General features: G+C 36.2%; 2 protein-coding genes across 6 annotated transcripts; both read left to right on the top strand.

Annotated features, from left to right (window-relative positions):
* The first annotated feature begins 32,105 nt into the window (after positions 1-32,105).
* Positions 32,106-32,666, top strand: LOC126728155 (uncharacterized). Its single transcript, XM_050434024.1, has one exon. It carries the CDS (start codon positions 32,106-32,108, stop codon positions 32,664-32,666), a length of 561 nt encoding a protein of 186 aa, XP_050289981.1.
* A 1,159-nt stretch (positions 32,667-33,825) lies between these two features.
* On the top strand, positions 33,826-46,260 carry LOC126725869 (katanin p80 WD40 repeat-containing subunit B1 homolog KTN80.1-like). Of its 5 annotated transcripts, none has more exons than XM_050430869.1 (18): positions 33,827-34,136; positions 34,327-34,463; positions 34,534-34,645; positions 34,750-34,979; positions 35,061-35,163; positions 35,381-35,451; positions 35,685-35,759; positions 35,843-35,986; positions 36,086-36,272; positions 37,589-38,101; positions 39,928-39,984; positions 40,070-40,203; positions 40,862-40,987; positions 41,555-41,629; positions 41,747-41,859; positions 42,317-42,433; positions 42,549-42,617; positions 45,837-46,260. In XM_050430869.1, the coding sequence occupies exons 1-18, from the start codon at positions 34,112-34,114 to the stop codon at positions 45,892-45,894; spliced, it is 2,346 nt and encodes a 781-aa protein (XP_050286826.1). In that variant the 5' UTR covers positions 33,827-34,111; the 3' UTR covers positions 45,895-46,260. The 5 variants fall into 5 exon arrangements, with proteins under 5 accessions (XP_050286830.1, XP_050286826.1, XP_050286829.1 ...); XM_050430872.1 differs by having other exon boundaries at positions 34,282-34,463; positions 34,534-34,638; XM_050430870.1 differs by having other exon boundaries at positions 34,282-34,463.
* The last annotated feature ends 25,829 nt before the right edge of the window (positions 46,261-72,089 follow it).

Genomic DNA, 72,089 nt, shown 5'->3' with positions numbered 1-72,089 from the left:
TGGCGCAGTGCATTTACGAGCCTAGCTTGTTATATATGCACATTTATCTGTGTGGGAGAAATCTTGAAATCTATGTGTAATTATTGTAAATAGATCTTCAAGCTTGTCATGAATGATTGGTCAATAGTCTTGATGGTCTTGATACTTGCATAGACTTGTGCTTATATCTCTTCCCACTTTATTTTTATGTTTTTGCTATAGAGCTCACCAAATGTAAATCTCCAAATAAAAAGAGATAATGAGCTGCAAAAACCTATTACACATACTAGTATTTGACTAGAAAAAAGGGAAAGCGACTTATGTATTGAAATGTATGGTGCTAAAAAAGCCAAAGGTGAACTCTACATGTTGAAATATCAAAAATTTCAAGCACCAATCTCAAAAAGAGATTTATTATCCAAAAAGGATCAATTGTTATGTTTTATGCAGAAGCCCAATGAAAAGCTTCTAAGTTTTGTAATCTTTCTCTTGTGGGAGGTCATATATGTTCATTTCTATAATTGAGATTGACCACTTGATTTCATACTAGTTGTGTATGACTTCATTGAATTGATCATTGAAGCTTCACTCTAGTCTATGGACTATTCCTCATTTGATACTCACACACTACACACAAGACTTTGTTCAGATAATGCTTATCTCATTTGTGTGATTGTACATGTTCAAATGTGATATGTATGCTCAAGTACTTGCTGATCAAACCCAAAATGATTTTTCAGTGTTTTATATGTTTTTGAAAGTGATTTTATACTTTCGTGTTTTTAGTTTTTGTTCAAAATGCATTTTTGTGTTTTTCTTCAAAAACTGGTTCAAAGGTCTTTTCATGAGAAGCTCGCAACTAAGAGCTTCCCGCGAAATGTGCTTAAGGGAAATTAAAAAGTCACATTTTCATACAGAAAGTCTCGCTATTGCCTCACGAGTATTTCGTGACTAAACTCTTCTCATGAAATGTTTTTAGGCAAAAACTGAATTTTTCTTTAAGTTCATACAGAGGCTGTCGCAACTGTGTCGCGAATGTTTCGCGATTAAGTGCTTCTCACGAAAGCTTCAATATGTCTCGCGACTTTCTCGCAACTGTTTCGCTACTCTCTAACCCGTGAAAAACACGTGTTTTCAGTTTTTATGTAGTAGATGTGACAGGTTTTCCAAAATTCTTCACTTCCCTTGCTTAGACTCTCTCAAACCCCCTTAAACCCAAAACTTATTTTTCTTCGAAACCCCATCAATTTCAAGTTTATATTTGCAAAATCTCTTCAAGGTATGCATTACTGATACCTCTCTTATTATTTTACTGAGATTATGTAGATTTTAGCTTAGGGTTTTATATATTGATTTTTCGAAAATGGGTTGGGGTTCTTAGTTTTTGTGAAATTTTTTCAAAATATTTGTTTAGGCTAAGTCCTGTTTGCTGTGATTGTTCTTGTGTTGGCCCCTTGTGGCTTTTTGAGCATGTATTGAGGCAAATTTCATTATGTTCATGCATTTTACATCATTTGTGTACTTTGTTGCATGTCAGGTGTTTGACAAAATGCCCTAATGACATTTTTGTGTTGTATTGGACTCAAGTGAGTTCCAATGCTTGGATTTTGTCTTGACTGATTATGCTTATCATGTTTTGGTCAGTGTTTGTGGTTTTTACACACTATGTCCAATTTGTGCCTCAATGCCATGCTATGCACACATTAAGCACACCTTATGCAACTCATGTTGCATCCCCATGCATCACATGCTACACACACATGCATCAGCACAGACACACACATGTACAGTTACTTAATTCATGCATTGTGTTCATGCTTACTTGGTTTAACACCTTTAGCATGCTATTTGAGTTTCTTCACTCTGTTTTGAGTTGTTTTTGCTCTGTTTTAAGTTGTTCTACTTTTGTTTTGAACTAACTTGAATCTAATCAAGTTCTACGTTCTGTTTTGTGTTTGCACACTTGTTTCTTTTCTGTTTTGTATTCCTTTGCACAGATGGCTCCTACTAAGCATGCAGCCACCAAGAAACCAACTTCCAAATGTGCACGCATTGATTCTGATCATTTCAAGTCTGTTGAAGCTGATATGAAGTATAATGACTGCTATAAGGATTAAACAATCATCATGGAAAAGGTCGTACAAATGGAATCACTTGAGGACACTTTCATACTTAAAGTGTTCAAGGACAGGACATGCACAAAACTCTTGAACCCGAGTGGAGTTGTGTACTTGGAGATCATCAAAGAGTTCTTCTCCAATGCCAATGTAGAAGAAAATCACATAAACTACTGGGTGAGACACAAAGAATTTGTCATAACTAGGGAAAGTATTCAGGATTTCCTAGAAGTTCGTCCTCCCTCACAACCAATTACAGTGCAATATGAGGATAAGTTGGGTTCTACAGAGGAGATGATAAGGATACTTGGGGGTACACCAAAGAAGTCATCCATGAACACAATACCATTTTCACCAGATATGAGGACTTTGGCCTATGTGATGATTCACAACCTGTACCCGATCACCAATCTCACTATATTGTCAGCTCCAAGGACAATGTTTTTGTACGATCTCTTCACCCATAAGGAGAGATACTTGTGGACACACTCTCTACATGTTGAAAAAGAGCATTATGAAGCAAAATTCAAGAACTATAATGCCTTTTCCCTTTCTCATTATGGGTCTCATTGCGAAGGAGCACCTTAAAATTTTGAGTGGCCTTAAAGTAGTTCAGAGGGACTATCCCATTGGTGCACATACCCTCAAAGTAGTTCAGGGTTCTAAAATAGGTGTGCATACGATACCACATGATCGTGTTGAGGACGAGGGTGGAGATACAGAAGAGGAAATTGATAGATTCACTTCTGTTCTAGAGATTTTAGCACAACCATCCTTTTCTGCACTTGCACAAGGACCAGACAGACTTGATTGCCTCCTAGCTAGAGTAGATCAGATGTTCACCATGCTAGACTCCCATGTGCAACACACAGCAACCTAGTTTGCATACGTACAAGGACAGATCACTGCATTATCTTCACAGATCAAGGACTTGTCCATGGCGTAGGGATCAGATTTAGAGTCTGATCAATTCTAGCCTTTTTGGCCATTCCAGTCAAAAAGGGGGAGAAATTTTTGAGGGGGAGTTGAGGAAGAGCTTGCACAGTGTTAGGGGAGCATAGGTTTAGGCTTAGAAACATTGGTTATTGGTTCACAGGCAGCTTACCTGTGTTTATTTTTAGCTTTTACAACTGCTAGTTTATTGTAAGGTTGAATTTATTCAACCATCTAATTGGCTTTATTCCGTGCCAAATTTGCTTGTAATTCAGCATTTAGTAACCCTGTATTTAGGTGGGTTTGTTGTAAGGGTAGTGAGTGAGATAGAGTGAAGATTGCTCAAGAGTGTGCAAGAAAACAGAGACTCGCGGCTGGGACTCGCGGGTGACTCGCGGCTGCAAGCCGCCAGAAGCAGCACACGTGCCAAGCATGCTGGAAGATGAACAGTCATGCTAGCTGGAGCACTACAGGACAAAACAGGACAACTGGCCATACGGTTAACTCACGACTGGATCTCGCGACTTAGTCAAGCCGCAAGGTCAAGCCGCGAGCCACCCCTGTTTTGTAAAACCTGACGTTTCACATTCCTCTCCCACTCCAGTATAAATACCCCTTTTATCCACGATTGAAAGAGAGCTTCCAGAGAGAATTTTGAGAGAGAAACCCTAAAGAAAAACAAGATTGTTTCACCCACAATCTATACCTTAGAGTCTCTTCAAATTCCCCTACTCTCTTCCTCTCCATTGTCAAATCCTTGAGAGGCATTATACCAAACCTGGTTCTCACCATCATCATCACTGTGAGAATTTTGTTTGGATTTCAGGGAAGCAGTTAGGAAGGAACCAATCTTCATTGGTTGATGCTACGGTCTAGTAGCGGAATCCGGGAAGCTAGAAAAGAAAAAGGTTCGGCGCAACCTCGTTGGAGCAAGAAGCTTGGAGAGCTTAGGTGCACTGGGTAGATTAGGCTTGGAGGGTCTATCGCTGTCCTTGTATCCCAACTGTATTTTCTAGTGGATTGATTATCACTTGGAGGGCGGGGGAGAGGTTTTTCGCCAAGGACTTCGGTTTCCTCTTCGATAACACATCGCGTGTTGTCTTTGTGTTTGCATCTTCCTTCCTCTCTATCTTTGCCTTTATATTATCTGCTGTCATTTTATTTTGTTATGGCTTAGATAGTCTTTAACCAATTTCGTATTCTAGCATGTGTTAAGTTTCCGCACACTAGTTGTTTGACATATTGCTAGTATTGGTTAAGTTGTATTTTGGGGGTCTAAACTTTCAAAGGTGTTTTGTACACGTTTTTGAACTTTCAATTGGTATCAGAGCGGGTACACTGCTATTGGTTTCATTACCATTGTGTGATCCTTGACTCCCTTTTGAGATGGATAGGTCTCAATCCCTAAATGCCCCTCCATATTTTGATGGTAGTAATTATGCTTTTTGGAAGGTTCGCATGAGAGCTTTTCTGTGTTCTATTTATGAATCCGTTTGGGATGCTGTTGAGATTGGTTGGACCAAACCTGAGGCAGCCAAATCCACATGGGATAAGGCAGCACTTGCTGCATCTAATGCTAACAGTAAAGCACTCAATGCTATTTTCTGTGGTGTGTCTCCAGATGAATTTCACAGAATTTCTCACATTACCATTGCTAAAGAAGCATGGGAGATTCTGGAAACCACTTATGAAGGCACGAAGAAAGTGAAAGACACCAAGTTACAAATGCTGACCACTCGGTTTGAGGAGCTCAAAATGAGTGAGGATGAGTCTTTTGACTCTTTCTATGGAAAACTAAATGAGGTGGTTGTCAGTAAGTTCAACTTGGGGGAGAAAACGGAGGACTCAAAGATTGTAAGGAAGATCCTTCGATCATTGCCGGAAAGTTTTCGTGCTAAAGTGACAGCAATTGAAGAGAGCAAGGATCTTGACGACATCAAAGTACAGGAGCTGGTTGGTTCTCTGCAGACTTATGAGATGTCGCTGCCCAATCAACGGAAGAGTAAATCCCTTACTCTAAAGACCATTAATGAGAAGGTGGAAGATCAAGACTCATCGGGAGAAGATGTGGTTGACAAAGATGTAGCCTACCTTGTCAAAAATTTCATAAAGTTCTTGAAATTCAAAAATAATGGCAAATTTGATGATAAAAGAAAATTCCAAAGTTCTGGAAGGGAGAGGAGGGATTTCAAAAAGAAAGATGGAAAAGAATCCCAACCCACACAAGGTGTCACTTGTTTTGAATGTAACGGGCATGGACACTTTAAGAAGGAATGTCCGAATTATTTGAAATCGAAAGGTAAAGTGTATGCCATGACCTTGAGTGACTCAGATTCGTCTGACTCAGAATTTGAAGAGAGCTGTGATGGAGAGGGGAACTATTCAGCTTTTATGACTATTGCTCATGTTGAGTCTTCGGATGAGTTGAATCTGCTTGTACGAGACCTTGGAGAACATAGTGATGATGAATCACTAGGAATTGTTGAAGAATCGGATGCTGAAGAAGATGAAAGCACAGCAAATCTTCAAGAGAATTATAACTCACTCTTAGAGAAGTCGAGTGAGTATACAAGGGTGGCCAAGGCTGCTGTGAGAAAAATGAAGAAGGCTAAGGAGGACTACAAAAGTCTCTTAATCCGATATAGGGAGGCCAAATGTGAGATAGAAACACTGAATGGTGAGTTGTCCGAAGTTTACACAAAAGTGAGATTTCTTGAGAATGAGGTTGTGCAAGCGAATGCTAAAATAGAGAGGGTCACCACCAAGAAGCTAGATGATGTTATATCATCTCAAAAGAGCTTTTCAGACAAATCCGGATTGGGATATACCGGAGGAAGTAGTTCATCTGGAAATGTCACTAAAGAAGTGAAGTTTGTAAAGGCCAAAGATCCAGTTGTAGCTGACCTTACTGGTGAAAAGCTCGAGGTGGAGGAGAAGAAGAATGTGGTGAACCAACGAATGCTGAATCCCTGTAATCAGTCTGTGGGCAGGTCTGAATTTCGTGCCAAGTCACGTCCACGACCACAAAGAGGTCCTAGAGGAACTTATGTGTGCCATTATTGCGGACTTCAAGGGCATACTCGACCAAATTGCCAAAAGCTGAGAGCAAAGAACAGTGCAACTCCTCAAAGGTCAAGAGGACCCAGAAATGATAGGAGAATTTGGGCAGGTGATCAAACTAGAGATCAAAATGGAGATCCCGAAATGATGAACGTGATGAAGATGATTGGTGCATTCACCAACTGCTTGGAAAGCTTCTCACGAAGGTTTGAAAGCCCTAACTCCCGTACCCAATCCTATAAGGAAATCACCCCAAACGCAAGTGACGTGTGGGTGAAAAAGGGTACTCATGCATAAGCATTACAACATGTCCATGCATTAATACTTCCTATGCTTTGTGACAATGTTTGTTTGGTTTGCTTGCTGTTTTTGATATTGGTTGTTTGCTTGTCTACTTGTGAATATTTTTAATTTTGTTTTATCAATTTTTTTGTTTCTTGTGTCAAAAATCCAAAAATCACATAAAAATTAGAAAATCAAAAAGCTTGATTAACTTTGTTGAGTCTTGTCTCAAAACTTGTTTTGCCTTGTACCTTTGTGCTAATGGCTTTGTGCATTTTCGAGTATTGCTTGTTTTCATGCACTTCTATCACTGTGGGAGAAATCTTGAAATCTTTGTGATTGTTGTAAATAGATCTTCAAACTTGTCATGAATGATTAGTGAATGGTTTTGTTGATCTTGAGACATGCATAGACTTGTGTCTATATATCTTCCCACTCTTTATTTTTGTTTTGCTATAAAGAGCTCACCAAATGTAAATCTCCAAATGAAAAGAGATATTAAGCTGCAAAAGCCTGTCGCACATTCTAGTATTTGACTAGGAAAAAGGGTAAGCGACCTTATATTAAAGTGAATGTTTATTCAAAAAGCCAAAGGCTTGTTCATTAAAGTGAAATGTCAAATATCACTCTCACAATGAGAGGTGATTGCCTCCAAAGATCAAAAAGATCAAATGTTATGATTAAAAGTGGAGTAAAATGTAAAGCTCCAAGTCTTGTTATCAAGTTTTGTGGGAGGTCATATATACATATTTCTATAATTGAGATGGGTCACATGATCTTGTGCTAATTGTGTATGCCTTGGTTGAATCGATCATTGAAACTTCACATTAGACGAAGGACTATCTCATTGTTGATATCCACACACAACACACAAGTTTATGTTCAATAAATGCCATATTCATTTGTGTGATTGTACTTGATGAAATATGTTTTCACATGCTCAATCTTTGTTAATTCAAGCACAAAAAGATTTTTGAGTGTTTTAGGTGTTTTTGGAAAGTATTTTGCTTAAAAATCTGATAATTTCAAAAATCCAGTTTTGCCCTGTTTTGGTGGCTCAGTCGCGGGCATGTCAAGTCGCAAGCCTCAGTCGCATCTTCGCTGGTCATTTTTGGCGACTTGTTCGTGAGTGGAAGGTCCAGTCGCGAGGTTCACTCAGAGATTTTCGCGGCTCAGCTCGCGACTCACTCGCGAGTCGACCCTCCAGTCGCGAAAAACACTTAGAAAAATTTTCAAATTTTTGTTCTTGAGTGCTTTGGCGGCTTGAGCTAGCGACTGTGTGGCGACTTAATCAAGTCGCGAAAATCGCGTGTTTTGCAGAAATAGGAGCAGTTTTTAAACCTCTTTTCAGTTTTCCCTCGAACTTTTGTAACTGTTCATCTTCTCTCTAAACTATCTTCCTTCCAAACACTTCGTGAATCCATTTTCAAACCTCATTGGTGCTTCATTTCTTATTCAAATCATCAAGAAAAGGTATGGGTTTTGCTTTCTCAATCTCATTTTCTTTTTCCTGCATATTTTTGTTACCGTTTGGACTGTTAGTATGTTCGAAAAACTTCTCTCTTTGTGTAATGGGTATGAAATGTCTTGTTTGATATTGTTCTCTCCTGTTTTCATGCTGAGCGGTTACAATGTGTTTTTCATTGTTCTGATTTTTGCCTATTATTGAGTCTGAAAATCTTTTCTTAAATGGGTTTGGTGTCTATTTGACTTACTCATTTCACTTGCTTTAGTATTGATGTTGGTGTTCGGTATTGATTACTGAGTTTTTATGATAACATAATGTATGTCTCTAAACCATGTGCTCTAGTGTGGATGATTGGTTTCTTCATGTTGAAATATTTTCCCTTGTTCATATCTCTAGTGGAGTGATTTATGTTATCTACTCTAAATGTTCAAATGCTGTATCTGTTTGCATATCATGGTCATGATAACCTGTCTCATTGACAGTTTTGTCAGTTGTGTTGTCTTTCTTTGTCTTGGTGCACTATCACCATTTTGCTGCACCTGTTATTTTGTGCTTCTTTGTATTGTTGGAAGTTTGGTTGGGTCTGCACTATCTTCAGTTTGTGTTTATATATTGAAATTTTGTTTATACTGAATCTTGTTGACAATTATCTTGTGTGGTATTGTTGTTTGGTTCTTTGCTGTGGGCCTGTTCTCTTGCAGATGTCTCGTTGATCTTCCAGGGGTAAAGACATTGTTGCTGACGAACCAGCAACACCAGTTGCTAAAAGGACTCGTCTATCATCTCAGGCATCTCAAGATCCCAATGAGGATAGGTTCAGACTTCCGCTTAACTCACACGCCTACGCAAATGTGTTTGACAAGTCAACCACTATAGTGGAACGGGTGGTAGAGTTCAACACCTTAGGGACCACTTTCATCCCTCGAATCTTTGAGAAACGAGATTGGGCAAACTTGTTCGGGAACTTTGATGATCCAATGGATGAGCTGGTCAAAGAATGCTTCTCCAATGCAATTGATCTTGGACCTGAACTCATTTTCTGGGTCAGAGGAACAGAGTTTAGTGTTACCCCAGACTCCATCGCAAATCTTCTCAGCATCACCAGACCTCAGAATGTGAATATAACTCCTTATGATGAACGAAATCCAGAAGTTGGAGAAATTTTACAAATCCTTGGATACGATCATGAAGTATCCAGTGCAGGAACATCCATCAGCACCGCAAAGTTTGCATCTGAGCTGACCACACTGAAGTTGATCATGTTCACCAATCTCTACCCACTGTCCAACACTACATTCATCAATCTTGGGAGAGCTCTATTTCTTTGTGACCTTATTACAGGAGCCCCCATTGATATATGTGCTCACATCTACTACACCTTGAGGAAGACCGCGTGTCGATCTGCAGCTCGAGGAATTATTCCATTTTGCAGTCTCATCATGAAGCTCATTCTTCGTGCAGGCATTATTCCTCCTGCAGATGGAAAAATGTTGACTCGTCAACGTCCCATTTCCTTGTTCACTCTTCAAGCTAGCAGAAGTCACTCCACTAAATCACCAAGAAGTGCTCACATCTCTCCGGTTACTCCATCTGCCCCTGACTCAGAGACACCTGCACATACCACATCTACATCACGTGCTGTTCCTAAAGCTTCACCGGCTAGTATTCCGCAAGCACAGACTGCTCATCATACTGATAGAGTCGGCAGTGTACTTGAGCATATTCAGAAACGCGTTGATGAGCTTGTGGCACTTCTCTACTCCACAAACAACCTTGTCCAAATGCATCTCGAGACTATGGAGAATCAGCTAGATGAGATTCAACGAAAGTTGGACGAGAGTCTTTAGCTATTCGTGACAAAAAGGGGGAAAGCATTTAGCAAGGGGGAAAAAAGTTCAAAGGGAAGTGTGCATAGTGATAGGGGGAGTACACACATACTTTTGTCATACTTTTGTTTTTAGTCTTATCCTCTAAACTTATGGTTTTAGGTTTTTGTTTGTTGGGTTCTTTTAGTGTTTTTATGATTTTGATACACTGTGTTTTGGTGTATAGCTGTTTCTAACTCTTAACCTATACTCTTGGTTTAATCTTTAATATATTTTGATGATGTTATTCAGGATGTTTTTGTGTTTGTACCCATGTGCTTTTGTAAGCTTTTAGGGTTAATGTTTTATGCATAGTTTGTAGGCTTTATGGTATGTACCTTGCTTAATGCAGCCTTTATGCTATGTTGAAATCAGTACTTTAATCTAAATGTTCTGCATTTTGGTTTATGTACTGTCACTCTTGTGCCCTTGTAGGATTGTTCCTAGATGCATATGCCTTGTGTGTTATGCATTGGTTGAGTGTTGAGCATACAAGTGTCTTGCCTTGTGCTTGTTAACTTGTATGTCCTTGTGTTCATTCCAAGTGTGAATGAGCACTGTGATCACTACCTTGTGGTGTTCACTTGGTTGATCAAGCCATGGTTTGTTTATTAACTCCATCTTTGCTTGATCACATATTGTCTGTTTCATATGCATTTATAATTTTCTACTTACAATGATCATGGTGTATTGTTGTGTTTCAGAAGTATTATGTTCATATGATTCAAGTGCTTCACAACTTCTAGAGTTAGGTGTGAGTGAGTTTTGTTCAACTGTTCCCAACTCACATGTTAAGTCTAGAGTCTGTTTTAGGGTTTTGTCACGGAATAGCCAAAGGGGGAGATTGTAAGGTTGAATTTATTCAACCATCTAATTGGCTTTATTCCGTGCCAAATTTGCTTGTAATTCAGCATTTAGTAACCCTGTATTTAGGTGGGTTTGTTGTAAGGGTACTGAGTGAGATAGAGTGAAGATTGCCCAAGAGTGTGCAAGAAAACAGAGACTCGCGGCTGGGACTCGCGGGTGACTCGCGGCTGCAAGCCGCCAGAAGCAGCACACGTGCCAAGCATGCTGGAAGATGAACAGTCATGCTAGCTGGAGCACTACAGGACAAAACAGGACAACTGGCCATACGGTTAACTCGCGACTGGATCTCGCGACTTAGTCAAGCCGCGAGGTCAAGCCGCGAGCCACCCCTGTTTTGTAAAACCTGACGTTTCACATTCCTCTCCCACTCCAGTATAAATACCCCTTTTACCCACGATTGAAAGAGAGCTTCCAGAGAGAATTTTGAGAGAGAAACCCTAAAGAAAAACAAGATTGTTTCACCCACAATCTATACCTTAGAGTCTCTTCAAATTCCCCTACTCTCTTCCTCTCCATTGTCAAATCCTTGAGAGGCATTATACCAAACCTGGTTCTCACCATCATCATCACTGTGAGACAGTTGTTTGGATTTCTGGGAAGCAGTTAGGAAGGAACCAATCTTCATTGGTTGATGCTACGGTCTAGTAGCGGAATCCGGGAAGCTAGAAAAGAAAAAGGTTCGGCGCAACCTCGTTGGAGCAAGAAGCTTGGAGGGCTTAGGTGCACTGGGTAGATTAGGCTTGGAGGGTCTATTGCTGTCCTTGTATCCCAACTGTATTTTCTAGTGGATTGATTACCGCTTGGAGGGCGGCGGAGAGGTTTTTCGCCGAAGACTTCGGTTTCCTCTTCGATAACACATCACGTGTTGTCTTTGTGTTTGCATCTTCCTTCCTCTCTATCTTTGCCTTTATATTATCTGCTGTGGTTTTATTTTGTTACGGCTTAGATAGTCTTTAACCAATTTCGTATTATAGCATGTGTTAAGTTTTCGCACACTAGTTGTTTGACATATTGCTAGTATTGGTTAAGTTGTATTTTGGGGGGTCTAAACGTTCAAAGGTGTTTTGTACACGTTTTTGAACTTTCATTTATGTTTATGCTTTTACTGCTTTTGTTTAAAACTTTAGTACACTTTGTTTTTTAATTTCAATTTATATTCAGTATGCTGTTTACCTTATTGCTTTGTAGCATCTTTTTGTACTCTTAAGATATTGCCAATATGTCTTGAGTACCTCACTCTTATGCCCTAATAGGATCTTGTTTCTAGATGCATATACTTCATGTATTTTGCATTGGTTGAGTGTTGGACATGCAATTGATCCGTGGGATTGCTCTTTATTGCATTGTGTGTTCGGATGAGCATTTACTTGCTAAATGTTCATTGTAGTCATTCTTCAATGACCGATCCTGTTTGATCAAGATATGCTTACATGTTCTATTGTGTTTACTATCTGATCACATTTTACTTGCTCATATACGTACCATGTATTCAACTTGTCATAAGCTTAATGGAAGTTTTGTTTGTGTGCAAGCGTTTTAGGTTACAGGTATATACATGCAAGTGCGTCACAACTTCTAGATTAGGTGTGAGTGAGTTTTGCCACTGTTCTCAAACTCATGTTTAAGTCTAGAGCTTGTTTTAGGGGTTTTGTATGGAATAACCAAAGGGGAAGATTGTAAAGTTATGATTTACAACTATATGTTTTGTTGGTTTTAATTCCGTGCCAAATTTGATTGTAATTTTAATCAATCTTTTGTACCCTGTATTTATTATAGGATTTGATTGTAAGTGTTGTGTGATAGAGAGAGAGAGTGTGAAGACTCAAGCTATTGAAGACTGAAGAGATTTACGCGGGTATCTCACGACTTAGCATCCCACGAAGTAATGCATGTGCTCTGCACATGATTGGAATGCAAAGAGTCAGTATAGATGGAGACAGCTGTGTCTCGCGAGTATCACACAGGTAAGGCCTTCCAGCGAGACATTCTGTTTTGTCAGACTGTACTATCTGATACACACTTTCTGTACCCACACTATATATACCCATATTACCCACAAATATAAAGGAGTGCTTCTAAGGGAAAACCTTGGCCAAACACCTTGAGAGTTAAAAATTGTTATACGCACAATCCTCTACACAAAAGCTTATGGATTTTCCTCAACTCGTACCTCTCCATTTCCATACCATTGAGAGGTTGATAGCCCAAACACTTATCTCACCCTTTCAAAGTGTCAAGTGATCATTGGGTGCTGCTAGGAAGCATTGAAAGAAGTCAAGGATGGCAGATGCAACATGGAGCTTGTTGTGGGATCCGAAGAGCTAGACAAAACACAATTCCGAGAAACCTTGTTGGAGTAGGAGCTCGGAGGGCTTAGGTACAGCGGATAGATTAGGCTTGAAGGGTCTTTTGCTAACTCATGTATCCCAACTGATTGTCTAGTGGATCGATTACCTCTTGGAGGGCGGAGGAGAGGCTTTTTGCCGAGTTCTTCAGTTTCCTCTTCAATAACACATTGGCGTGTTACCTGTGTTTGCATTCTTCTTCCCTACTCTTTTACATTTCATTTTACTGCTTTGATTATATGAATATGTGTTAGAGTAGCTTGTTTGTTTATCCGCTCACATTTACACTATTCTGCACTTAGAATTAAATTAGTGTAAAATTTATCGAGCTGTAACTTTAATTTGGGGGGTCTAAACAGCTCTTGTGTTTTTTTAACACATTTTCGAGCTTTCAACAGTCCTAAGAAAGTCCTTCCTGATTGAGAATGACTACTTAGTCTATGGAGCTTGTGCCAAATAATCACCCATATGTGAAAGTTTTAAGCCTAATATCCTTCATTTCAAGCACCCCAATTAACCCCAAGGCCATGTTATAACCTAACGAAAGACCTCACTAACCATTGAGGATCGGTTGGTTGTGGGACATTGAACATTTGGTCAATCATTGATGACGAAAAATCATATGCATATACCAAGGTGTCATGCCTCAAAAAGGGTATGGTTCTCTTCCAAATCCTGCTTCAAACCCGAAGAATTCAAAAGGCCAAACATATCATTCAAGTCCTCCCTTCATGAGATCAAAAAAGAGGGGACATCCATGCATTTGATAAGCATGACCACTTTGCTAAAAATCCTTGCTTGCAAACATGTTCCCTAATCAAGGTAAATGGTAGCCATCGAGCACATACACTCATAAACCATATAGGAAACATGGTCTTATCAAGCCTCTCTTGTGGTACATGCATTCAATAAGATTTTCGTGATCATGAATGAATTTCCAAAAAATTTGAACCTGGTTTTCAAAACCGATTGAAATAGAAGGGAAAAATGATGACCCTCAAAGATTTCAAATGATAAGGATTCAGATCCTCCAAAATTTTAAAATCCAGAAAATCCTTGAAAGTTATTCATTTCTTCCCAATGAATTTCCAAAAAAAAAGAAAAAAAAAAGGGTTTTTAAGATTGCAACAGCTTATGCAAGCCTATCTTAATTACTACCAGGCGTCTTCAAAAAGACTTGAACCCAAAATATTCAATTGCTCAACCCCAGGTTTTAAATAACATTTGATCATCATTGCCCTAAACACTTTTCGAACATCTTGAACTCATCCCAACAGTGGATGCCTAAGTCATTACTCCAAACATGACCCTCAATGCCCAAAGGTTAGCCCTAGTCTCAATCTTGATATTGGGCAGTTTTATTTATGATATTTTCAAACCATGGATGGTGTTCCCTTTATCTAGTGCAATTTAAGATATCCACTAAGAAAAGGAGAAATCTCTCCTCGCGAGAGCCTGAATAGGTGCCAAGCATGAACAATTCATCAAGATCGTACATAACTCAGCACCGAGGTAGTTTTTGTGCAGTTATGACCAAGAATGTCAACATTCCCAAGAGAGGGTCTCCCTAAAGCTTTGAATCCAGAATTCCATAAATCAAGGAACCTAAAGAGCTCGTAATAGGGCAATCCATCAGTTCTTTCTCAAACACTTTCACCTTCGGGTAGTCTTCAAACCAATTTCTCTCGATGAAACATAATCAACTTTAACTAGCCTCTAGAGGATCTCTTTCAAAAACTTTCACCCTCAGGTAGTCTTTAGACACATTTCTCTCATTGAAACTCTTTCACCTTCGGGTAGTCTTCGAACTCGTTTCTTTCTTTGAAACACCTTCACCTTCGGGTAGTCTTCAAACTCGTTTCTCTCATTGAAACTGTTTCACCTTTAGGTAGTCTTTCGGACTCGTTTCCTTCGTTGAAACACATTTAGCTAAAAGTAGCCCCCAGAGGGTCTCTCTCAAACACTTTCACCTTCAGGTAGTCTTGGGACCAATTTCTTTCATTAAAACACATTCAGCTTTAATTAGCCCCCAAAGGGTCTCTTTCAAACACTTTCACCTTCGAGTAGTCCTTGGACTCGTTTCTCTCGTTGAAACACATTCAGCTTTAATTAGTCTTAGAGGATCTCTTCCAAACACTTTCACCTTTGGGTAGTCTTCAAACCAGTTTCTCTTGTTGAAATACTTTCAGCTTTAACTAGCCCCTAGAGGATCTCTTTCAAAAACTTTCACTTTCAGGTAGTCTTTGGACTAGTTTCCCTCAATGAAACACTTTCAGCTTCAACTAGTGCCCAGGCGGTCTCTTTCAAAAACTTTCACCCTCGGGTAGTCTTCAATTCAATTTCTCTTGATGAAACACGTTCAGCTTTAACTAGGCCCCATAGGGTCCCTTTCTTAAACACTTTCGCATTCGGGTAGTCTTTGGACTAGTTTCTCTCGTTGAAACACATTTAGCTTCGAGTAGCCCCTAGAAAGTCTCTTTCAAACACCTTTGCCTCCAAGTAGTCTCCAGACGCATTTTTCTCGATAAAACTTTTCCACGCCTTCTTGGCATGGGAACGTTTTCCACACTTCCATGGTGTAGGAACCCCTTTCTCAAAATCTCAAGTTTTTCAAAATGTCTATCTTAGGATTCAATTCGACGGTGATCATTTAGTTCTAAATTTTATCTTGAAATGTCAAATGTTTCAAAATATCTCTTTTAGGATTCAATTCGACGACGATCATTTAGTCTTGATTTTTATCTCAAATGTCAAATGTTTCAAAGTATCTCTCCTAGGATTAAATTCGACGATGATCATTTGGCCATGATTTTTATTTCAAAATGTCAAATATTTCAAAATATCCTTATCAGGATTCAATTCGATGGCAATCGTTTAGTCTTGATTTTTACCTCAAATGTCAAATGTTTCAAAATACCTCTCTCAAGATTCAATTTGATGGCGATCATTTAGTTCAAGTTTTTCCAAGTTTTTGAAAATATCTCTCACGAGATTCAATTCAATGGCGCTCATTTAGTCCCATATTTTCAAAACTACTCTCCTTCTTTAAGGTTTCCCCTTTAAATCAAAATTGCATCACCACCATGTTTTAAATCTCCCAAAATCTTCTGTTTTATCATGCACAGTTTCTCATGTCTACCTAGCATTTCTCCTAGTTTTTCGTTGTTTTTTCTGTGTGTTTTCATAGCATCCAACATTTGCATGATTAGTCTATGTTGCCTAAAAAAAATGAAAAAGATATATAAATGCCAAAAATAATAAAAAGATCTGGCATTATTTCCTAGTTGCATTGCCACTAATATATTTATAGGAAGTCAAAAAAGAAAAGAGGAGAGTTTTCTCAATGCCATAGAATGTTAAATTGTGAAGAAAAGACCTAGAGACAATCAGATCCTTTTTAGAGGCTCAACCTTATCAAGGTAAGACTGATTTTACCCCATGAACGATGCAGTTTTTGCACGCAATTTGGGGGCAACAAAATGCGGAATTGCATTCTTTATCCAATGCCTTTCATTACAATTGAGATGTTAGATAAAGAAGGGGCAACTATAGATACCGTATTTTGTCCACCCTTAATTTGCTTGTCAGACCCCGGAAATTCCAAAAAATATTAACTTTTCTCCCTAGGGCCATGGAAGCATCTAGATTAACGTGGCACAACATGTTCAGGCATCGGAGCACTTAAAATGCCATTTTAGGTCAAAATGGTCAAAATGCCCCTGGTCAACCCTAGGTTGACCGAAAGTCAAAGTTGGTCAAAATCATCCTAAAACAACATTTTTCATGTTTCTACATCAAACTCGAGCCACACGGAGATTAATTTTGATCAGAATTTTAAACTGGGTTGGGGCTAGCATCATTGTGAAGATTATTTAATTCCCTTTCCAATGACTATTCATGGGTCAAAATCGGAGTAAAAACGGTTAAGATATCTTGAAAACCATGTGGAGTGTATCAGCACACTTCCCTAGGCCATAATTTTTGATTTGATTGTTAGAATTTCAATTCCTTTAATGGTCTAGAAAGTAGACATCCAGAAATTTCCAAGGACTCTAAGATCAGCTCAATTGGAGTCAAGCAAGGCCTTTAAATATGTGAGCAAAGTCAAGCAGGAAAAAGACAAAATTGTTGATCTCATCATATCTGACCCAGCACACAGGTTGCCGAGCCTCAGGGAAGTGTACCAAAAGTCTATTTGGCCCCCCAGACTCGGAGATTTCAAAAAGAAATGATTTTGGGCATTTTAGTGTACTTTTTAGGGAAAATTCTCTCTCTCCTTTTCTCTCTAAATTCTCTCCCATATTCATCCAAAAACCTTTGATTCTTCTCTTTTCTCAGCAACCAAGAGGTAGTGGTCTTGCACTCTTTTTCCTCTCCTTGGTCTTAGGGCCTCAAATTTGAGGTTTTAAGGTGTAGATATAGCTTTTTAGCTACAATCTACACCCTTTGCTTTATCTTGCTTTTCTTAGTATATCTTTGTTTTATCTTGCTTCCTATTAAAACATATGTGTTTCACATGTTAAGAACATATGTCATGATTTTATGTAATTGGCTTATCCTTTGACAAAACGCATTTTACTTGTATTTGGGTAGATTTAGGATGTTTTAAATACTTCAAGAAATCTTGTTTCAAGATTAAGTATTGAAGCCTTCAAGTCTATTCAAGAAAACAAGTTCAGAGTGCAAAATCATTAAAGTGCGACAGCTGCATCTATCAAGCTTAAGGAAGTTGTTCTACATTCGGTGTACTCGACACCTGCTCAACAGCTGCTTGACACCTGCTATTTGTCGAGGTTTAAGATTCTCAGAATTTCAATATGATTTTCTTGGGATCCGTGAATGTGTCTTTAGGCTTTCTTTTCTCTTAACCCTAGACATATAAAAGGATCAGTTTAAGGGTCGTCAAAGTGTTCACAAGTTGCACAAGTTTTGAGCAAACTCTATTCAAGCAAATTGTGACCGGAGATGAAGTTCTTACCCTAGTTCATCTCTTTCTCTTGAAGAAGTTACTGTGTATGTGCACTGTAGGGTTTTGTGACCAAGCATCTTCTTGATCTTCATCGTGTGGATGAAATGAAGAACTTTGCAACTAACAACCTTCTTAATTGGTGATTGAAGTTGCATACTGCGATCCGTGCAATTGGTTAGTCACGTACTGGGAGTCGTGCATCTGAAAGGGGAACTGTCACAACAGAACAAGTCCAATTGGGTATTAGGGTAAGGGTTCAACTGTAGGTTGGTAAGTACTTGGATTCCTTTACTTGTAACCTCTTGTTGTGATAATAGTGGAGTTTTTGGAATGGTGACCTGAAAATCACCCAGTGGGGTTTTTGCCGTTAGGTTTTCCCCATTCGTAAATAAATCACCATGTTATTTATTTTCCGTTGTATTATTATTTTATTGGTGATTTGTTTATGCTGCCACACGTTTGCATGATAAATTAATAACTTGACTAATTAATTAATTAATTTCTATCACAAGGGGTCATTCAGTTTGTGGCCTATCACTTCCTATCATATTTTATAACTTTCCTAGCATGTCTACTTGCTTTTTAACATGTTTTATTGCTTTGATGATGTTGGCCTAGCCTTCTTGGGCTAGGATATGCCAAAATACTATGTTTGTGCTTAGATCCATATGCCTAGGTGCTTTTTGCCCTGTTTATGCCTAGATCTACACGTTTATATGCTCTTTGCCGTGTTTATGCTTGGATCTATATCTTTGTGTGCTCCATGTCATGTTCATGTGTCTAGATCTACATGTTGGTTGTTATGTCATGAGCTTCTATAGCCTTTTTTGTCTCTTGTTACATCTTTTTCTTGTGTTTTGACCCTTTAGGTAGGGAGTAGATCAAAATCCTGTGGTCTAGGCCTACATCTATACACCTAGGCCTACATATCATTTCTTTTATGCATATGTATGCTTGTTTGCTTCCCACTTTATATCCATGTTTGCCTGCCTAGATCCAGGTTTTGCCATGCTTGGCACCATTCGTGGGCTTATGCTTGTCAATCTTTGGGGCCACTTGCTTGTGTGGTTGCATCCATTCCTCTTGTGATTTGTTTGGATGTGACCGCTTGTGAGACACATCTCCGTGATATTGGTGTGCTTGATACACACCTTTCTCTGCTCTGTGCAATAATGTTATGCTTGCCTTGATTGTTTTGTGCCACCTGTTAGGCTTTCTTTGCTTCTTTGCATTTTTACATGTTTGCCTACATGTTCATGCATGAGTCCTTGCTTGCTTGTGTCATCAAGCCTGATTCCTATTATCTCATGCAAGTTCACACCCGTCTTTGATACACGACACCCCGAGTCCCTTTTAGAAATTTTGCTTGATGGCACGTGTGTCATCCATACTCCAATCCAATGGAACTATGGACACCTAATCCAAACCTACATTTGTCCTCCTAGGGACGCCCCCTTTTGTTTGATAACATGTTTGTTTGCCCCCGTTTGGCTCTCTTTGCTAGTGTGTCTCTTTGCATGCTCTCCTTACCTTTTTGTTATCTCCTTTACTTGTCTGCTGGCTACTTTCTTTCTTTTGTTTCATGTACATGCATGGAGCGAGGACGCTTAAAGTGAGGGAACGACCTCCTAGGCACAAGCAACAAGGGCAAGGATGCAAGTAAGTAGACACAAACATGAAACCCTATCGGTGCGCCATTGTACACCAAACATGAAACTCATAGTGAAAGTTTGGTGAGAATAGTGTTTTGTGTGCTATGACGCTCCTACAACGAAGAGTTGCCGGATTTTTGCCACAAAAATAAGGCAAAGTGCTGCTGGATTTTCGTTGTGGAAATCTGGCACCGATTCCAAACACACTACAAAAGCATCGATTGAGATCACACCCTTTTCGAAGCCAAACCTCAAAGCCCAATTCGATTAAAGCCCCAAAAGCTAATGTCAACAGCTTGATTTTAGTTGCCAATGTCCTTAAATTAAGATTTTACTAAAACAAAGGACTGTCTATGGACAAGCGTTGTAGGGTGCCTAACACCTTTCGCACACATAACCAGACTTTCAAACTCAAGAATCAAGAACTTTTAGCCGTCCATATTAGATTAGGAAAAACGACCTTTTTTCTTAGCCTAGGATTGGTAATAAAATCAAATAGAGTCAGGTAACCAATCAAACCTTAGAAAAAACTCAATGATTGGTGGCGACTTCACTTACTTTTGGTAATCCCCTTGAGGATTGGGCTGAAAGCTGTGACTGCATTTCAGCTTTCGCGTTTTGCCTTTTTTTTTTTGTCAGCCGCAACATTTGACTAGGTCTTCCATGAACAGTGCACCTGTGTACTGTTCATGGGTCCCACAAATTACATTTTTCAGTAATTTTTTCATTAAAAATGGGTCTCACAATACTATTTACACATTTAAAAATTATTTCGCTACAGTGTTTTCAGTTTCAGCAAAAATAAGCTCAATCCAAACGGACCCTAAAATTGACTCATTTTCCAGTCATACACTAGAGGTATACCCTTCCCCACAGCACCCGAGCTCCCGAGCCTACATGCGCAAGTGCACGTGAGTGCAACTGCGATGGGTGGTGAACCGCCATAAGGCATTGACCAAATAAAAAAGACCCTCAAAGACAAAGTCATCATCAGATCAGAGTCAAAGGCACACAAGAGAAATTTTAGATTTAAAATAGAGAAAGTCCAGTGTTGTTGTGAGTTGAGAGTCCTGAAAAGAGAAGAAGCCAAGAAGAGGAGAAAAATCATCCATTACTAGACTTAGGGTCTATTTGGTTGGGTGGATTTTAGGGAGGATAAAAAAAAAATGGAGAGAAAATGATAGTTTTGTGTGTTTTTAGTTAAGAGAGAAAGAGGGAGAGAAAATTGGTGGGGTCCATAAGTTTTCTCTCCTACTCCACCAAAAAATAATCTCTCTAAAATGGGAGAGAAAAGAGGGTTGAAGATCAAAGGTGTTCAGTGCTTGCTACTCAACCACTTTTGTTTTGTATTATTTATACCTTCCTTTTTCTTTGTCCACTGTTACTGTAATTGCATGAAGCAAGCAACAACAATTTTATTTTATTTATTTTTTTAAGCTTATCTATTGCCCCTCAATTGTGCTATATTATTTCTAGCGCTTTTATTTTTTATTTTTTAAAAAATCATTATCTCATTTCTTTTTTTTTTTAATTTGGGATTTTTCTTTTTTCTTTTAATATGTTATTTTGACCAATTTAATAAATCACATCTTTTATACATAAAAACATATAGATAGAGAAAAAAATTAAAATAAAGTAAAAATTGTGTTGTGACACTTTTATAATGTGTCAAATTATTTCATATATATTTTCTCAAAAAATTATTTCTTATATACTTCTATTAAAAAAATTGTAGGGTCACGTTCCGCGACGAACCGCAGTAGTGTTGGGTTCGCATGTGAATGGGCCCAAACAATATCATTTGTAGAGAGTGGATTCGAAAGGCTAGGCCTTAGTTACCCAGCGGTGGTTTTGGTGGTGTTCATATGTGATTAAAGTGCTTTCACCCTTGGAGTCTTTCTCCTGGAGATGGACTGGAAGCCCTTCTTTTTTGGCCAGTCTTCCCAGCCCCTTTATCCAGATTACCTACTTTTTCTTTTATACTAGCCTGCGTTCGCTTTCCTTCGTCCACGTGTAGGGTCAACCTTTCCAAGACTGATACTTGTCCCGTCAGTCCAAGTCCAAAGTTGTTGGGAGTGGTTGATAAAGCTAAAGGATAAGGCTCTGTTAGGCGCAGAGTTATGCATGGGGAAGGTAGTAAGGGCAGCCTTTCCTAGATATTTTAGATTTCCTTTCAAGTATGTCCCTTTACCGTTTTGCCCCTCCTCTTGGTGGATCTTCGGGTCAGCCGAGGACTGCACTGTCCTCGGCTGCTTCTCCGGACCAATTGGGCCTTATTATTCTTGAGCTCGGGTCATGACCTTTTTTCGGCTTAGGCCTTTGGACTCCCCATCAGCATGTGGGTCTGGCCCATCAATTATTGGGCCCCACAATAGCCCCTCAAAACCCTGCTGTCCGATATCCTGGTTGGAGAGGAGGGTTTTGATAATACCGAGCATTTATTAGGGCTCATTTAATTCAGCCCTTGACTAACGCTGGCTCTTCACCTGACCAGGGAATGTACCGGTCTGCAAGAGATTCCCCTTGATTTGCGCATGATGCTCTTATGCCGTTTGATTAGACGAAGCGCGTCTTTAATATCTTCCTTTTACGAGACTTCCCAGATTCAACGGTTTTTGATGGCGTGGGGGAATGAAACGGACGCATTCATGTTTGTAGATTTTCTTGGAGATCTGAACACATTAAGTACTCTCCTCTTCGTCCCCTATATAAAGAGAAAAAACAAGAGTTGTTTCTCCCACAGATGAATCCCTTTAACCCCACCAAAATTTAAAAACCTCAGATTCCTTCCTGAGTTTACTTTTACTCTCCGGTCATACTTTAACCTGAAATATATTCTCCATAGAAATAAGCAATGAAAAAACCATTCCCCTCCCAAAAACACCGTGTTCTAATGAAGCTCGAAATGGCTCGGTCAGGACAAGGATGGCGGAGACTCAAAATTTGTCTCACCTTTCTTTCAGCCAAAATCCAAAGCAGGGACTCGTCACGTCACACTTTCGGCGTGACTGAGCCGAGGACACACATCGTCATTACTACCCGCTCTCTCATGAGCATACCTAATATGGCCCCAGTGTGTTAAGAGTCAGGACTGGGGCAGGGATTAAGTGTCCCTGCTTCTTCCTCTCTTCATTCACTGGCGCCTCCTTCTACCTCTCTTTCTCCCTTCTCATCTTTTCCCTTTTCTTCTCCTCCTTCTTTTACTCATGTCCTCCATCTTCCTCATTCATCTCCTCCATCTTCTGCTCATGTCCTCCATCTTCCTCATTCATCTCCTCCATCTTCTTCTTCCTTGTCCTTCATTTTCTTCTTTCTTCTCCTTCAACTTTTTCTAAAGAAAGTTCTTCTCTCAATAGGAGCAATACTGAGGCAGAGATTGGAGAGACTTTGAAGACGAGTTTAAAAGACGCCCGATTGTTTACTTATCTGTATTGCAAATACTATTGTTGCTTCGGTAGTTTACCTTTTGTATAGGCTTGTTTAAGCCCCTCTTTGTACGTTGTAATAATTTTTCATATTAATAAAAATTGTTGTTGTTTTACTTCGCATATTCTGTTTTTATGTTTTTACAAGTTTACAAGCGCTGCTCGGCACAATAGTATAGCATTTGAACCAATGACAACTAAGGCCGAAATACTGGCTAATAAAAAGATGTCACCATAACTTTAATAGCATTATTTGACACAACAATGCCTATCTGGGAATAACGATACTTACCCAAAACAATGCCGACATTAGAACTGGATGCTCTATGCGGTGTGGGATATAATCATCCGAAGACATATTTCCCGCAGGAATGAACAACCCCCGTAGGCTACCAAATAGTGGGGTGTCTCGCCATCATCCTAACACTTTTATCGGCCTCAACATTTTAAAGTATTTGAGCCGAGGGCTTTCCCCATTTGAGTAGTGGGCGTCCCAATAGGTTTGAGTCCGAGGACTTCACCACGCCTTGGTTCTGTCCAAAACCTAGTTTTGTCACCTAGGCAGTTGGTTTCCCCATTGGCTTGAGTCCGAGGACTACACAACGCCTTAGTTCTGTCCAAAACCTAGTTTTGTCACCTAGGCAGTTGGTTTCCCTATAAGCTTGAGTCCGAAGGCCGTAGTTTAGTTTCTCCCTCTCCTCAGGTATTTCGCGAGGTGCCGATCAGGAGGCTGTCCTCGGCAACGGTTATTCCTCGACGTGGGCCATTGTCCCTGGGCCCCCATGCAGAACGGGCCTGGGCCGCAAATTCACTAGGCCCATAACTTAAAGGGTATTTATGTAGTTTTTGGTCACACAATACTTTTTGGCGTCCCAATGTTCGAGGTGCACCTTCCCGAGACTCCTTTAATCCCATGGTTGCAGGTGGCGTTGGAGATTGAGCCAGAGCCATCTTGTCTGTAACGTTCCTTGGGACGCTGCGTGAATTAAATGCCACCACCTTATCTCTTTAAATAAATAGGAGAGAAAGTTGCTTCACCTACGCACCAATTCTTCAGTTTCCTCCCAAATCACAACTCCCCTATCCAGTGCTATCCCCCCTTAGCATAACATGTTTGAGGCGAGGGTTGGGGAGAAGAAACTCTCTCCGCCACAGAGGCGTCGTGTCCTCCTGAGACTCAGAATGGTGAGGTACGGGCAAAGGAAGCATAAATTTAAGAAAGTACTCCACTTCGACAGAGGGGAAATGGTGTTTCTCCCTCTTCTAGTCAAAATCCGAAGCAGGTTCTGTTCATGCCAGAATTTTGGTGTGTCAGAAGAAAGATTCTCCGCCATCAGCGTCTCTGCCCTGTCGCAAGCAAATTTTTGGTGAAGGCTTCTCAACTTCCAGCTCCCTGCACCTTTCCTTCAGCGGTGTGAGGCTCAAGTTGGGTTTCTTTTGCTACCTGAGTTATGGGCATATAAAGACATTGAGGAAGAACAAGGTCTTGGAGCAGTAGCCAACCTCTCCTCTGATCCACCTCCTCGGCTTTATCTTATTTTCTTGTATCTTTCTTTCTTTTTGGTTATGTGGTTAGCTTTAGAAGCTAACCTCTCGTCTGTATTGCCTCTTCTGCTTTGTTTTATTCTTTTGTATCTTCCTTTCCAATTAGGTAGTGAGCTCTGACATAAGCTGATTCCAGCTTTTCATTGTACGCTGTACTGCTTCTTTGTTTTAGTGAAAATGGAAACTTATTTACTTGTTTTGAATACTGTTCTTTTGGCAACACCACTTTGTGAATGAGTGTGCTCCATGTGTTTGTTTCTTCTCGGCAATATTTAAAGCAAGAACCCGTGAAATACAATCCAACTAATTCTAACTTGCCGACACTACCAGGCACAATAATAACAATTCATAGTAAGTTGAACTTAGGAAACTAACCGAGATAATGGTTGAACGTTCTGTAATAAGTGCGAGAATACTGTCTGAGAACGACAAATTCTAAATAATTCATCCAAGGGGATGACCGAGCATTGAATGACTTCGCTTATGCTTTTGGAAACATGTTGCCCCATTCCGTACTAGTTCCTTTGGTGTTGAGGATCCAAGGGCAAACTAGAGAATCCATGTAGTTCAGGAATTAACCCAATTGTTAATGGAGAGTTTTCCTCGGGGAGATTCTTAGGTCCACGTAACGTAGTTTTTCCTTTTAAATAGTTGGTTTCCTCAGAGGCTTGGGTCTGAAGACCATACAAGGCCTTGGTTCTGCCCAAAACTTCTATTGTCTTTGTAAGTAGTTGGTTTCCCCAGAGGCTTGGGTCCAAGGACCATACAAGGCCTTGGTTCTGTCCAAAACTTGTATTTTTCTTGTAAGTAGTTGGTTTCCCCAGAGGCTTGGGTCCGAGGACCATACAAGGCCTTGGTTCTGTCCAAAACTTGTATTTTTCTTGTAAGTAGTTGGTTTCCCCAGAGGCTTGGGTCCGAGGACCATACAAAGCCTTGGTTCTGTCCAAAACTTGTATTTTTCTTGTAAGTAGTTGGTTTCCCCAGAGGCTTGGGTTCGAGGACCATACAAGGCCTTGGTTCTGTCCAAAACTTGTATTTTTCTTGTAAGTAGTTGGTTTCCCCAGAGGCTTGGGTCCGAGGACCATACAAGGCCTTGGTTCTGTCCAAAACTTGTATTTTTCTTGTAAGTAGTTGGTTTCCCCAGAGGCTTGGGTCCGAGGACCATGCAAGGCCTTGGTTCTGTCCAAAACTTGTATTTTTCTTGTAAGTAGTTGGTTTCCCCAGAAGCTTGGGTCCGAGGACCATACAAGACCTTGGTTCTGTCCAAAACTTGTATTTTTCTTGTAAGTAGCTGGTTTCCCCAGAGGCTTGGGTCTGAGGACCATACAAGGCCTTGGTTCTATCCAAAACTTGTATTTTTCTTGTAAGTAGTTGGTTTCCCCAGAGGCTTGGGTCCGAGGACCATGCAAGGCCTTGGTTCTGTCCAAAACTTGTATTTTTCTTGTAAGTAGTTAGTTTCCCCAGAGGCTTGGGTCCGAGGACCATACAAGGCCTTGGTTCTGTCCAAAACTTGTATTTTTCTTGTAAGTAGTTGGTTTCCCCAGAGGCTTGGGTCTGAGGACCATACAAGGCCTTGGTTCTGTCCAAAACTTGTATTTTTCTTGTAAGTAGTTGGTTTCCCCAGAGGCTTGGGTTCGAGGACCATGCAAGGCCTTGGTTCTGTCCAAAACTTGTATTTTTCTTGTAAGTAGTTGGTTTCCCCAGAGGCTTGGACCATACAAGGCCTTGGTTCTGTCCAAAACTTGTATTTTTCTTGTAAGTAGTTGGTTTCCCCAGAGGCTTGGGTCCGAGGACCATGCAAGGCCTTGGTTCTGTCCAAAACTTGTATTTTTCTTGTAAGTAGTTGGTTTCCCCAGAGGCTTGGGTCCGAGGACCATGCAAGGCCTTGGTTCTGTCCAAAACTTGTATTTTTCTTGTAAGTAGTTGGTTTCCCCAGAGGCTTGGGTCCGAGGACCATGCAAGGCCTTGGTTCTGTCCAAAACTTGTATTTTTCTTGTAAGTAGTTGGTTTCCCCAGAGGCTTGTGTCCGAGGACCATGCAAGGCCTTGGTTCTGTCCAAAACTTGTATTTTTCTTGTAAGTAGTTGGTTTCCCCAGAGGCTTGGGTCCGAGGACCATACAAGGCCTTGGTTCTGTCCAAAACTTGTATTTTTCTTGTAAGTAGTTGGTTTCCCCAGAGGCTTGGGTTCGAGGACCATACAAGGCCTTGGTTCTGTCCAAAACTTGTATTCTTCTTTATTTATTTATTTTCCGAAGGTTAGCTCCTCGAACAAGGTGGGGGAAGCTAGCCTGATGTTTGAAGCCCCTAGACTTGTCCATGCCATTGATACTGCGAGGCGTAGCCCCTAGTGGGAACTTATGTTGGCATAACAACACTGTGTCGCCGGTCATAAAGGCATCCTCATAGACCCTTGCTCGACAGAAGCTCAACTCCACCACCGCGCGAGCTAACGCGCAAGCCTTCCCCACAGACGGCGCCAATTGTAGGGTCACGTTCCGCGACGAACCGCAGTAGTGTTGGGTTCGCACGTGAATGGGCCCAAACAATATCATTTGTAGAGAGTGGATTCGAAAGGCTAGGCCTTAGTTACCCAGCGGTGGTTTTGGTGGTGTTCATATGTGATTAAAGTGCTTTCACCCTTGGAGTCTTTCTCCTGGAGGTGGACTGGAAGCCCTTCTTTTTTGGCCAGTCTTCCCAGCCCCTTTATCTAGATTACCTACTTTTTCTTTTATACTAGCCTGCGTTCGCTTTCCTTCGTCCACGTGTAGGGTCAACCTTTCCAAGACTGATACTTGTCCCGTCAGTCCAAGTCCAAAGTTGTTGGAAGTGGTTGATAAAGCTAAAGGATAAGGCTCTGTTAGGCGCAGAGCTATGCATGGGGAAGGTAGTAAGGGCAGCCTTTCCTAGATATTTTAGATTTCCTTTCAAGTATGTCCCTTTACCGTTTTGCCCCTCCTCTTGGTGGATCTTCGGGTCAGCCGAGGACTGCACTGTCCTCGGCTGCTTCTCCGGGCCAATTGGGCCTTATTATTCTTGAGCTCGGGCCATGACCTTTTTTCGGCTTAGGCCTTTGGACTCCCCATCAGCAAGTGGGCCTGGCCCATCAATTATTGGGCCCCACAAAAATTATTGATTATATATTATGTAATAAAGGTATAATAGTAAATTTATACACACTATACTTTCTATTGTCTCATTTTTATTCTCAACCAAACAAATAAGTTTTTCATCTCTTCACTTTTTTACCCTTCCAACCAATTAACATAAGAGAAAACAAAAATATTTTATATCCTTTCCTCTATCTTCTATCCTCTTAACTAAACATACCTTTAGAGCTTTAGCCATAACATGACATGATGATGAGATCCAATCATTTTTTATTTTTATTTTTTTAAATTTTGGTGTAGATCAAATCACCATGAACTAGTAAGAGTGCATACCCAAAGATTGATGTGCACTGTAGCTAAGATGGTTAAAAAAACATTATTTTATTAAAAGTTATATTATTTTATTGTGCTAGTGGTAATGATTGCTATTTATTGTAGTAGATATATTATTTTATTATTGTTTATATTATTTTATTGTGTTGAAAGCTAAAACAAAACCACTAATGTTAGGTGTTTTGTAAAGTGAGGTAGTAAAATAAATAAAATAGTTTTATGGTGCCAAATTACTAAATTTATGTTCCATCAATCTAGATACTGGAATGGTAGATGATTTAAACCACCCAAAACCACCCCTTATGGCTATGGACTATGGCTATAAGGGAAGACTCACACAACCCAAAAGGCTCCCACTTGACCCAAAGCTAATGTCAGAGCCTACCATCTCTCTCTTTCGTATAAAATTTGGTTTTACTTGTATTTCAAGAAAAATAAATACTGCTAAAATAGAAAATGATATACTACTTATTAGTTATAAATTATAATGTACTCTCTACCTATATATTATTTTATTGCGTTAAAAGCTAAAACAAAATCACTGATGTTAGGTGTTTTGTAAAGTGAGATAATAAAATAAATAAAGTAATTTTTTGTAGTGTCAAATTATTAAATTTATGTTCCACCAATCTAGATACTGGAATGGTAGATGATCTAGACCACCCAAAACCACCCCCTATAGCTATGGACTATGGCTACGAGGGAAGACTCACACAAGAAAGGCAGGACCACATGCCCAAAGCTAATATCAGAGCCTACCATCTCACTCTTACGTATAAAATTTGGTTTTACTAGTATTTTAAGAAAAATAAATATTGCTAAAATAGAAAATGATATACTACTTATTAATAATAAATTATAATGTACTCTCTATCTATTTACTTTCCATTAATATATATATATATATAATAATAAAAGTTGGGCTTAGACGCCATGGTTGCACCATGTAGCTTCACCAAATTGCAGAAATTTTAATAAATTTTAATATTTTAATAATAGATATATACATTTTTTTGGATAAAAATGAAAGAAAGTAGTATTTCATTTACAACTATAACAATTGTATCTATCTAAAATGTTATCAACAAAGCCTAAAATCAATAAAATAGAATTATCTAAGGATAGAATTTAAATAAAAAAGAGAGATAGAAAAACATAAAAGAAAAAAGGGATCGAATTTGTATTTTTTTTCCTACGTTTCTTTAAAAAACGTAAAAGGAAAAAAAAGATAGAACTTACTTTTTTTTTTTCTTGCGTTTTTTGTTTTTTTGTGGATAAATTTTCATTTTATGTCATCTTTTTCCTAATAATAAAGTAAAAAAAAAAAAAAGTATTTGAGTTTCACCTAAACTACTACTTTTTGTTCATATCATCTTTTTCACAACCTAAAATTCCCACTATATATACACATAGTTTTTTTGGTGTTTCATTATTTCTACTACCTACTTTACAATTATTTGTTATATTCTTCCTTTCTCAAGAAAATTGATGTGATTTGTTTTTCATCATTTTGTTGGCGCCTTCAGATAAACAGCACGGAGAATAGGTTAGTGCTTCAAGGGATGCAGTTATATAGAGTGATGGAAAGAATATGGTCCCCGAGGTCTGGAGTGCTCTGGACAAGATCAAGGACTTCTCTGAGAGAGTCTGCAGTGGTTCTTGGGTAATATAAAGCTGATATTAGTATCTAATTTGGGCATGAAATATGTGAAGTTTTGGTAATTGGAAAATTTTGGTAGGTTGGAGTCACAGGAAAAGTACTAAAGGATGTTGTTGCCATTGGTATTGGTGTCAGCTTCTTAAGACCTCTACTTATGCACACTGCTCTTTAAACAAGTTGGTGTTGCAGTCCCTTATGTGCACCACCTTTATCTTGTCCATTTTTTTTTGGTGATAATGTTATTATTTTACTATTAAAATTTTTGAAGCCTGTCATACAAAAAAGCTCAATCGACATGTTCATGGTTTGGTGGTTGCATCTTACAGATCCAGAGGCTATCAAATCTGCAAGGGGATGCCAGCTATGTTTGTGAGTGTTAATATTTCACTATGATACCATAAGTAATGAAGTATTCAAATTCTAGATATAGATCTTCCTTTTGAGGTCCTACTTTTGTATATATAACGTTTAGCTTTTTTTTTCATCAAATTGAATAGATTTTGTGTATTTGTTGCCTTTTTATTATATATAATATGATATGATTTTTATCAACAAGTTTTATAGATAGGTTGAAATTCTATGTTTGATCACACCTTTTTATCAACAATATATTTGTATTTTTTAATTTCTTATTACATGATTATTTGTTGTTAACATCAATATTTTATAATGGATTTAATTTGTTATGGTTTTGGTTTGGTGCTTTGTTCCATGTAATCTATATTCTTTAATTAAAAGCAAAATTTGTTGTCAAACATGAAATTGGATACAAGAGAATTCATCAGTCCAAATTTCTATGTAAGTCTATCTTTACTTAACTCTATTTTTTTAAGCTAAAAAATTTGGATATTTTTTCATTACTGAATTGAGGTTTTGGCTTAATTTTGTTTTCAACCGTTTCAATTATTGAATTCATTATTTTTTCGTGTGTAATATTAATATCTGTGTTTTTATTTTTATTTTTTATTTTTATGATTAAAAAAATGTGTTCTTAAAGGTTAAAACACAATACAATTACAAACATTACTTTAAGTTAGGGTGTTATATTTATTTATTAGTAAGTTAGAATGTTACATTAAGTTAGAGTATTATATTTTTATTTATTATTAATTTAGAATGTTACATATGGATACATATGTTGGTTTAGGGTTGATATAACTTATAACCATTTGAATAAAATCAATACTAAAACAAATTATTTTAATATCAAAATAAGAGAAAACTATAGCTTTTTTTAGTCAAAACACTTTTGAGGAGGTAAAGGAGACTTTAAGAGTGTTGTTGGGTGTTCCAGTCATAAGAGATTACGAGAAGGATTTGGGGCTTTCTTCGTTTGTGGGTTGCTAGAAAAAAGCTTGTTTCACTAAAATTAAGGAGCGTATTTGGGCCAAAATGCAAGGGTGGAAGGAGAAGTTGCTATCTCAAGCAGGAAAAGAAGTGATGATAAAGGCCGCGGTACAATCGATCCCAACATATTCCATGAGTGTGTTTCGCTTACCTGTGGGTCTTCTCAAAGATATTGAGGCGATGATTTGGAAATTTTGGTGGGGGTGCTCAAACAGTGCTAGGAAAATTCACTGGGTCAATTAGAAGACGCTTTGCTCTTCCAAGTCGATAGGAGGTATGGGGTCCCGGGATTTATGCCAATTCAATGATGCTTTGCTTGGGAAGCAAGTGTGGCATCTATACCATGAAAAGGAGACTTTACTATATAGGGTTTTTTAGAGCTAAATATTTTCCCTCCGGTGATATTTTTGAGGCTGTTCAAAACCCAAGATGTTCTTATGCTTGGAAGAGCATCATGTTGGCCAGGGATGTGATCTCTAATGAAGCTTTCTAGAGGATTAGGGATGGGAAGGATATTCAGATTTGGCAGCATCGGTGGCTTCCTTCTCCAGGGAGTGGGAAGGTTTTGTCTCCTCGGCTAGATCAATCTTTGAATGTAGTCCAAGATTTATTCATTTCAGGCACTAAGACTTGGGATTTTGAGCTCATTGACAGACACTTTCTACCATGGGAAGCTGATGGTATTAAGAGTATTCCCCTTAGCAAGCACCATAACACTGATTTACTGATCTGGCCTTATACCCTGGATGGAAGTTACTCAGTGCGTTCAGCATATCGACTCCTGGTAGCTGCTCAAGCCCAAAACCAGCCGAGTTCATCTAGTACTGAAGCTAGTAAAAGGCTCTGGAAGGGGGTTTGAAGGATGGTAATACCCAACAAAGTGCGCCATTTCATTTGGAGAGCTGTTGGTGAGTCTTTGCCTGCAAAGAAAAATCTGGGAAAGCGTTGTAGCAACTGATGGTCATTGCAGGTTGTGCGAAGTCGAGGTGGAGGATAGTATCCATGCACTATGGCTCTGTGATGATGTCAAGCCGATTTGGATGTCCACTCAATCCTTTTCATTCCTTCGCTCTCAAAAACTTTTGACTTTTGAAGATCTATTTTGTTACTTGCTGCAGAACGCAACCCCTTCTTAGGTTGCTCTATTCTCCATGATAGCTTGGGCGATATGGGAGCGAAGGAACAGAAAAAGATTGCTTCAGCTGGTTTGGGACGTGGGTGACGTGGTGAGCAGAGCTTTAGATTTTTTGAGAGAATTCATAGATATTCAGAAGCATCCCTTGCATCGGCCAGTACCCAAGGAAGTGATTAAATGGTCACCACCAGATGAAAGTGTGTACAAAATCAATTTTAACGGGGCAGTTTTTGAGGAGCAAGGTAGTGCCGGCTTAGGGGTGGTGGTCAGAGACTCGACAGGCTTGGTGATCAGTGCGCTCAGCCAAAAGATTAGGTTCCCTGGCTCAGCGGTGATGGTGGAGGCCCAAGCTACTCGTAGGGTAGTCTTGTTTGCCAAGGAAATCAACGTTTTTCGGGTTGTGGTGGAGGGTGATTCTCTGCAAGTAATCAAAGTTGTTAATTCCTCAAAGCGGTCTAAGACTCCATATGGGCATATTATTGATGAAACTAGATTACTGTCATCTTCTTTATCTTGCTGTAACTTTGTTCATGTTCAACGTGAGGGTAATAAGTTAGCTCATGCCCTTACACGTTGAGCAGTTGTATCTGCAGATACTGATGTGTGGATGGAAGACCTTCCACGTGATTTGGATGATGTTTTATTGTTTGATTTAGCTTAATAAAATTTTCTTATTGGTTTCTCAAAAAAAAAAAAAAAAAAAAAATTCAAAATAAGAAATAAAAATTAATTTTTTTTAAGTGTACAAGTACAATTTATTTTTTAATCTTAAATTTTGAATTAATTATTTTTTCATTTTATTTGTTATTAAATTTAATTATATTATCAAAATATTTTTTATTAAGCCATGCATCGCATGGGCATAATAAAAAATAGTTCTATCTCTTAAAAGTGACCAATTTTTTTAATACTATATCTAAAGATTTTAATAAAGAACAATGACAAAGAAGAATAAGGATACTCTAAAAACATAGTGTACAAATAAGTATTCAAATATATTCCAAATGAAAAAAACACTTCTAACATTTTTTAATCATTGATATTATTTTTAACAATACTTCAAGTCACTAACAAATTAGTACCTATTTTGTTATAATAATTATTTATACATATATTTTATAAGTTTTTTTTTCATAAAACTGTGCAACGCATGAGCCTATAACTAGTATATATATATATATATATATATAATATTGTATATTCCGTAACATTCTATTTTATTATTTACTCTCAAAAATAAATGGTTTATAAGAAAAGTAATAATAATTTTTTTTAAATTTTTAATATTTGGTGTGAAAAGTGGAAACTAAAAAGAAATACTATATTTACATTATATAAAAAAAAATCAAAACATATTTGTTGTCTAAGATCAAAACAATCAAAACAGCAGAACTAAAAAATCAAAACATATTTGTTGTCTAAAAATCAAAACAACTTGTCTTCCTTAAAATCTAGGGGCGTTTGGTATGACATTTTAACTAACACATTTTAGTTTTTAAATAATATTATACATATTTTTACAAATTTTTTCATCCACATTTTTTTTATAAAAAATATGAACAATATTACTAGAATAACGTTACCAAATGATCCCTAATTAGGACTGAGGGAAAAAAAAAAAAAAAAAAAAAAATCAAAGAATCACAAAAGAAAAAAGAAGAAAGGGCATTTACGTAATTAGGAAGTAGGAAAACAAAAGAAAGCTTGGATAAATAAAATGAAAATTGAGCAGAGAGACAGAGAGAGGTGGTCAGACTCAGAACAACACACACTTACCTTGTTTTTGGTATTTTGTTATTTTGGATTTGGAGGAGGAGCCTGGGGTGTGGGGTCCGGGTCCGGGTCCGGGTCCGTGAGTGATGAGCGACTCCAAATTACCATTTCCTTTTTCCCTCTGAACTGTCTCTCTCTTTCTCTCTCTGCGGATTTCAATTTCCTCAGCAATAAAACCTTTTCCTTTTCCTGTGAAGCAATAAAAGCAAGTTTCTGGATCTCCGTTTTAGCTCTGGAATTCGGCAAAAAATGGCGAAGCGTGGATATAAGCTACGTATCCTTTTGTTTAGGGTTTTACTTTGCTTTTCTACTGAACTGTTGTTTCAGCTTCTTCTTCTTCTTCTTTTTTGCTTTTACTTTGTCTCTCAGCAACTTAAGAGTAAAAGAAGCTTTAGAGTTTGTTTAATAAGTAAGTTCAGAAATCAGTTTACTGTTTGTGTGATTTGACTGAAAAAAAAAAACAGAGGAATTTGTGGCTCATTCCACCACTGCCACTGTGAACTGCGTCAATATTGGGAAGAAGGCTTGTCGTCTGTTTGTAACCGGTGGTGATGACCATAAAGTTAATCTTTGGAGCATTGGGAAACCCAATTCTTTAATGGTAATAGGAGGGGGAGGATACTTTCATTATATTTCTTGCTAAATTAGTAATCAATTTTGTTTTTATACAGACCTTGTGTGGACATACAACTCCAGTTGAATGTGTAGCTTTTGATGAAGTTTTGGTGCTGGCTGGAGCTTCTAATGGTGTTATAAAGCTATGGGATTTGGAGGAAGTAAAGAGTTAAAGTCCATTTCCTTTTTCATTTCATTATGCAATTAATTATGCTGCAGAAGAAGAATATGAAAGTAATTATTATTGTTTGATTGCTATTCTCTAAGTGTAGTGGTTCGAACTCTTAGTGGACACAGATCCAATAACTGTAGTGCTGTTGAATTTCATCCATTTGGAGAGTTGTTTGCATCTGGTTCAGTGGATACTAATCTAAAGATATGGGATATTAGAAAGAAAGGATGCATTCACACATACAAAGGACACACTCGAGGCATTACTACTATCAAATTCACTCCTGACGGTCGTTGGGTAGTTTCTGGTGGATTCGATAACGTTGTCAAGGTCAATTAACAATAAAATTATCTTATCATCAATGTTAATGTTGTTTGCTGCTTTCTTCTTATCACACTGTCTATTGAACAGGTTTGGGATCTAACTGCTGGAAAGCTCTTGCACGATTTTAAATTCCATCAAGGTCACATTCGGTCCCTAGATTTCCATCCCCTCGAGTTTCTCCTGGCCACAGGTACAGCATCTGACTTGATTTCTTTTTAACAGTGTAGAGGTTGTTAGTTTTTGTTGGTTATGTTAGATTTGTTTAGTTTTTGTCTCAAGTACATATAGATGTACCCATTCTTCTGATTTCCTTTTGTCTGCCTCCTGAAATCAGTGTATTCTCGCTAATTTGTTTATTTAGTAATTAGTAAGCTTTTCATAACGTATTAATATGATTCATTTTACAGGTTCAGCAGACAGAACAGTGAAATTCTGGGATTTGGAAACTTTTGAACTAATTGGATCTACTAGACCTGAGGTATCTGACATTATTTGTTCTTTAAAATTGAAGTTGCGTAGTCACTTTAAGTATCTTGGAAGTTCAATCTTATGCTGGGATTACCCTTAAATGCAAAAGACATGTACCAGGCCTCCTTTTCTTCTGTCCTCTATGCCAACCTTTTAATTATTTATTTATTTTTTTTAATTTTATAATACTTGGATATGGATTGCATCCAATTTCTCTAACAAAATTAGTTAACCCCTTTCCAGTCTACAGGAGTACGGGCAATCACCTTTCATCCCGACGGAAGGACCCTACTTTCTGGGTTGGAAGATAGTTTGAAGGTTTGGATTGTCATTGTCATGTAGTTAAATGAAATTGTATGAAGATGGTACCTAAACATCACATCCAAGCTTGGTAATTGTAGGTTTACTCATGGGAGCCTGTAATTTGTCATGATGCTGTTGATATGGGATGGTCAACACTTGGTGACCAATGCATTAATGACGGAAAACTTCTGGCTTGCTCATACTTTCGCAATTCTGTTGGAGTTTGGGTAGCAGATATATCGGTACTGTTATCTTTCCTTGTAACCTTTTCCCCCTTTTTCCTTATCTCTTTAATTTTCTCTGTACCATTAAGTCAATTTAAGTTATATTCTTTATGGCAGCTTATTGAGCCATATGGGTCTACTTCAAGACCTGAGCAAAATGACAATACAGAGCAGAAAATTAATCTTAATTTCCAGGGAAGTCATTCTTTAGAGAAAGGAGGAACTGGTCTCAGGTCAACTTCAGGCTTGCGGTGCGTGTCTCCAGATTATGATACAAAAGAGATAAAGAACATATACGTGGATTGTAAGTTGTTATTTGTTTTTTTTAGAAATGTTACACTTTGAAACAATTGATTATTCAACATAGGTCCTCAGTTTTTAATATCATAAACATGGTCCACATCCAAGAATGTAGAACTTTTGAGGGGTCCCACAACTTATAAATATGGAGTATCAAAGCTGCTTAACAAACATATAGAAAAAGAGGAGGAAAAAAAAGGATTAGAAAACATATATAAAAGAAAATGTGGTGCTAGTTATGAGTTTGTATTTAAACTCATTCTTACCCCTCCCCACCCCCCAAGTGTTAAAGTACGTCATTTATAGCATATGTTGGAGATTGGCTTGGTTTGCCCCCAGTCAGAATTTGAATTCCTTATTCATCATCTTTTCAGAAAGTTTATTATGGTTATTCTCTTACACACATTCAAGTTTCTAGATACTGGGTGTTTTTTGTTGGTTTTTCTTAATCAATGGAGGAATGGAGGTCTTGGCCTGGTTTAGCCAACCATAGGTTAGAAGAGTGCAGAGTTCAAGCAAGAGTGACAGTGGTGATTATCAAAAAGTTGTAGCAACCATAGTGCCCACAAAATGCTCAAGTATATTAACTTTTATGTAATTGTATAAATACTTGTGTCAAAAGTATTATAAATTATTGTAATTGCACCTAATGAGCTAACTTAGCATAATAGTTTCTAGATGAATGTAGGTTAATGATCAAGGTCCAAATCTGTTTGCTTTTATCATATTGAAAGTTTTGATTACAAGGGGCAGAATCATTGCTTCTCTATAATCTTTGAATCTCCCCTTCCCCTCCCTTTGGGGCCAAAACTTAAAGGGAGGGGGGGGGGGGGGGGGGGGGACTTCTATATAATCCATTAGTATTTGAAAGGGTATCAACAAATTGCTGTCTTTTGCAGCAGATTATGTACCTTAGACCCAGAGATTAGTATAGTCCAGCCCATGTTAAGTGTGGGTACAGCTTGCATTGAGAAAACTGCACCTGAAGGCATATTGTAGCTTGTGTTCAATTGTGGTCAAAGTTTAACTGGTTTTTTTATTCTGAACTAAGTCTGGGCTTGCGTAATTCAGAGCTGTTCTGGTTTCTGATCTATGGAGATAGGGATTTGGTTCTACCCAAGTTAATATGATGTCAAGGCCTAGGAGGCTAGGACATTGAGAAGGTATACTGAAGATAGAAATTTGCATAGGAGTTTAATTTGACACACAAGCGCTAATCTAAAAAGTGATCTATTATGGATATGTCAATGCTTTTTGGCATTTATTTCTGTCATTTTAATCCAACTTTCCCTGATGTGCTGTTTTGTCTTCTTTTCAAAGCTACTGGTGGAAAGCCTGTTGCTTCACAGAGAGCTGAGTCCTTCAATTCTCCAAAAGTGGCACCCCCATTGGATTCAAAGGATATGAGTTGTCTGCCATCTCAGAAGCAGAGTCCTTCAGTAGGTTTGAATGCAAGATCTTATGAAAAAGCGCTTGATAAATCCTTTGTTGTTCCTAGCATTGTACCTAGGGACGGTGCTGATGGAGGAGATGGGGCAAATTCTGGAAAGGAATCCATCAGCTTTTCAAGGACAAAACGTGGAATGTTGCTCAGACCAGCTCATGTTCGGAGGCCATCAAATAGTAAAATTGAGGTCGAGAGGCTGCCAGAAGTTGTTGAATCTGGAACTTTGAGCAATGTGACGTGTGCAATAGATTCAAACTTCCAATCCAAACATGGATCTGAAGATGGATCTAGAGAATCCTGTGAGGATAAACATTCTAATATCAAGATTGTTACTGAAAAGCTTGACAAAATTTTGTCACCACGAACACCGTCTAATCAGGAAAGCTGTAAGTTCTTGTACTATAGTGCCATCTGTTTACAAATGAAATATAAATATATTTTGTCATTGATTTGTCCTGTTTATATTTTATTCCTCTAGCCCATCTACTTTCTATCCACACAAATTTTCCCATTAATGTGTTTGCTAGCTGATGATCTCCATTTACCCATTGAAGCCTTAACTCAAAAATCTTGGGGCACTCAACTGAAGTTTTGTATCATTTTGCTTTGTCAGACTGCATTTAGTTAGCATTAAATGTCTTGCAACACATTAAATGTAATCAATCACTCTTATGTATACAAAGAATTTGTCTTCTACGCATATTATGAAACTACTGTCACAGTTTTTGCAACTATTACTTTCTAATAGATGTAGTCATTTTTACTTATTGTTTTCTTGTATAGCCATTCGGTACAATCAAGGCCGGCTCTATACCGGCTCTAGTATTGGCAAAATGAGGCGGTTGCAAGAGGTCTCCAAGTTAAAAAAAAAAAAGCCCCCAAATTTTAACCAATAGGGTTATTTCTTTCATTGTAATAGTATCAATTAAGTCCAAATATTAGCCGATTAATAAAATAATATTTTTTATCAAATGAAAAACAAGAAAAAAGAAGAGAGAGATGTTATGTCCGCAACATTTTTCACAATACTTTCACAACAAATCCTAAGGGTGAGTTTGGTTCGCTATGATGTATTCTTGATGTGATGCACATTACGATAAAGTGACATTAAGGTTTTTGATATATTTTATTTTTTCTAATATTACCATAATCTATAAATACAAAATATATCAATCATCTTAATTTCATCACCTTCTTAAACAATGTAATGTTGTATTCTTATATTGAGATTACCTTAATGTAAAATTACAATAATGTAATATTGCGGTGTAATGTAACACCACGGCGAATTAAACGCTTCTTAAGTGGCAAGTTGTTACTAGCTATTATTGGTGGGAAAAAAAAATAATTTTAGTGTTGGGTTCAAATTAGAACCAGTAACAACTTAACATTTTGGATTTGTTGTCAAAATGTTATGAATGAAAATGTTATGAATGAAGCACTTCTTGAAAAATGGGGAAAAAAACAAGAGCAATATACAAAAAATTTCACAACATTTTTAACCACACTTGAGTTGGCAAACTTTTATTAGTTCAAATCTAAATCCATTTTTAATATCATTTTTTTACTTATCACTATCAATTGCCACATCAACAAGTGTAAAAAGTTTTGTCAAATTTTTTGTATATATAGACTTTCTCAAAAAACAATTATATGTAGTTCATGTTTATTAGTAATTTTGTATCTAACACAAGATAATAGAGTTTAAGTAATATTAAAAAAAAAAATTTAAAAAAAATTTATTTAAATATATAAAATGCCTCAATTTAGTTTTCGCCTTAGGCCCCCAAACTCATCAAGCCGGCTCTGGGAACAATATCTAATTCCACCCAATTTTCTAATATTACATAATGTAAAGCATGCTGCTTTCAGCTGACTTTCAAAATTTTCCCGTATTTCTAAAACATTTGAGTCTTTGATCATATATTTTGCCAACACCAGAATTAGAACCTGTCTTTTAGTTCAAACCTAGTACTGTACAAGAGGTGTATGGGCCATTCTGTTACTGTTTTCCTCCAAAATCATAAATTGTAAATCCTATGGTATCTCTTTTAATGCTTGCCCCTTCAGTACCTTTTTCTTTTGCCTCAATATCAGGTTAGCTGATGAACAACAGTTACTATTCCTTAATTAGTAGTGGTTTTGTTGATGATCTATGATATAGCTTTATTCTCCGTTGATGGAAATAAGTAGCTTTCATGTTATGTTTCAGGTGATGAATCCCTTAATTGCAGCAAAGGGATAAGCCCTGTTAAAATGGTCAATGGAGGTTTGCCATTGCTTACCAACTGCTTTATTTTATGGAATATACAAGTGGGATGGATCTTGACTCTGTAAAGAATTTCATTTGGCAGTTGCAGTTGTACAAGGAAGGACCCGCTCTCTGGTTGAGAGGTTTGAAAAAAGAGAAAGATTTAATAGTATTGAAGATCAAGCATCTACTATGTCTCGTGTGATGCCTGAAGCAGATAGAACTCCCACTTTGGTGGTAAAACATTTTGACTCTTTAAAAGCTTTTCTAGACTATTGTCTATAGCCATTTGTCAGCAGTGGCATCTCTGCTGAGTTTGAGAATTCAGATTTTCATAGTTTAGGTCCCTATTAATATATAGGAGGACATTTTCAACAAGTAGGTTTTTTTTTTGAAAAATAATTCAAAATTTCATTAGGTATATATAGAAAAGTCATTGGAAGGACTTTGCTGCTAACATATAATCAAGAATATTTGAATTGAATTATCCCTCAATAATATTTCTTTCTTGGGAAACCTTCCGTTTACTAATCCAAAATGGTTCAGATCATCTGATGATTGCCATTTCTTTTCACCTTTTAGATAATGTGGAGAAATCAATTTGTAAATTGGTTAAAGATATGTAACTGGAAGTTGGGGGTAAAAAAACTGCTCTTATTTTCCCTAAATTCTCTTTTTATAGGAACACATTATGACTTACAGTGTATTTCCTTGAAAATATTCAGTTGAAGATGCAATTCAAATGAGACTTTGTGGAAATTTTCTGTTAACCAGTGGGAGATTAATTGTTCTTGAAACATTTACATAGAAAGATAAACTTACATGTGTATGCAATGTCACTTTTGGTTAACTAAAGCTGTTTACTTTTTGTTTCACATTTTTTTCTAATTAACAGAAAGGAGAACCTCAAACTTCTGGAAGGGACTCACCATCTTCAAATGATAAGGATGTTACCGAAGATCTCATGCAAACTCATGAACTATTCCTAAGTACCCTTCGCTCTCGCCTAACAAAATTACAGGTAACCTTATTTCTTGAAGTCAACTTGAATAATTAAGTAATGACATGCAACCTATTGCTTTACTGGTATTAATAAAAGTAAAAAGTTTTCCTACAAACTGGTTTGAAGAAAAGTTTCTCCAACCCACTATGTGGCAATTGATGTTAGTTGCATGACCTATTTAATGAGTCATGTGACATGTTTAAATAATGCATGTGGATGGTTTTATGAGTAGCCATATAATGGGTTGGAGGAAAACTTTGTCCATAATAAAATGTTTTCTAGTAGTAGTTATGGTCCCTGATGTGGACTAATTCATGCTATAAAGATAACCTCTGGAAGCTTGATGTGCTGAATTGTCCATGGATGTATTGCAATTTAGAATGTTATATTAGCTCTGCAGTATATAAAATGCATCTAGCTCTATGTAATGATGGAAAAGACTTCTTGCTGGTACAAAGAGTGGAAAGAGAAAAATGAACCAACCTTCACCATGTGTTGTTCAAGTACCTTAATTTATTTTAATTGAAACTTTGTTCTAAAGTTGCTTTTACCCTGGAAGTTACTCGTTATAATGTGAACTTGCAGGTGGTGCGACATTTTTGGGAGCGCAATGATATTAAAGGTGCTATTAGTGCACTGATGAAGCTTCCAGATCTTTCTGTGGGTATTTACTTGAAAAAGTTCAAGAGTATTTTTTTTTCTAATGATCCCACTAGTAATTAATGTTTTTTTTCATGCATATTTGGTTGTTCTGATCATCATTTGATCCTGATACAGGTGCAAGCTGATGTGATCAGTGTTCTGATGGAAAAAATGGAGATTCTCACCTTAGATCTGTTTTCTTGCTTGCTTCCTGTGCTTTTGGGCTTGCTGGATAGCAAGGTAGAAAGGTAATTCTTTCATGCATAAGATGGTAAGCAAATTCATAATGCAAGGGACTGGAAGATGTTTGGCGTAGGACTTTTTACCATCTTAGTGCAGTCCTCACCCTATGAGGGCCAGGACCCTGCAACTAGAGCTGGATTATCTGAAGTAACGTGAATTTTCTCACATGGTTCATAATAAATTATATATTGAGCTCCCGTGATGAGAAAACCATATTCTTCAGCATGATTTCATTTTACTTATTTGGACTCCAGCCCATAGGTTGTTGACATTTTGGCAATGTAATTTTTAGGGGTAGGTATTAAACTTGAGGGGGGGGGGGGGGGGGGGATGATGCTTAATCTAGGTACAGAAGTACTTTTACACAACTTTTTTTAACAAAAACAAAAACAAAATACGCCAATGTTTCTTCTAACACACTCTGTTTCTGATAGATATTTTATTACGCTGCAAATGTTACAGGCATGCAAGTTTATCATTGGAGATGCTATTGAAGCTTGTTGCAGTCTTTGGACCAGTAATACGCTCAACCGTTTCAGCACCTCCAGCAGTTGGTGTTGATCTTCATGCAGAGCAAAGGTTTTATTTTTTTCAAAATAATATGGACATTTTCCTTTTAGATTCTTGTGTGGGTAAGAGTTAATGAAACTTATTTGGTGTGGTGAACCTACTTTATTTGAAAATTTGAGCACAGGCTAGAATGCTGCAACCAGTGCTTTATCCAGATGCAGAAGATCCAGAAAATTCTTCCAGCTCTTGTAAGGTAAGCATGTCATCTTGAGTTTCACAATTCACAAAGTGCCATTTGATGGAAATTGTAATGGCTGAACTTTGAAGTTTTCATTTTAGGATTTAGAAATTATTGTTGTTAAATTACCGATTCTCCCAAAAAGCATAAGCTATTAGGAAATGGTGAATTTAATTACTTAACCATAATATTAATACTCCCTCTCACGTGTGGACCTTAAATTCCCCCTTAATAAGTCAGGCCCAACATGTGGGATTTTTAAAATTTAAAATGGGAGGTATCAAATTCAAGATTTCCTATTTTGATGGAAATGGTTTCTCTCCAAAAATGCTTCAAAACTCCTCTTTATCTTTTTATTGGATGCGAATTTAGAAAATCTAATCATCAGATTGTATGTTTTTATTATATCTTCCATGCTTGCAAAATTTCAAGTGAATCAAAGATCAATAGCTCTGTCATCAATTAAATGTTTAAATTTCAAGTTTTTTGGTCTAAATTTATGCATAAAAAATAAGTTTATTAATCGAATAGTAAATAATATCTGATTTGAATGAAATTTGATATGCGTGTCAAGAACATAACAGTTAAGATTTTCAAAATTCACATCCAATAAAACCTTGTCGTCCGTATTGCGGATTGCTACATTGGAACTGGAAGGGTTAGAAAATTCTCACCAATTTTTTTTAATAGGTAATCAGAAAGCTATCATAAATGAGAGAAAAATGAAAAAACAAGAAGTTCATGATGATGATCAACAAGAAATAAAAGAAACAAATAGCACAACAAACAGAGGGTAGTCAGGAAACTAAGCTAAGGGAGGACAAAAACTCAGAGAGAAGAACAATCCATAAAACCCCAACAACGAGACCATTCCAAAAGACTACGATGGTATAAAACCTTTAACTCATCCAACGTCTTCTCTTTGTCCTCAAAGGATCGACGATTTTATTCCAACCACACAATCCACATTAAGCACCCTAGAACCAAGTTCCAAATGTCCGAATAATGCTTCCCAAGCCACTGATGCCAACAAGATAACAAACTCGCCATCGATCCTGGCATAACCCAATGAATACCAAAGGCTTGTAGCATAAAAGTCCATAGGGAATGGGTAACAGGACAATGAAGAAGAAGGTGGTCAATCGACTCCCCATCACAGCAACACATACAACACCTATTAGCCAAAGGGCGACACTTAATCATTAGATTATCCAACGTGAGGATCCGACCATGTGTAGCTGTGCACAAAAAGAATGCCACGTGCTTAGGAATCTTTGATTTCCAAACACCCTTACAAGGAAACAAATAATTTGAAGCACCCCGAATTGCATGGTAGTAAGACTGAGTGTCAAACTTACCATCACCTTTAAGTCGCCAAAAAAGAGTACCTCTCCTATCACCCAGAGGAATACGAGTTTGGATAAGTTGAAGTAGAGAATAAGATGCAGCCAACTCCCAATCTTCAAAAGCTCTATAAAACCTTAAATTCCACACTTTAAGAGTACCCCCTTCTAGAATCCACAAAACCTCAGAGATACAAGCATCCTTGACCATTGTACACACATAGAGCTTAGGATAGAGATCTTTTAGAGTATTGTCACCAATCCACTTATCATGCCAAAAGCGGATACGAGTGCCTTCCCCCACTACAAAAGTCAGATGCTTAGAAAAGCTCTCCCACCCTTCATTAATGCTTCTCCAAAGGCCACACCCATGAGTCCTCTTGCAAACATTAGTACTCCACCCCCCTTGACCCTCACCATATTTAGAGATAACTCGCTACCAGAGATGGGTAACTTCATAACCATATTTCCACATCCATTTCCCTAATAAAGCTTGATTAAAAGGCACCACACTTCTTATCCCCAAACCACCCATCTTAACGGGTAAACACACATTTTCCCAAGCCACCAAAGGATATTTGAAACTCCCTTCAGAAGACCCCCAAAGGAAATTCCTCTGAATACTTTCCAATCTAGCAGCCACAGCTTTAGGAATAGTAAAAAGAGATAAAAAGTACGTTGGAGACTTGAGCGAGTACTCTCAAGTAACATGAGCCTCCCACCCCTTAGATAAATAGAGACGCTTCCATCCAGATAACTTCTTCTCCATTTTCTCCAAAATAGGATTCCAAATTGAGGTTGTCTTAAAAGAAGTTCCCAACGGCATCCCCAGATATTTCATAGGCAAACTGCCCACTTTATAGTGAAGAATATTAGCCTGAGCATCTAGATTATTCACCTCCCCAACAGGGACAATCTCACTTTACCTACATTGGCCTTCAAAACTGTAAAAGCCTGAAAACACGACAACACCAACCTTATGGACAACAACTGATCCCTAGAGGCATCACAAAATAAGAGAGTGTCATCAACAAATAACAAATGGGAAATATGCACACCAATAGAGTTCATAGCTCCCACATAAAAACCCCGAATAAGATTACACTCCTCTGTCTTCTTCAAGAGTCTACTTAAAACCTCCATAATCAAAAGAAACAAAAGCGGGAATAGTGGGTCCCCTTGTCTCAACCCACGAGAGCTTCCAAAAAAACCTTTAGGGGATCCATTTACCAGGATTGAAAAACGGATAGATGAAATGCAAGCCTTAATCCACCCCCTCCATTTTAAACCAAAACCCATCCGGCCCAACAAATAAAACAAGGCCTCCCAGTTCACATAGTCATAAGCTTTTTCAATATCCAGCGCTATTTAGGCATTCATTTGTAATAAGCACTGAATCCAGAATCTGCCTTCTGCCAACAAATGAATTTTTAGTCTCAGAGACGAGGTTATCCAAAACCACCCTCAACCTATTAGCCAACACCTTGGACAGCAGCTTGTACACACTATCATGATTGAGGGATGGCTAAAACCCTAGGCCTTAGTTTTTTATTTTAGTGAAGTCAGAAAAATTTAGGAATTTGAAGTAAATTGATTTCAGGGATGGCCAAAAATCTTCTTCATTTGACTTTTATTAGTTTCTCTCTGTCTCTCTCTTCTGTCCTGAAGGCCAAACCACAAATCCTTTAGCTATGTTATGTGTGTGTAGCATCTTTTTCAGCTTCATTTTGGCATACTGAATCTTTCCTGGTCATTTTGTGAGTCCATTGACACCATTGCTTTTGACACGTGGAATGCATGTCTCCTGGGGGTCTGATTGATTTTCTTTGTTGCAAATTTAGCAATTGACATATAGAAAGTCAGCCTTTATTCGCTCTTGATTTTCCTGCAGGAAGGGTGGTTTGCTGGCAAAATGTGCTCAGGAATTGAATCTAGTTCTTCAAGAGTAATGTTAATTCTGCCATGCAAATGAGTTTTTGCAATTGTGGGGCGGCGGCTCAACTGACACCCATTGATGGGACTGCATATAAAATACTACACTTCCAAATGAATTACAGTTTCTCATGTCACAATTTTTTCCCAATGCTTTCCTACCTTTGTGTCATCATCCTTGGCGTTTGTCAGTAAAGAGCACTAAAGCTTAATGCAACATTTTAAGCCTGGTCTTCTTGTAGTGCATAATCTCCTAATTTTGATTCTTTAATTCTGGAGATTATCGTTTGTATCTTGGGTTCATTGTATGTAATTGTAATCATGTGCCAATTCAAAATTCATCTGTAATATTCAGCTATATATATATATATTTGTTCTCCAAACTGCAGCAGTTTATTTATGTATTCAAATTCTTTGTGAATGGGAAATGCAATTCTTATCGAGATATAAGGAAACTTTTAGGATTGAGGATTGAAGCTGCTACATTATTAGACAGTCTAATCAAATTAGTACACGCTATCAAAATGCTAGGCCAAAACTCTGTTGGGATTCATTCAACTCATCATCATCATCATCATCAACTTTATTATTATTTATTTATTTATTTTTTAACCAGTTATCATTAAAGGGGGAAAAAAGAGTCTTTGAACAAGTTGAATCGGAGAACATTTGCTGCGAAGGATATCAACCCTATGGGGATAACAGCATGCTAAGAGGTGAAACTAGCCATTGTCTAACTTGGCTTTATATATATATATATACATTTTTTTTTTCATCATTTTGTATTTTTAACGTTGTAACATTGATTGTTTCGATGAAAAATATTGTGTAAAGATAGTTTTAATTTTTTTTTTTTTTATATTTTCAAGTGTTTGGTAGTATTAGAAAAAATGAGTTAAAGGAAAACTATTTTTAGTCACATAAAAAGTATGACTTACTTTTAGAGATTGTTTTCCACTAATTGTTTTGGAAAACAATTCTATCTCACAATAAGTTAAATAAGGAAAATTGAGAGATTGTTTTTCAACTCATTTAAGGTTGTTACCAAATATAGGAAAATGAAATAGTTTTATAGAAAACTAGTCGCTAACCCGTGCGATGCACGGGCTAATTTTAAATCAAATGTTAACATGTTCAGGTTTAAACATCTCTCTAATTTCAATTATTGAAAGCTAAATTGGTTCTAATATAAGATGAAACATGTAATATTATGAAGTAATAATAAATATGAGATAAATGCGGACATTATAAAGTAATATATTACAATAATCATAATGTGCTCTTACATTTGGTTTAATAAGTATTACAAAAGAACCCATGCGATGCATGAGAATGCTACTAATTTTTTTAATTAATAATAAGTAAAAATTATATCCATAATAGAAGGACATGAAATATCATTACTGTCTCAAAAGATGACACATATACCGTAGAATCATTTGGTTACTTGTTTAGCCAATCAAATAGCAAGCTATTCTTGGACAAGTTACCTGGTTGTGTTACTATTGGACCAATTGGGTACACTGGTCTTTTTAATACATAACCAAATAGTTTATCTCTTAAAGCCCCAACTGTTTTAAGCTGAAGCTCCTCCCAACAGTTTTTTATTTGCACATATTGGACAAATGTCCCAATACCATGTATTTTTGCTATAGCTTTTTTTATTTTTCAATTTCATTTTTTCATGACTTCCACTAAATATTCAATGTATTCATTATATTTAAAAAACATTAAAGTAAAGCTGTATCCTCAAATAACTAAATATAAAAGTTTAATTCCTCTTTGTTTCAATTTAAAACCAAATTGTGCATAAAGTCGAAAAAACTTCCTTTGTTCCTATATGTCTTTAGTACCAAAATCACAAATCCATTAAAACCAAATTGTGCATAGAAAATCTTAGAGATTGAAATACAACTTTAAAGTATTTTTTGTATCTTCTTCCTTTGTTGCTTTGTAATAGTCCCTGAATATGCCCTTTTGTTTTCCTTGAGTACAGATGTTGGTGTGAGTTGCACATTGCTTTGAACATCAAGTTTTTGAAATTTTGTACAATCACCATCTTCTTCAGTTGATAAGTAGTTGCTACATTCATTTGAAGTATCATTGATGTAAGCCTGGCAATAAAACAGGTTGAGGAATGTATTATAACATATACATCTTAAATATCATAGCAACTTCTTCACAAGAACGATGAACTAGGGCAAATTCTGTCTCCGGTCACAATTTGCTAGAACAAATTTTGCTCAACACTTGTGCAACTTGTGTCACCTTTGACGGCCCTTAAAATAATTCTTTTATATGTCTAGGGTTGTGAGACAAGAAAGCCCAAACACATAATCACGGATTAGAGTCAAAACATAACTAAAATTCTGTTTTTCATAAATCTCGACAGATGCCTATTTGTCGAGCTGCTGTTGAGCCACGGGGCTAGAACAGCTCTTTAAGCTCGATAGATGGCTAGCTGTCGAGCTTTAATGACAGACACTTTTCAGACTTAAATCTTGGACAGACTTGCATGGCTTCATCACTTGATCTTGAAACACAGTTTCTTGAAGTATTAAACACATTCTAAATCTACCCAAATACAAGTAAAGTGCATTTTGTCAAAAGATTAGTCAATTACATAAAATAGTGACATATGTTCCTAATAAGTGAATCACATATTTCCTAACAATCTCTCCCTTTGGCAATCCGTGACAAAACCACAACAAACAAATGAGATATGAGAGAAGTCATAAATCACTCAACTCATATTCACTTGTTGAATACAATAAAATCTATCCTAATACAAATTCTTGAAAATTTTTGCAAGAAGAGAGTTTATGGCAAGTAGACTTTGACAACCTGTATTTCTGAAATACTTTAAACAAAACTCATTAAGGCATCTTTGTGTAAAACAGAAATAATAGATTGCATACAAGTAATAAGAAGCATGTGCATAAAGAGAGAAAAGAAACAACACATGTAAGGGTAGGTGAAAGAAACATACATCAACATATAAAGAAGATAAGTACAATGTATGTCAATAATGGTCACAAGACCCATGTACAAGAATAAATGTATATAAAATAGAGAAAAGAAAAAAGATACAAATAATCCTCACTACATCCCTCAGATATCAACACTCCCCTTAACAAAAATGTCCTATACTAATTCTCCCCCTAAGAATGACTACTCTCATATCCAAAACTACTCCCCCTTTTCATCATGAGTGACAAAGGGTAAGAGCGTCAAGTAGACATCTCATTGGTAGAGCTAGCATCTCCATTATCATCATCATCGATAGCATCATCGTCATCACCATCATCATCATCCTCAGCCTCAAAATCAGAAGCCATTGGAGGAGGTGGAGAAGAAGCCTCAGGAGCAAAGCCACCCATGACTGCCTGCCGCCGTGCAATATGGCCAACACGAACGTTCACCTAATACAGCTCTGTAGAGAGTGTATCAAGGCGAGCATCCATGTGCTGAAGCAGCACCATAATGTCTTCGAGTGACACATCGCTCGTAGAAGAGGAGGGAGCGGATGTGGATGGAGCAAATTGAGATGGAGCCGAACGGGAGGGAGGAGCTGCTGACCCAGACTGCCTCGACCTAAACTACGCCTCGCTACGTTTAACGGTAGTGTAGTCTATGACACACATGAAAGTGAAATGGTCGGACGCTGGAAAGGGAACAGAAAAATGGTGTAAGAACCTCGTGATAGCTGAAGGAAAGATGAGCTTATCACGGGATGCCAAATCCCTATAGACATCTAGGATAGACAGAATAAAGTGAGAAGGAAAATCTAGGGTAAGATGCTCAAGAAGGGACAACAAAAATTAAGCACGAGACTCTGTGATAGAGTTATAGTGAGAAAGAGGGTGAAGAACGAATGTCGTAACCATGTTAAAAAACCGAGGACCTTTTGTAAAGTCTGAACAGTAAGTGAACTAACATTTACCCCAATCAGAAGGGCGCTCACAAAAAGTAGATTTGAGCTTATCTTTGGACACAGTCTTGAGACACTCATAACCAGGGTCATGAAGAAACTCTACCCTAGGGACACGGAGCACATCCACAACAAGCTGTAGTGTGACAGCAATGCGTGCACCTTGAATGCGAGTATGAAAGAGAGGTACTGAAAAATCAAATCCATGCATGTTGGAGTAAAACTTCTAGATCAGCATGGATGGACATGTGACCGGGACGTCACATAGTGACTCCCAACCCCAACTGTGAATGACATCGGGTAGGTCAGTGTTGGCAAAGTTCGCCAGAGTGACTCGGCATTCAGAATGAATGCCTCATCGAGAAAAATTCCCCTAGAAGGCCTTACGGGCATCCTCATCACGGAACCGAATATGTGATGGAGTAGGATTAGAGAAAGTGGATGCCCCAGAATGAAGAGGGTTTTGGGATGGAGTAGACTTACGTTTAGGTGCCATAAACATGACTAATGTAAACGAAAAGAGAGGGAGAGAGAGACAATCAGAAAAGTCTCAAGCAGTTCAAATATATCAAAATATATTGAAAAGAGAGTACGTATGCATGGGAAATGCATGAACATGTGACATGCAATATAAAAGGCATCATGGGCTTAGCCCAATCCAATCCTACCAGCACACAATCAATTTGCACACATCTAAATGCATGATAATACTGTTATAATGCTTATGTGATGCAATGTATGAGATTTTAAACTCATTTAAGCAAAAACCCATCCCAAAATTTCAACAAAAACTCATCAATTTTGAAAACCCTAAATTTTTTCAAAAACCCCAAAACCTAGGTTTCAAAACATGAAATGCATGTAAATGAGAGAAAGTAAACTTACCAAGTGAAGAGAAAAACTTGAAAAAGCTTGAAAAACACTTGGAAAGAGGTTTGGAGTGAAAGAGAGAGTTTAGGGAGGTGAAAGGATGGTTCTATCGAGAGAGAGATCAAGAAAAGTGAGAAGAAAAACACGCTGAACCTTTATATAGAAGGTCAATAAAGCTCGATAGATAAAGGTGTCAAGAGGTGTCGAGACATCTGTCGGGAAATGTGTCAAGAGTTAAAGCGTCGACAGATGTAGCTGTTGAGAGGTGTTGAGGAAGAATTTATCAGACACGATTAAAGAAGCTCGATTGATCCACCTAGCTGTCGAGAAGCTATCAAGATATTGATAAAAGGAAGGTGAAAAGCTCGATAGATAGCCAGGTGTTGAGAAGTGTCGAGATCGCTTAAAAAGAGTTTTTCAAGAAGGGAAAAACACAGATATGAATGCAATCAAGCATGCAACTCAACCAAGGATCCAAACAACATTTTAAGTTCTCAAAATCATCTCTCAACAACAATTTTAAGCACATAGATCCCAAACACACGCGCGCACACACACACACACACACACACACACAACAAGTCTAACTAATTTTATATTTTAAAATTGTGTTAAGACAGTTTAGTGAGCATACATTAACATATGTAAACCTTGTGATGGCCAAATAACATTGTATCTGCACATGTATCAGGAGTAGCAAAGAATATTGCGTGTTGTGTGTGAAAAACATCGCAAGATTGCATAAGTCTATACATGTTATGATGATTTGAGATATGAGAAAATCACTTTAACTCACACACAATCATAACTGTTTGATAGGGACTATCACCTTTGAGGTATATCGTATAACTCCCACATCTTTTAGAATACACACTTGCAATCATATTTAAAGCATTTTGATTTTTTTGCTTTTTATTTTTTTTCTTTGCATATTTTTCTTTTTAAACAAATCATGCATGGGCATATAAGAGAGAGAAAAGAAATATGCAATGATGTTAAGCATTTGACATTTCAATTTTGCTATGCCGAAGCACACAAATGTCATTGACATTGCACTTTTGCTATGCCAAAGCATACAGATGTCATTTCATGATTGGCAGGCAACAGTGGTGAGATGGTTATTTATGCATTTCTCTTAGGATTTTCTAGTCATTCCCATAAAAAAGAGTGATATGAGTGTTAAGTACAAGAGATTACTTAACCTTATTCATCATAAACACAAGCCACAAAGCTCACTTGCTTAGCTGTGCATGGAGATGCTCATCTAAGTTACAAAAGATACAAAGTTTAGAAAATTTTATTTCAATGGCCATCCAAAGTACACAAGTACCAATGTATACAAAAGACACACTGTTTTTGTATTTTTCAAAAATTTTTATTTATTTTTATATCAAAAACAAAAAAAAAAAAAAACTGAAAACAAACAAAAACATGTTAAATAAAGCAAAGCATAAAAACTAGACTGACTCAAAATAAAAGCAAAACACACAAGTTATGCAAAAACAAAAACACAAAGAGAGAGAAGAAAGTGATAGAATCACTTGGAGCCCTTTTTCTTCCACATCTTGGAAGAACCTTTCTTTTGATTAAACCCTTGAATTGGCGGTGAGGGGGAAGAATTGAGACCGTTCAAGTTCGAAAGGAACATGAGGGCTTTGAGAAGATCTCGAAGGGGAGCAAGAGAGGATTGAAGCTGATTCTGGCTTCCATATGCTATCATGCCGTTGCTCTGTTGAGTGACTAACCACTTATAGTAATTTGGTCGAGTATGACCGGCAACTCCACAATGATGACAGAGATGCTGCTTCTTTTGTTTAGGCTCTTGAGAGTTTGCCTTAGCCCTAAGGTTTTTAGCTTCCTTCTTATTTTGCTTAGGGGGTGCTCCTAAGATAGATTTACCTTTGTCTATATTCTCACTAGCTAAATTAGTTTTAACATCATTGTTCTCAATTTCAAAATTATTACTAGGAGGAACAAAAATAGTAGTACTAGTAGAAGCAATATTAGAAGAAGAGAAACCATACCCTAAACCTGTTCAATCAGAAGTAGATTTCTGAAGACTGAGCATCTCATCAAGCTTTGCACTTGAAGTCCTCTCCAATTGAGCTCTGACTTGAAACAGCTTCGCTTCAAGCTTCTTGGTCTTCTCAGCCAAGAAATTATTTTCAAACCTTAATGCTCCAATAGTCTGATTAGCTTCATCAAACTTTGTGGAAAGCTCTTCACGATCAAGTTCCACACCACTAAGCTTTTTGGTGGGCAACCTATAAAGTTTCTCAAAAAGCTTGTATAATTTCTCATAGGCTGTATGGATATCATCTTGGTCATCCATCTTCTCAAACTTGGACTCGACCAATTCCTCTTCTTCATCCACATCTTCAACAATCCCTTCAGTAGGATTGACAATGGCAGTGAAGGCATTCAGGATTTCGTTATCCTCATTGTCGGAATCATCCTCAGGCTCGGTGTCGCTCAAAGTAGTAGCAAGTGCCTTGCTTTTCCCATTGCTCTTGAGATATGTAGGACACTTTTGTTTCATGTGACCGAAGTCTTGACACCCAAAGCACTTAGGTCTTGTGGGAACAGTGTATTGACCGCCATCCCTAGCATCCTTCTTCCCTTTGTCTTGACTCTTGAACTGAGAAGAACTGGATTGCCTATGGTCCTTATCGAAACCCTTCCCATTGGCATTTTTCATGAACTTCTTGAATTGCTTGGTGATGTAGGACTTCATCTTAGAATCTTCATCATCTGAAGACTTATTCGTGTCACTGCTTTTGGCCTTCAAGGCCGTGCTCTTGCTCTTGCCTGACTTACCAATCCTTGTTAACCCTAGCTCATAAGTCTGCAGATTACCAACTAGCTTTGTCAAAGGAATCTTGTCAATGTCCTTTGATTCCTCGATTGCCGTAATCTTGGCATGGAATCTCTTAGGTAGAGATTTGAGCACCTTTCTCACAATCTTGTATTCAGGAATGGTTTCCCCAAGATTGAAGGCTGAGTTCACTATGTCCTTGTGCTTGGCATAGAACTCATCGAATGACTCATGCTCCTCCATCTTAATCTCTTCGAAGCTTGTAGTAAGCCTCTGAAGCTTCGAATTCTTGATAGCCTTAGTTCCTTCATAAGTTTTCTGGAGGATGGTCTATGCTTCCTTTACAGTTTCAGTGGAGGATATCTTCTTGAATTCCTCATTAGTGACTGCACTGAACAAAGCATTCAATGCCCTGCTGTTGAAGTTTGCCGCCTTGATCTTGGCTTCATCCCAATTGGTCAGCGCTTCCTTTGGCTTAGTCCAGCCAATCTCTACAGCTTGCCATACCTTCTCGTCTAGAGACTGCAAGAAAGTTCTCATGCATACTTTCCAGTATGCATTGTTAGTACCATCAAATAAAGGAGGTATAATGAGAGACTGTCCTTTATCCATGATAAACAGGGGTCAATGGATCTCACAGCAAAGATTAAACCCTAATCAGAGTGTGCCTGCTTTGATACCACTTGATAGGTCAAAACGTATTGACCCCTTATGATGAATTAATTGATTAATTAGTCAAGTTGATTAATTAATCAAATTAACATGCAAACGCGTGGTAGCACAAACAAATCACCAATTAAACTAAGTGCAGTGGAAATTAAATTGACATGGTGATTTATTTACGAATAGGGAAAACCAACACGACAAAACCCCCACCGGGTGATTTTAAGGTCACCACTTCCAAAATTCCACTATTATCATAACAAGCGGTTACAAGTAAAGAAATCCCAGTACCTTATACCAACCTACAGTTGAACCCTTATCCCAATACCTAATTGGACTTATTCTGTAGTGACAATTTCTCCTTTTGATTCACGACTCCCAGTACGTGACTAACCAATTGCGCGGATCCTAATACGCGACTTCAATCACCAACTAGAGAAGGTTGTTGGCTGCAAAGTTCTTCAGTTCATCCACAATGAAGATCCAGAAGATGCTTGGTTACAAAACCCTACGATGTACAAACACAGTAGCTTCTTCACAAGAACGATGAACTAGGGCAAATTCTATCTTCTGTCACAATTTGCTTGAACAAACTTTGCTTAACACTTGTGCAACTTGTGTCACCTTTAACGGCCCTTAAAATAATCCTCTTATATGTTTAGGGTTGTGAGTAAAGAAAGCCCAAACACATAATCACGGATTAGAGTTAAAACAGAACTGAAATTCTGTTTTTCATAAACCTCGACAGATGCCTATCTGTCGAGCTACTGTCGAGCAGCTGTCGAGCCATAGGGCTGGAGCAGCTCTTCAAACTTGATAGATGGCTAGCTGTCGAGCTTTTATGACAGGCACTTTTCAGACTTGAATCATGGACAGACTTGTATGGCTTCAACACTTGATCTTAAAACACAGTTTCTTGGAGTATTAAACACATCCTAAATCTACCCAAATATAAGTAAAGTGCGTTTTGTCAAAGGATTAGCCAATTACATAAAATAGTGACATATGTTTCTAACAAGTGAATCACATATGTCTTAACAAAAAGTAAACATTTTCATTTTGTGTACCTTGGGATTGGGAAGCATGCCTTTTTGTTGCAATTGTCGCACCGTGAAATTTTGTCTCTTGACTTTGCCTTTTTATGACATACTTCGCAAGAGATAAAGTACCAACCAAAATTATCTATGTCAATGTTTATAATCTTTCTTTGACAAGTAAAGATAGTTTCCTAGAAATTGAATTTAATATCAATCAATTCATAATTTTATAGTTAAATTTTGTAACAGCAGGTCTATAGTACATAAAGCAATGTTAAGAACACAATGTTATTGTTGAAGGTATTTTTTTTCTTATCTCATTATCAGAGTCCCACATAATTTTTGTTATTTCACTTATGGTTCTTCTGTTGATGTTCATCTCTTCTTGAATTGTCACTTGTGGTTTGAATTGCTTGGACATTTGTACTATTGGCTGGTACATAAAGATATTAGACATAGTATTGTAGAGACTGTAAATATATTAAAAATGTGAATCCAAAATAAAGCACTTACTGATCTTTGAATTTAGCAGTCTCAGGAATGTCCAAATCAATATAAACCCTTGTTCCACTTGTTGACGATAAGTTATACTCTCTTGCAATGCACGAGATTCATTAAAAAAAAAAGTACATTGAAGTTTCAATGGAATCATCATAGTATTGTAGAGACTGTAAATATATTAAAGATGTGACTCATGTAAAAAAAGTAACAAATAGATTTCAAAAGTAATGATACCACATAATAATAAAACATACACAAATTATTTTAAAAGGCTAATATATCACAACCCAAACAACTTGACTATTGCACGTGTCCTTTTAGGAATTATTGCATTCTAATTTGCAAGTTGCAAGTTGAACTTCTTTTTGATAGGACCTTATTAAAAAGACTCATTATCCATGCACTGCCAAAACAACCTTCATATCAAACAAACAGTTTCCCATATTTTGTGCCACTTAGACTTTTTTACTTTAGACCTTAAAAGGACTCCAAAACCTTCCTTAATGTACACCCCTTTATTGTCACATGGGAAACATGTCTATCACCGGGATCAAATAGTGAAACTAAGATGTGCCAAGACACCAATATTATAGTGTGAGCATCCCACACCTTTCAAAGTAATAATAGCCCAAAAAGCATAAAGTTTGTGAGATCTCTAAAAAGAAGTTAAAACAAACAAAAAGGGATAGTGAAGTCCTCTCCAAGAAGAAGAACTCAATTACAGATACAAAAGAAACACAGCTAAAACAGTACATATTAAAATAATAACCCAACAGTAAACTGTTGAAGTTATAGAAACCAATAATTGTCACATAAATAGCTGAATAAATCCCTTTAGAATAACAAAACAACTGACTTCACCATTTGTTGCAAATGCAATTCATAGAGTTCCATCTTTGGGATAGCCCAAGACAACAAAGCCCCACATTCTAATACTGGTTATAACGTATCACAACACTTAATTCCAAGATACATCTTTCAATTTATGATACATAAAAGAAAATAAAGCTCAATACAGAAAATTTTATATATACTCAAAAACATTTTGCAAAAAATAGAAAATTGACCCAAAACCACCTACTCAAATCAATAATGCTTTCACAAAAGAAAATTCCCAAGTATATGTATAATGGTGTTTTTGTTAAGGAGTGAAAAGAAGTGGAGCAACTATTATGACAAAGAATTCCATTAGCGTAATCATATTTATAATGAAAGTGGCAGAACACAAAGTGCTTTAGAAAATACCAGGTCTTGACACATAGGTGGGTAAGAAAGTGAGTCCACTTAGAAGCACTGTGCTTCATGGAATGGGATATAAAGCATTAAACTAAAAAGAATTTGCAACCTCAATCCATGCTTAAAAATCCAAACTAAAAGAAACCTAAGAAATCTAAACTATTTTGTTAGGTTCTAAAAGTTTAGAACAATTGGCAAATTGTGAACACAAACTTGTCTAGATATAGATCTTAGAGTCTATACGTATTATTAGACAATGCTCAAGGTGATTGAAGTCAAGATTCAAGAACATACAAGCTGTAGGAAGAAGATTTCATAATCTGTCTGGTTTGATCAATCAAAAGACAGGCTCGATTGATCGAAAGTCGCATCTGTAGAATTTTAATTAAGCCCAAAAAGCACTTCAAGCCCATTAAGGATTAAGGTTTCTAATCTACTTCTCCTAGTATATAAAGGAAACCCTAAGCACGTTTTTATGAGGCTTTTCAAAGAGAGAAGAGTGTGCCTCTTTTGTATTTAGGGTTTTGTTCCTAAAAAGCTCTCTCATATCTTCTACCGGTGTTATTACTTGAAGAATCTCAAGATCTGGTATTGTAGAAGTTGCTGCCTTCTCTAGTCATCAAAGGTGCTGATGATCTAAACCTTCAAGGGTGGTCTTGGAGTCACAAACAAGAGAGTTTGTGTTGCTAAACCTTTGAGTGGGATCTCAAAGTCACAAACGTGGGTGTTTGTGTTTTACAAAGGCCAAAGAAAGAAGGAGTTCGTGGTCTCAGAGCTTGCACGTGGTCGTGTCAGTAAGTTTCTACTGGTGGGTAGCAATAGGATGTTAGTGGTCTAAGTCACTATTGTAAAACTTTGATTCTTTCTAGTGGATTTGCTTTTTACCTTGAGGATAGCTAGGTTAAATCCTCCCTAGGTTTTTACCGGTGTGGTTTCCTGGGTAATCATATCATCGTGTTATTTATATTTCCACTGCTATGTATGATATGATTGTTTGATTGTGTTAACCTAGATCTAAAATTTGGACTAAGTAATCACTTGGCTAATTAACTAGGTTAATCCAATTGTGTTTTAAGGGGTCTAAAAACTATCATATTCTAAGTCTGAACTTAAAACAGTCAAAACATAAACCATGAAGCTGTATTTTTTCTGCAATAAAACATTCATAGCTTTTTGGTTGGGTGTAAAGAACCTAAAATGAAATAAATTAAGATCCTCCATTTATAAACTGCTTTTTGAGCTACGGTGCACTACATTAAATGGATCAAGATCCTCCATTTGCAAAACTGATATAACTGAATTAGTGATATATTGTGTACTGGTGACTCTATAGATATGTCCCCACATAATGAATCATCAATCACTGCAAATGATGTTACAGTTAAAGACATAGAGGTAATCTTTTAATTTTTGCCTATTTCTGAATTATCTTTATGGTAAAAATTAAATTGAGTGAGGCAGCCATGCTATCCCATACAAAGTTTGATGTCCATTATCTCTTCCTCAATAGGATTTTGTTATAGGCCCCATACCAGCTCCCACTCCAAAATTTTCAAATTCACAAATAATAGTAAAAATTTCCAACCAAATTCAAAATTATAAAATCTACATGGCATTCAATAATCAAATAGAAAATAACAAACTAAATTTGAGTTTCCAGCCAGTTATACAACTTCTTAATTAGATGCTTACATAATAATTCAGCCAAAATACTTTGTATTTCAAACAATTGGATGATTTCTTATGTAGTTCAGAATATGGTTATAAAGAGAAATAGAAAAGAGAAATGAACTTGCCTTTAAAAGTCTTGACAGTCAAACATGTAGCTATTACGATAAAAGGGCCTGGATTTTCAGTAAAGAAGCTCTCCTCAACTTGATTTGCAACTGATCCCCAAAGTGTAAGTTTTATTTCAATTCCTCTGTTCAAATTTTCCAATGTTACAGTGTAAGTTCATATAATATAAGTGCATGTATTGGCTTATCAAAAATAAAAAAAATAAAAAGCGCATGTATTGATTTTTTTTTTTTTTGAAAGAAAAGACATACTCTATAGTCATGAAATTTATGTTTCTCATCGAGACATTTGATCCTTTGATGCAAGGTTGCTCAATCGGTCCAACACCAATCACATTCGCAATGATATCTAGGCATTACAAAGATGTGTATGTAATTATTTTCATATATAACAATAATATAATGCATAATTATTAAAAAATTTAATATAACACATAATATATATAGAGATACCTAATAGCTGGACATGTTTATTAATGCGTTCATGTATTTAATTGTAGTCAACAAATTCGAATTTATGACGCAGTATATCAACATCAATCTCCTTTATTTCCTTAATGCTAGTTTTCAATGTGAACATGATCTTGAAGTCATTGTCTACTGGTCTATACAATGCATTGCCATCAACCACTTGAAAATAAGAGAGTTCATACAATTTTCCTTCTTGTAGAAAAGGCTTGAACTTTTTAGCAATATTATTTTGAATGATTGCATGTATTGCATTATTTTGCAAGTAAAGTGCATCAGTTTTATATAGATAGAGTTCATGGTTTATATAATGATCGAACAATATTAAAAGCTATAGAAGAAAAACAAACCTGCTCATCGATTAAAATCTTATCTAAACTACTAATATCATTATTTTTTGAGTTGATTGCATTCCACATCCTTGATATTCTGATCTTGACTTTCTAATTTTCTTTGTGTTTGTCTATACAAAGCTGATTAAGGAGAGAATATTGCATCATCTTGGATCCTTACCTGTATAGATTAATAAATTTGAAAGTTTATAAAAATTCAAACTTTGATTTACATACTTCATAGAATAAAACAAAACAAAGCAGTATAACAAAGACACCAAAAAGTAATTAGCTTGTTAAAGATAGAAAATAGTAATTAACTTGTATAATTTAACAAAACAGTAAGCATATACAAAGTGGCTAAATCAATTTGGAGGAGATAAATAGAAAAATAAATAATATATAAAATTATGTTACCTTTATTAGTTGGTTTCTTGAGTCAAAGATTGGTAAAAACTTCTTTATACACAATTTTTTTTATTTTTTATTTTTTTATTTTTATTTTCAGACTCTTTTCAGTCTTATCGTTAATGATGAGGAATTTTAGTCCTTTTTTGCTTGTAACTCTGGACACTGCAACATACAATTGCCCATGACTAAAAAGAGGTTTTGGCAAATACACTCCAACATGTTGCAATGATTGTCCTTGACTTTTATTTATAGTCATTGCAAAGCACACTGAAGTTGGAAATTGTCATCTCTTTAAAACGAATGGCCATTTTGAATCACTTGGAGATAAAGTTATTCTTGGAATGAACACTTGTTTGCCTATATTAGTGCCAATTATGATTTTTGCTTCTATCACCCATGTAGCCAATCTTGTTATAATGAGTCTTGTTCAATTACAAAGACCTTCATTCTAATTCAGGTTTCTAAGCAACATTACAGGCAAACCTATTTTTTATGTTAGTTCATGGTTTGGCAATCCTAGAAATCTTAACGTGTTCAAAAATTCAACAGTATACAAGATATCTTGGTCAAGAACATTTGAAGAAGCCTTGGATATAGAATCTGAACTTAGATATTCATGAACTTCTCCTTTTAAGGATGACACAATGTAGTCATTTAGTTCTTCTACAACTTCATTTGTAGGGGCGAGAATTGCCCTATCCTGTAGGTAACTTGGATCTGTGTATTTATTTTCCAAACCTGGATATGTGTTGTCAATAATATCTTGCATTGGATTCTATGAAGGTTGGATAATCAGATCACTAGGAATTGAAATGTTGTTATCCCCATCTCCTTCTCCCAATTCACCGTCACCTATTTTAAGAATCCACTCACTAAAGTCCTTTATAGATGATGTTTCTATTCCACTCATCTTGTTCTATAGAAGCCTTATATTTGTTTGGAGTTTAAAGACATGACAATCATTCCATAGATATGACTTGCTAATTGAGGATTGGACTATATCTTCTTGTCTTCCCTTTCTCACAACTGGAAGTATTTGTCGAAAATCACCACCTAGAACTACAACTTTACCAACAAAAGGTTTTTCAGCATTTTGAGGATCTTCAATTTGTAGTATATCTCGTAACATGCAGTCAATAGCTTCAAAAAAATTCCCATGTGCCATTGGTGCTTCATCCCAAAGTATAATACTTGTTTTTGAGAGTAGTTCCGCTACTTGTGTTCTTTGCTTTATGTCACAAGTAGAGTTATCATTTACATTAATTGGGATATGAAATCTTGAGTGAGCAGTCCTTCCACCAGGAAGCAACAAAGTAGCAATTCCTGAAGATGTAACAGCAAGAGAAATTTTTCCTTTTGATCTTATACCAGATAGGATGGTTCTATAAAGATATGTTTTACCTGTTCCACCATGTCCATAGACAAAAAAACATTCCCCCTCTTTTAGTAGCAACAGCTTCCATTATAGAATTGTAGATTATTCTCTATTCATTGTTTAGGCCAGAAATTAGGATCTCATGTTCTCTTTTCAAACTTGATACATCATACGACATTTCTTCTTGAATAAGTCTATTCCCATTCTGAATAGGATCCATATCTGGTTGGGGCATTTGTGGATAATCTCTAAGTGATCTTCCATATTGTTGGAGGATTTGTTCAATTTCATACAATCCACAATTTCTCAATTGGTCATCTGATAAGATTAGTTCTTGGAATTGGAGGATACACCTTTGCCTATTTAGTATATCTTCTATAATTAGTTTCTAGTTGGATTCCCAAAGACTTAATAGATCAGCTACTTCACAGAACAATAGCATTGTAACAAATAGTTGACGCAATTGTTGCCCACTGGCCTAACTCGAAGTCCAAGTGCATAACAGGCTTCCTTATAAGTTGGATAAGTAACATCATTTATAGTCCTTAATTCTTTAAAGTTTCTTGGGCCTTTGACAATGTTAAGCAACATTCTCAAATAAAATCTTTCTCCACTTGAAGGATGTGCGTAATACACTCTTCCAATACAATATTTAGATTTCCTTCATTGCCATTGCTTGTCATTACTATGCCATACCCATTTTGTAGGAAATTTAGCATAAGTTTACTCTCGAGCATCTTCAAAAGCCTCATTTGTTTTCATCCATTCTATAAACTTTGTTTCTTCAATAGCTATATTTAAAACATTATCCAAGTTTGTATTTTCTGGATAAATGATGGGATGTTCGTCTTCCAAATGAAAATTTAATCTTCCAACAGGTGGATATCGAAACTGAATTGGAAATTCAAATATTCTCCAACATGCTTCAAAAGCTGAAATATATCTACAATCCAAGTATGCTTTTGTCTCATCAACAACAATGTTGGTCTCTTGTCCATCACTCCCAATATACAACTGTTGCTCTATCTGATCCCTTGTTTATATATTTAAACAAATATTTGATCAATTGAGATTTGTTACACCATTCTACATTCAAATGGGATTGGTACTTCACCAAAAGATCTACATTATAAGGTACAATGTATCGGTTATCCAAAAGAATTTCGTTCTTCTCTATTGTTTTTCTATCATGTCTCCTTCTATATACTAGGAAGTCTTCTTCATCAATTATTGTTTCTTCATAAAATGTTTTTGGAAAATATTTTGTACATTTTACCATTTATCATGCACGATGATTTTGGTTTTGCAGATCCACATGGCCCATGCATCATAAATTGTTTTACATCTTCATTAGCAACAGGATCCTTATCTGGATCTGGTATCTCAACCATAATGATACCATCAATGTCTATTGGACTTGGACACTTATCCTTTGGATCCAAGAATAGAAGAATATGTGCATGTGGGAGTCCTCTTTTTTGGAATTCAATTGTATACATAATTGCAATAACTCTTCCAAAATGAGATTTATGCCTCAAATCATGTAATAGTTCATCCAATTTTATCTTAAAAACCCTTGCTACAATATTTGGCCGATCCTCATATTTTAGGCCTTCTATAAATTCCAAAGAATGATTGATTTCTGGCCATTTTGGATTGCAAGTAAATGTAAGAAATAAATCTGGGTAACCTGCCCATCTACATATCGCCATTGCATCTTGATAATTTTGAACCATGTACCTTGGACTTCTAGTAAATGAGGATGGTAGGACTATTTGTTTGCCTACAGTAATGAGATTTGTATTACCACGAAGAACAGCATCTTTCAAACCATAGTACAACTCTAACCTCAATTTCTTTTGATTGAAGCTAACCCATTGTAGTCTTTCTTCTTCGATAGAAGTGTATGCATCCACTATAAATTGTTGAAAAAGCCTTCTACCAAGCAATAGTGTCTTGCCGTCACGAAAGCGTTGTTGAAGCCTATAAGCATAGTATTCCCTCATCGTTATTGATTCCCTTTTTCTAGAATTGCTCCCATTCAAATTCCTATAAGGTATACCAAGCATATACCTATCCTTACCATAAGGAAAAAGTAATGGATATTGCAATGCCATAAAACTTGGATGAGTCCCGTTTATACGTTGCAATCCTAAACTTTGATTCTCAACAATAATATCTCTATCAGAACTTTCAATATTAAAATCTCCAACAATAAGTGCAGCTATCTCAAATGTTACAGGTAAGTCATATTGCCTTTCACCAGAATTGCGACTTCGAATTAAAAGAATTCAGACATTATGTATATCTAATTCATCAAATCTATCCCTGACCATTCTAAAATATTTAACCAATTGGTTGCATTGGTCTAACATTTCCATCAACCTGGTAACAATATCTGGATCCACATAATTTTTATCATCTTCATGTATAATTGCATCAATTCTATTTTTAACTTCATTATCAGTTTCATAAATATAAAGCTGTGCATACTTAGGTTTCTGGCCATGGATAGGAAGAAGTGATCCAATTCTATGATGAGTTTGACCATTTACACAAAACACATATGGACCAGAACCATTATTCACTAATCTATCAACATTATCACCCAAAGAAGTGAAAGCAAAGAGAGAGTTGTAGATTCTTATCCCTAGTTGAAAGTTTATTGATCTCTGATCACTATTAATATTGAGTAAGCTTCCAAGAAAGGGTGGAGGTTCTTTCAATAGAGGGAGTTCAACTCTTCCTTCAGAACAGCACAAACTAAACTTCGGTTTTGTAGGCATTTTTGACTTTGTAGTTCCCTCTTCATACCAAAGGTGAGCTCCACAATGTTCACATACTATTGTTGGAGGTCCTAAATCCAATGGTTCTGTAAATTTTCCTATGACAACAAAAACAAAAATTCACTTTTTCTTCCTAATTTTAGAACTTTTTTGGGAGAACAAAAAAATATAGCACTTGCATTGTTTTCTGCTTTCATCATTAGTGTTATATTGTCTACATCGAATACTCCTTTCAAATGGCTCATCATCTCTTTTTCTTGTTTGGCCTAGGTTACATACTAATTATGAGTTTTTTAAAGAATTTTTTTTTTTTAATATCTCAATATCGTACCACTTCTATTTCTCTTTTCAGATAAAATTAATCTTCATCTCAATCTTTCATAGAAAGCAGTCTCCATACTTGGGGAATAAACTAAAAGCAAAACATTCACAAAATTTTAACTCATAAATATAACTATATAGCAAAAAAAAATTACAAATTAGCAGTTATATGTTATAGAAAGGGGAAAAATTGAAGAAAAATATAGCATTCACATACTAACTTCAAAATTAAAAAAAAAAAAATCATGAAAAAATGATTATTTGATAAAATAAAAATAGTACATAGAAGTAATTAAAAAAATGGAAATCTTGAGATGAAACAATTAAACCAAACATAAAACCAAGTTTAAGATAACCAAGAAACTTAAATATGCAATCATATTCCAATTTCAAATCTTTCTACAAACATATTACCAATAAATATGCAATAAATAGTACAGAATAAAGGAAAGACTAGTAAATACCTAACTTTCCTCGTCTCGTAGTTGTATTACCAAATAAGCCAGATCAAAATGCTAAATACCTACCTGCAAAACAGCAAGAATCCAATGTTCAACCAAGAAACATTAATAGAAGAGAAATAGTGCAGTGTAGAAAGTTTGAAACAGTGCAGTGTAGTACAGATTTTAATGAAACAATTCAGTGTAGTGCAAATTTTTCTTTTTTAATCTCCTTCATATCATCAAACAATTTGATTGTGAGAGTAGGCAGCTTACCCTCATGAAAAGAATGAGAACCCTTCCTATATATGTTATTTTCTTCAAGAATTAAATAGATTAGCATAAAAATTTCAATGATTCTATCCAATGAAAAAACAATCACCTGCATCACCATAGTTGCTGTTGTTAGCTAACTTTAACTCAGGTTTTCCATAGTGACCGGTAATTTATAGAGGCAAATGAACCCAGATATTAAAAGCAAAAGCCTAAACTAAATCCTCTAATTGATTTAAGAATTCCATTTTGTTTTATGTAGTTACTTTCAATTACAGTCTTGCAGCCTTGCAACTATTTGAATGTATCTTATCTAATCAATGTGTTAGCTGCATCATACCTTGCATGTCCATACGTTAATGTGTTTGAAGACAAAAATAATGTTGTTGAGCAATACAATATTCAAATCTAAAAAACTATACAACATTGTGCTCAAGGGCATTTCTAAAATTTTAACAATGTTAAGCTACACTCTACAATTTTCTATTTGTGTTGAAAAAAGTTTTAAACACTTGGGTCACATGGGCTGCAAAAAATCTACTCACACCAATTTCGCTAAGGTAGCATAGCATTCTCAACATATAAAATATTTATACATAATAAGTTACAATTGAAATTGAGTTTCAACAATTCTTTAAATGTAAACAGAACACTACAATATAGTATGATATTAAAACTCCAAGCATAAAAGAAGATTTAAAACAGCAACCATATATTTGCTGTAACTATTAAACATACACAGGGGAAATATAAATTATTTAAATATTTATAAGGTACAATTGTACTAAGCATAAAAATAAATTATTTTATAAACCTGCTCCATATCTGTATATCATCTGAAATTGATTTTTAGAGAACAAGAAAAAAAGAAAAAAAGAAAAAGAGAGACATATAATTCAATATGAACAATGTAATGAATAACTAACCTCAACATACTCCACACCAATTTCGCTAAGATTATCAAGAATGTTGTGTGATGAAAGCAAGCTGATAACTCCACCTCGCTTAGTTTCACTAAACAAATTCAAACGCATAGCTTAGTTTCCACACAACCTTTTTTTTAACAAATTGAAGTATTTTTTCTGCTAAAACTGATATAACTAAACTAAAATTCAAAAAAAAGCTAAGAAATCCAAACTATTCTAAGTCTGAACTTGAAACAGTCAAAACATAAAACATCAACTATGTCAAAGAATAAGAAATTGTTCAATGATATTAAAACCCCAAGCATAAAAGCAGATTTAAAACAACAACCACATATTTGCTGTAACTATTAAACATATACAGGGGAAATAAAAAAAAATTATTAGATAGAAATATTTATAAGGTTAAAATAAGATATTAAAACTCCAAGAATAAAAGTAGATTTAAAACAGTAAACGAATACCAAACATAACTTTTAGAAGAGAGCATTAAATGAACCCAGATATTAAGCAATAATATAGTATATGTTGTTGTCAGCTAACTTCAACTCATGTTTTCCATAGTGATCAGTAATTTATAGAGGCAAAGGAACCCAGATATTAAAAGCAAAAGCCTGAACTAAATCCTCTAATTGATTTAAGAATTCAATTTTGTTTTATGCAGTTACTTTCAGTTATAGTCTTGCAGCCTTGCAAGTATTTGAATGTATCTTATCTAATCAATGTGTCAGCTGCATCATACCTTGCATGCCCATATGTTCATGTGTTTGAAGACAAAAATAATGTTGTTGAGCAATACAATTGTACTAAGCATAGATATAAATTATTTTATAAACTTGCTCTATATCTGTATATCATCTGAAACCGATTTTAAGATAACAAAAAAGGAAAAGAAAAAAGAAGAAGTGAGGCATATAATTCAATATGAACAATGTAATGAATAACAATCCTTAATGTACTCCACACCAATTTTGCTAAGATTATTAGGAATGTTGTGTGATGAAAGCAAGCTTATAACTCCACCTCGCTCAGCCTCTACTAAACAAATTCAAACCCATAGCTCGGTTTCCACACAAAAAAATTCAAATTGATTATCACCATTTTAATATCTATTTAAAATATTGATGATGTAACTCACTTCAAAAAATATTGTACAAACCCTCAATAAGATAATTACATTCACTTCGATGGACAATATATCAAACAAAAGCAATTTTGACTACCACCTAATTTGATATGGCACATATTTTTCAGTTACAATAATCTATAGTCCACACTACCACATCTGTCATCCACGGACTCATAAAATCTAATGACTTGAAACTGGAGTTGAGAACATGAGAATGATCTAGGATAACTTAGTACTCCATCAGATTCTTTATTCAACTATGGATATATTGGCAAATGAAATAGCAAAGTATGAGATTTATGTAATGAGCGTGAGAGTGAGAACAACATAACAATGAGGTGACTTACTTCAAGCTGAAGTTTCAAACTTAGGACTTATCTAAGTGTGTGTGCACAAACTCAGTTACAGATACAAAAGAAACCCAGCTAAAACAACACATATTAAAATAATAACCTAATCTTTAAAACCTCAATAGTTCTTTTTTTTTGCTTGGAAATAGATTGACCATAGTTGATTTCTTTAGATTTTAACAATTATGCATAAAATAGCATTATTTAGGAACAAAACCTTTTTTTTACAAATTGAAGTATTTTTTCTGCTAAGAAATCTAAACTGTTCTAAGTCTGAACTTGAAATAGTCAAAACACAAACCTACCAGCTGTATTTTTTCTGCACAAACTGATATTACTACACTAAAATTTGAGTTTCATGAGTTCTTTAAATGTAAAGAGAACATTAAAATAGTTAGAAATTAGATGTACATAGATTATCACAGAGGAAAATGTTACAATTCAAATTGAGAGAACACTAAAATAGTTGGAAATTAGATGTACATAGATTATCACAGAGGCAAACGAACACCATACCTTTAACCCTGATTCGAATGGAGGAAAAGAATGAAGAGAAAGGCAATAAGAATAAACCTAGAAATTGAACAGTTGTGAAAAAAAAAAAAAAAAAAAAGACTAGTAAGAATCAACTATTCATAAGAAAATAGTTAGAGTCCTAATAGTTATAGAGTCCTGATTCAAAAAAATAAATAATATTAGAGTTCTAATTAAATTTGTTTACTAGTTACCTTTAGGCCGGTCTCGACAGGCTGGGTTGGGTGTATTGTCGACTGACATAGTTGATGGGCCATGGGCTGGATGAGACCCACGGCAAATGGGGTGTCGTTTCTGTTTTGAGGAATGGTGGAAACTGAGCGAGGTGGATATGGGTATGGTGGGCATGGTGGGTATGGTGGGATCTATGGCCATGGGCTTGATGAGACCCACGGCAAATGGGGCGCCGTTTATGGGTTGTAGAGGTTGGATGTGGGTGGTTTATGGCAAATTGGTGGTTTGAGGAAGGAGATATCGGTGGTCTGAGGAAGGTGTTTGTTGGGTCTTTAGATGCGATGGTGGGTATGGTGGGTCTTTAAATGCGATGCGATGCCATGTGTCTGATCGAGGAGGAGTTGGTAGAGGAGGTGGTGGTAGAGGAAGGTAGTGAAGAGATGGCAGACCATTGTGAAAGGGAAAAGCAGAGCATCGGGAGGCAGATAATCGTGAAGGGGAAGAGATGGTTTATTACGTTTTTTGGGTTTATTATGTTTTTTTTTTGTTGGTTTTGTTTTATTTATTTTTTAATATTGTGCTGACATGGAAAATTGTGGGAGTTTCAGAGGCTTCGGTTATATATATATATATATATATGTTTTTTGTAAAATGACTCATTTTCTAAAAAATATCATTGCTAAAAAAAATATAAATAGTGATGTGATTTGAGTAATTGATGTCCACTCCTAATGATGCTCTTTATCATCCAACCAAGACACCAGTTGAGCTAATTGCAACCTACAGAATGTGGAGGAATTTTTGGTCATTATTAGAATGTCAAGAACGTGACATGCCATGTGAATTATTGTAAGTTCGTTATTGAGCTGATTTGTTTTATGCCACATCATACAATGTCATAGGCTAAGCCACGCATGTGGCAAACATTGATATATTAATGCAATAACACACTAGGATTGTTTGGTTCTCTTGATGTTATATTATGGTGTAATGTTACATTATTGTAATCCTTGATCAATGGAATCACATATAAAAAAAATAGTATTAAGGCATTTGGTTTTTTAATTACATTCCCATCATAATCCAAGAATGCAACATTTTCATACTTGATTCATAAACATTTTTAGAAACTATTAAATTATTATAATAGCAAATTGATCAAAAATAGCCTCAACATCTAAAAATATCAAAACTACTCTTGAACTACAAATAAATACTCTTGGAAGACCCAAAATGACCAAATTACCCCTAAAACCTGTAACATACACTTGAAACCTCCAAAATGACCAAAATACCCATGAGACCTCTAAAACGGCCCAAAATACCCATGAAACCTCTAAAATGATCAAAATACCTCCAAAATCTCTAAAATGACCAAATATACACACGAATCTCTAAAATGAAAAAAAAAAAAAAAAAAAGCCCTAATTCTCTAAAATGACAAAAAAAAAGGCCCTAAAACTCCTAAAATGGCCTAAATACTATTGAAATCTCTAAAATGACCAAAATACCCCCAAAATTTCTAAAATGAAAAAGAAAACGTTGAAACCTCTAAAATGACTCAAATACCCTTGAAATTTTTAAAATGAACAAAATATCTTGAAATCTCTAAAATGGCAAAAAAAAAAAAAAAAAAAAAAAATCATTTAAGCCTTTAGGGGTATTTTGGTCAGTTTAGAAGTTTTGGGAGTATATTGGTCATTTTACAAGTTATGGGGGTATTTTTGTTCATTTTAGACGTTTTGAGAGTATTTTGGTCAATCTAGATGTTTTAGTGTATTTTTCATCATTTTATAGGTTTCAAGGTATTTTTGCTCATTTTGGAGGTTTTGGGGGGTTTATTTTGGTCATTTTAGATGCTTAAGGTTATTTTAGTCATTTTTTAGTTTTAGGGGTATTTTGGTCATTTTTTAGTTTTAGGGTATTTTAGTCATTCTAGTGGCTTCGCGTGTATTTTGATCATACTAGTTATTTTGGGAGTATTTTTTTTTTTTTTTTTGCCATTTTAGAGGTTTTGAGGTATTTTGGTCATTTTAGAGGTTTTGATATATTTTTGCTCAGTTTAGTGGTTTTAAGGGTATTTTGGTCATTTTAAAGGTTTCGAGGTTATTTTGGAGGTTTAGGAGTATTTTGGTCATTGTAGTGGTTTTGGTTTTGGTTTTGATTTTGGAGTTGTTTTTTTGTTTTTTTTTTTTTTTTTTGTTATTTGTTTTTTGTTTTTTGTTTTTGTTTTTTGTTTTTTTTTGTTTTTTTGTTTTTGTTTTTTTTGTGTGGGTTATTTTAAAGGTTTTGGGAGTTATTGTGGTCATTTTGGAGGTTCTAGGGGTATTTTGGACATTTGAAGTACATTTTAGTGATTTTGGTGGTTCCAAGAGTATTTTGGTCATTTTTTTGAGGTATTTTAGTTATTCTTATGAGTAAATTAGAATTTATTAGTATGGGCAATTTTGTCAATTCATAAATTATTATATCCCCACCAATAAGTAATGTAAGATTACCCCTATTTAAGAAGGTAATAAGATTATAATGATCTGATATATTTTGTAACCTTAGAAAAATTAAAATGAATCAAACACTTTAATATCACATTAAAGTAATGTACATCACTTTAATATCCCAAACCAAACAAAGTTTTTCTCCAAACTAGTTTTGAGAGAAACTCTTCAAACTTCTCATATATCTCTTTTTAGGTTGTGAATTTTGAAAATCTAACCATTGAATTTCATGTTCCTTTTGTTCTTAACATGCATATCAAATTTCGTTTAAATCGGATGTTATTTACTATTCGATCAATAAACTTATTTTTTATATACAATTTTAAATTACAAAAACTTGAAATTTTAACATTTGTTTGATGACATAACAATTGATCTTTGAACTTCTTGAAGTTTTGCAAACATGAAGGATATAATAAGAACAAACAATCTAGCAATTATATTTTCAAAATTCACACTCAATATAAAGATATACAAAAAGTGTAAAGGGTTTCTTTCTAAACTAGGTTGGAGAGAAACTTTGTTCCTTCACAAAAGAGAGAAGATATTTATCCTTATTATACGACACTTTTAGGGAAAAAAAATAGTATTTAAAATATGGAAAATATAAAGAAAGACATGCGCGAAACTGGGCAAATCCTTTCATAGGCAACACTTATGTACTAATTTATATATTCACCCATGCCATGTAATGTACTACTTATTCTTGTAGTTCTTGGCCTCTTGCTCACTTACTAGTTTATACTAGTCGCTAATCCATGCGATGCACGGGAAACTATTGAAAAATAAATTTAATCCATCTTTTTGTTCTATTAAATTTAATATTTCTTTTATTTTTTTTAAATAAGAGTTTAGGTCTAATGATAAAAAGCAATCATCGTGTAATAGACGTAACAGATTAATATTTTATTGAAACTATAAAAAAAAAGGGTATAACTTCATTTTGAATAATAAATCTATAGTTTTATAACATCTTAAACTTTTTTTTTCTTAATGGCATAATGTGTTAGGATCACAAAAGAGTGTGTAAAATCTAACCCGTGCTTTGCACGGGAATGCTAGCAATTTTTTTAATTAAAAATAAATAAAAATTAAGATGAACCTCCAAATGATGTGACATTAGAATTGTAACAGCCATCAAATAATAACAAAATATACATTTTTCGAGATTAAAAAAATGACACAAATAGATCAATCATTTGCTCGTGTGACACTGTTGCACCACTCCCGAATGACACATATACCACAGATTCATTTGGTTGCTTGTTTAGCCAATCAAACAGCAAGCCATTCTTGGATGAGTTACCTAATTTTGTTACTATTAGACCAATTGGGTACATTGGTCTTTAATA

Source organism: Quercus robur, chromosome 5 (genome assembly GCF_932294415.1).
Source record: "Quercus robur chromosome 5, dhQueRobu3.1, whole genome shotgun sequence".
NCBI lineage: Eukaryota > Viridiplantae > Streptophyta > Magnoliopsida > Fagales > Fagaceae > Quercus > Quercus robur.
The sequence above is the reverse complement of the archived record's forward strand: the minus strand, read 5'-3'. Positions and strand labels throughout refer to the sequence as shown.

Excerpts from the sequence above, each read along its gene's own strand:
- LOC126728155 (XM_050434024.1), top strand. The coding sequence starts at position 32,106 with ATGATAGCTTGGGCGATATGGGAGCGAAGGAACAGAAAAAGATTGCTT.
- LOC126725869 (XM_050430869.1), top strand. The coding sequence starts at position 34,112 with ATGGCGAAGCGTGGATATAAGCTAC. Across the intron at positions 35,760-35,842 it reads GGTTGGAAGATAGTTTGAAG|GTTTACTCATGGGAGCCTGT; the intron begins GTTTGGATTGTC and ends TGGTAATTGTAG. Across the intron at positions 40,204-40,861 it reads ATAGAACTCCCACTTTGGTG|AAAGGAGAACCTCAAACTTC; the intron begins GTAAAACATTTT and ends TCTAATTAACAG.